This window comes from Sycon ciliatum, chromosome 7 (genome assembly GCF_964019385.1).
Source record: "Sycon ciliatum chromosome 7, ocSycCili1.1, whole genome shotgun sequence".
Lineage (NCBI taxonomy): Eukaryota > Metazoa > Porifera > Calcarea > Leucosolenida > Sycettidae > Sycon > Sycon ciliatum.
The window spans coordinates 3778389-3850477 of NC_088649.1; the positions used below are offsets into that span (position 1 = coordinate 3778389).

Consider the following 72089-nt stretch of genomic DNA (forward strand, 5'->3'; position numbering starts at 1 on the left):
GCGATTCTTGTTCCGACTACTACTACAGTCGTACCTCTCTAATCCGGCACTTTATAATCCAGCACCCTCGATAAACCAGCACAATTTTCAGTAGCCAAATGTCCTCTTCATGCACATTGCAGCAGTAGATCAGATTTGTTAATCCAGCACCCTCCCTAATCCAGCAGATTTCCGTGGCACAAATGGTGCCGGATTATAGAGGGACCACTGTACTAGTACTTTTCCGAACGAAAAATGCGAAAGTTCGCAATCCAGTTTGCGAACGCGAACGCGAATTTCGTCTTGCTAATCCTCCGTATTATGAATAAAGTTTGTGAAGTAAGTTTCTCAGCATAGCTACTACCATAGGCATAGGCATAGATCTACGTGTAGTAGTAGATCTACTGTAGATTTGTGTAGTACTGTACAAAAATTCTAAAAAAACTCAAAGTTTGACCAATTTTATGGCCAGAAGCTAGAAGTCAATCTTTTTCTGAATGGACTGTAGACGTGTAGTAGAGCTATCTCGTTCTCAAGACAAGTACATAACAGACTAGTAGTAGTACATGTACTACTACTAGTACTTAGTAGTAGTACTGTCGTGGACATGGAAATCCGGTGGCACGTCTAGCGGCCCCAGGCGCTGGCCATGCAGCTGTAGCACGTATTATTATCATGATTATGCGCTGCTGCGCAGCTGCTGCTGCCGTGCTCAGTGCCAGTGGTGCTGGCCTGGTCGCATCGGAGCACTGCATGCAACGACTTACGTTCTGTACGCGATGAGGGTGCCGGCCCCGCGGGGCCCGGTCAATCGACTGGATTTCCATGTCCGCTACACTACAGACTCAGTAGTAGTAGATCTACATGACTGTAGCCTTGTAGTAGGTCTACGGTCTAGGCCTAGGGATTGAGTTGAATCTTGTACACAACCTTGTTAAATTTTGATTTCATCGTCCAGTTTCATCCCTTGTATCTAATTCTTTCGTTTTCTAACTTTTCTTCCTTTTTTCCATGTCGTACTGTTGAATAAACTCGTTTTGAGTAGATCTACTACACGTAGATCTGTAGATTTACTCGTCATACCGGCGGTAGTACTACTAGTACTAGTAGTAGCCTGTTTTCTAGCTAAACTGACTCGATCACTGCCCTAATTATTTCATGTGACAATCAGACGTAACTTACATGTAGATCTGCTACTAGTAGTACTAGTAGTAAATTGTGTTTGTTTGGTAGATCTACTCAGCGTGAAATACTGCAGAGCAGCGGCGAACTGCGGCGAACTTTCATGAATGTTCTTATTTTAATTCAACGAGTAATCATGGTAATCGCCGGATCTGACCGCGGAACTGGGCCGGCGAAGAAATGCCACGTACTAGCAAAATGTCATGACGTTATCTCCAGCCCTTTAGCGAACTGTGGGTTCCTTCGTGTGCAGCAACTCCCCCGCTAGGTCTAAGTCTGCCCACGCGGCTCCATTCTAAGACTAGTGTGCTTGGAGACGGCACTGCAGGACTCGCAGTGAGAGATGGAGCAGGGCTTCCACCCGGACTGGCATAGTCTAAACGTGTTTATCACGAGCCGCACATCGGCTGAGATTTTTGGTAAGATTGAACACAATCATTATGACTAAAATTATACCGGATTTTCCCCCATAAATGTACCGTACTTTTATTTTTTCAAAGGTGGTCAGACCTATACTATAGCCTGTACTACTATAACCTGTACTACTACTACAGGAGACTTTACTACTGTCGTGGACATGGAAATCCAGTCGATTGACCGGGGCCGGCGCCCTCAGCGCGTACAGAACGCTGCGTGCAGGGCACATGTTGATCCGATGCGACTAGCGCGCTGCAGCGCATAAAATGCATGACTGTGTGGACGCGTACCGCTTACTCACGGCTGCATGGCCAGCACCCTGGGGCCGCTAGACGTGCGACCGGATTTCCCATGTCCACAACAGTAGTATTGGAGACGTGTACTTTTATTGTTTCTGGAAAGATTGATTGCCTGGGTTGGGTGGCAAGCAACTCATGATAATGATACTGTAAGGCTGTAAATGCATCCCACCATGGTAAAGATCAGTGTACAAAGACACAAAGATGATGAACGGGTAAGAAAAACGAAGTAAGGTAGACCCTGGTACCTGTATCCCAGTAATGCCCATCACATCATTCCGGCATGTACTATTATTAGAGACGTGTCCTTTTATATTTTTGATCCACACTCAACATGTACTACAATTGGAGACGTACTAGTATTGGAGACGTGAACGTTTACATGTCTCTAATAATAGTGCATGCCGGAATGATGTGATGGGCATTACTGAATGGGGAAAATACGGTAATTATTTCAAGCTCATAATAGTATTTAAACAATCGACGAGGAGACAATAGTCGTAAAATGGCAATAAATAAGATAAATTGTGCACTCATAACAACAGCAAAAATGAAGAAAGTCAAGTTCCATAACGTCTTCTTGTGACTGTCATTAGTGGAACGCCGTCACATAAAAATGTAATCACTAAAACACACACTTATATACATGTAGCTAATATGGTTTCAGGTAGAAATACAGCAGCTAACAAGTACAAAAAGCGAAGTTTGCACCTTTGCAATGTGTGAATATAGTGTATGTGAGAAAGGTAGTGGCAGATGAATGCGATACTGTGTGAATGAATGTAATGGTGCGTGTTTGGTGTCCAGTCCAGAATGTCGTAAGGTGTTTGACGATTCCTGGTTTAGTGTTATTCGTTGCGCACGTTTCTTCAAGCAATTGCAGGTGTTGGAAGCTGTGTATATTCGTACTCGTGACCCTGTGCTATGTAAACAGAAAGAAAACGTTGTATCACTCACACTCTTCAAGTAATACACACGCACCATTACATTCATTCACACAGTATCGCATTCATCTGCCACTACCTTTCTCACATACACTATATTCACACATTGCAAAGGTGCAAACTTCGCTTTTTGTACTTGTTAGCTGCTGTATTTCTACCTGAAACCAAATTAGCTACATGTATATAAGTGTGTGTTTTAGTTATTACATTTTCATGTGACGGCGTTCCACTGATGACAGTCACAAGAAAACGTTATGGAACTTGACTTTCTTCATTTTTGCTGTTGTTATGAGTGCACAATTTATCTTATTTATTGCCATTTCATAATAGTATGTTGAACCAATATTAAATGTTTTATGTGAAAAGTAAAAAGGACACGTGGATACATGGATACAAGTTTTGAGTACTTGTCCACCACTAGGATATAGCCGAACCACACAAACAAACAAATCCTAGAATGAATCTTCTAACTGGAACTTTGATGACACGTCATCATGCTGACAATCAAGCCTTTGCTGAACTAGACTATACACTCATATCTTGTTTATCCGGGCGGTCCGGGACAGGGCACTGCCTGTATCTGTGGAAAGTCCGCGACTCCGAATCACATACATTTTCATTGGGAAAGGCCATATATAAGGCATGTGACGTAACTATTTCCACAAAATGTCCAAAATTCGAAAATATGTAGTAGTAACATCCCCCCACCCCCCCCCCCCCCCTCCATCCCGTCTACATTTTTCCTGGAACAGTCATACAAGATCGCACAGAAAGCTAGTTCTCGTGTACTGGGCGGCTAGTGCATGGCCGTTGGAGAGTTTAAAATTTGATTATTTCCCGCAAACGATCTTTAGTGGATAATTTTATTTAAGACCACTTGTTGGCGCCTGGGTACATGTTGTAGCAGACTATGGTGGAGATCTACCCCAAAATTCAGGACATAACCTCACTGCTACTGGCACATGAAGATGGCCCACGCAATGGCCACCATTGAACAGGCCTATTTGATCGATTCGTTCGAGGTACTTCGCAAGTCTCCAGTCGAAAGATGGATGGCTAAATATTACTAGGTAACTTGGGTCTTCTTCGTGCGAACATAGTTGGTCTGCCTGCCCTGTGTTGTTGTGAGCAGCAGTGACCTCTCGTTCTTATACCTTGTTTCAGTGCGTATTTTAATCGATATTTTTTTATTTTGCACAATGTCCGAGAAATCTCTAGACCAAACTGTCATAGCGAGTGAATGAGGTTCATCCAGCGTGTTGTGAACCCTCTGATTCTCTAAAGTGTCAGGAACGAATGACCACACGGCACGAGGACAACTATTGACTCTTTTAAAAAGGTATATTTCACTTGATCGAACATAAAAAAACTAACACTAAGATCACCAGTTATTTATGGCATGCAAAAGACAGCGTATATCAGAAAAGCATACACATAATAATATAACATACATGACAGTGTATACAATAAATCGCACATAGCGCATGTAGCGTATACCATGCAGTAAACATCAGCTAGCGGTACGGGTACGGCAGACCCGAAATACAATATCGAAACAACCACAATGTCATCAGCCAGAAGGCATTTCACATTTGAGAACTTGTGGTTTTATAATACAGGGATAACAGCAGCCATCTTTGAGCAATATCGGAAATTTGGCAAAGTCCGGTGATATTTTGGTCGTTACAGCCGTCGACTGTTAAAGGGGAAGTTAAGGCAAATATCAAAATTTCACCAGTTGTAGTCTTCGGGGTGCTGAGTCGAATGGTCTTGGTCCGAGAAAGCTTAGACGCTCCCTTCCTACTTGAATCCCAATCGAACTCGCGCACTTCCACCGAAACTGGGTGACTGCGCCCTACTAGATGGGGATTTGTATGCAAAATGTCACTAAAAGCGCCATTTCGTTCTTATAAAAGCACGGATGGCCGCGATTGGCCCATATGTTGTAGTCTTTTGGACGCTGAGTCGAATGGTTTTGGTCCGGAAAGGCTGCGATGCAGCGTTCCTCCTTTATTCCCAATCGAACATGGTTGAACAAGCGGTGACGTGCTCCTGGGTGCCCAAATCACCTGGTCACCACGCCAGCAGGCGACAACTTTCACACCAAGGTTCAACTCGAGCTCAACTCGAGTGACAGGACTGCACCCAAAAAAGGTCAAACAGGCTAGTAAGTTGTACCCTGCAGGCACGGTGACCAGCTGACTGGTGTACGCATGAGCACGTGACCGCTTGTTCAACCATGTTCGATTGGGAATAAAGGAGGAACGCTGCACCGCAGCCTTTTCGGACCAAAAACCAGTCGACTCAGCGTCCAAAAGACTACAACATATGGGCCTATCACGGTCATCCGTGCTTTTATAAGAACGAAATGGCGCTTTTAGTGACATTTTGCATACAAATACCCGTGTAGTAGGGCGCAGTCACCCAGTTTCGGTGGAAGTGCGCGAGTTCGATTGGGATTCAAGTACGAAGGGAGCGTCTCAGCTTTCTCTGACCAAGACCATTCGACTCAGCACCCTGAAGACTACAACTGGTGAAATTTTAATTTTTGCCTTAACTTCCCCTTTAAAACCTGTCAAGGGGACCACTCGGATTAGGCAACCACTTCTTCACTTGACAGAAACAATAAAATGGTGTCGAGAATCCATCCAGAATGAAGTTGAAGACATCACTGCCGCTGTACTTATGGTTGATAAATATGGTGGTAAAGACACACCTGGCAATATGGCGGTAAACACACGCCTGCCCACACACGCTCTCTAGGCTCCAAAGTTCTGGCACAGAGCTCTCCTTCTCACCACCACCACCATCAGTTCGCGCCTGGCGCCTGGTCGATGCATGCATCGACCAGAGAGATTATCGACTTCACTTGGATGTCGGAGCCTTCATCTTCTGAGGAGCTTGAGCTGGATGATTCGTATTTCCCATTTCTTACTTGAAGAGTGTCATCATTGGGAATATCCTTTCTCATCCTCAAAATTAGTCCAAGGAATACTGACTACACCCATCCAACTAAAGAGCAGCGGCGAATGAGAGCGCCAATGAAGGTTAGTTTGGATCGTTTCGAAAGTTGGAAAGGGAGCAACCACCCACAGTCGGTTGCCTTGTCCTGTGGCATGGTGGTAGAGCATACAAAGCAACTGCTCGTGGTGCGTGGCCGCCTCGAAGCACTGGTAGCTGGCATATCTACATGGTCGCACGTGATCGTATATAGATCTACACTGCACTGCTCTACAGTCAGTCTGTGTAAATCATGGATATGAACGCCAGTACAGTATCGATGTACTGCGTGTGTGATACTGTACTCCTCCACTGCACAGTGATCGGACTCGCGACCTTTTGTGCACGCATGAAATTTTCGATTTTTCTCAGCAGTGCACGTTGCACAATTTAGGGGGTTCCGTGGAACCCCCAGCCAAGACCCCCGCCCTGGATGCGCCACTGGTCATGTACTACCTACTGGGTAAATAATGTAGAGTAAACCTGGTTTAAGTGACCACCCCACTGTGCAAGCAAAAGTGGTCGTTAAAGCCAGGTGGTCTGTAGAACCAGATCCCATACACTCGTGGTATATCGGATTATGCATACATGTGCAGGATTGTACTTCAATGTACTCATATTGACAGGTGTGGAGCATAGAATACTCTCGTGGAGGCAAAGCACACCTCACTGGAGTGCATGCAGCGCATTCTGCACTGTCACTTGTCACTTCAGTTGACTGCATCCACTTGCTTCAGAGCGCATTTCAATCCTGTTGCAGTGAACTCTGCCAGCCAAGATGGCACATTTGGTTTGTTTTGGTCGCTGGGTGCAGAATATGGCACTTGGTACACAAAAAGCCGGTCGCTGGTCGTGCAAGGCAGGTGGTCGCTGTATCCGGTGCAGTTTCTGTATAGAACTGTCCGTGCATGGAAAAACGGTCGTTAAGATCAGGTGGTCGCTAAAGACAGAGGTCGCTTACACCAGGTTTTCCTGTATTGGGACCCCCCGCATGCTAGCCTGTACGTGACGTGTGTGTGTCTAATAACATCTATGATGAGCTAGGCAAAAAGCATACCATAGGGCCCTGAGCTTCTAAGCTCTCTCGTTATATTTTTTTGGTCATTGGTCCGGCGGACCTGCCGGACCTGTTCCTATGCAACTATCGTTTGCACCATGGCTGGTAGCTCGGCTTGCTTAAAGCTTGTAGCTGTACTGATGAGGCCTTTATGGCCGAAACAGCTTGCTGTTTACAGCATTGGGTATGATCAAGTATGAACAGTGTGGGAAATAATATGATATCATGACTATAAGCAGTTACAATGAAAATACTATGTGGTGGTGTATTGTATGTGTGTTGTGATTGCAGAGTGGAGGACGTACGACAGTGATTTCCTGGAGGGTAAGTTTCGAAGTCTGAAGAAAATGTTGAACGGTTGCTGCTTAGATGACGACTACACCATAGCTTAGGCCGCGGTCGCACTGCAAGAGCTTTTGGCTGACCAGCTGAAACGCTTGTTGCGCTTTAAGCACCATTCAGCTAACTGTCTGGTCACACTGCATTCTCAGTGCTAACTGAAAACAACATGTTCAACTGGTTTCCAATTTTTCAAACTCTCTAATACAAGCTCCTTCCCAGGTTATTTTAGAAAGGAAAATGATCCAGCTGTAACCAACGAGAGCCTTACTTTCCTGCAACAAACTTCTATTCTTTCCTGAGCTGACGACGATCATCAAACTTCTATACTTTGATGTTCCGCATCTTGAAAGGACAAGTGTCAGCTTCACAACATGTCTCGCCGCTGGCTGCAGAGTGCATGCATCGGAGGACTGCTGGAAGCTGTTTTCAATTGGTCCGGTTGTACCTAGTCTTTCATACTTTGTGTATAATATAGCAGGGGCGTATGCCCTCCTCAGCATTTCCAGTAGCTACCAAGTTGGTCCGGTGTTAACCTGACCAACCGGACCGGTTCCGGCGGGCATGCATCAGTAGATGTGGTGGACAGGTCACTCACATTGAAAAAGACATGAAAAAAACCACGGGAGAAAGACAGTCCAACTGGAAAGTGGACGATCCATTGACACTCAATGAAAAGCATGATCAAGACGCTGCGGCTGAATGTGTATGGCGGAATTCAGCCAGACTGTTCTTGGCTAAAAGACGTTGAGCGGAAAAGCTGCAGAATTCAGCCGAAGTCAGGGAAAAGGTTGAAATGTTCTTTGCATCTTCGGCTGAATGCCTGAAAAGTGTGCAGAGTGACAGCGGCCTTAGTGGTAGAGCATTGCTGGCCATGAGCGAGGGTCCCTGGTTTGAGTCCTAGTGATGACAGTCAATTTTTTCTTCACACTTTTCCCATTTGCAACTGTCCCTCAAAACAATGAATAGTAATTAACCCTTTACCGTTTTAGGTATTTGTACAGCAAAAACCGACCGTCACTGTTCATGCCGTAACTTTTTTATTTTTCACTTTTATTATGTACAAAATGGGGTGATTCTGAAAGTAAAAACCCTCAGGAATGCGATGCAACAACTTTCAAGTCCAGAAAACGAACACAGATTTCACTATTTAGCACTAATAATTATTTGGATGTATTGCCGATCGGGCAAACTGTTGCAATATGCAATAAATCAGATCCTTGCACTGGAGTGGCTCTCTCAGGTAAGTGGATACCAGGTTCGTTCTCTGGGTGGAATGCAGGAGTGTTACCAGTCACAGCGGTGTCAGCATTGTCCCAAGTATTGCAAATATCGACTAGTGCAGATTGCACCGCTGGCTATACATACTACCTGTACACCACGACCTCTACCGTGACGACGGCCTATTCCAAGGCCGAATCCTCTCTCTCTGCCACGTCCCCTTCCACCATTAGTGGCACTCATCTCAGCGACACTGTCGTCGTCTGTGACATCCATGGCACTCTTACTGGCGCTGCTTTCACTCGCCATGTCATCGTCGCGGTCGTTGTCAGAATAAATATTTTCAACAGGATTGTCTGGCTCCACAAACTCATCTTCGCTGGATGAGGCAGCGACAGAGTCGTCAGGAAGGGTCTCCAGAAGCGAAAGAGCTTGCTCCGCGTCCATGGCTTGCACAGCAGGGCAGACAGTCGTGAGGCCAGCTCAAGCAAAGTCGAAATAATCTGCAGGCAGTACCAAAAGTCGCAGGGTACGCACTTTTCCCCAAGCGCATTTTTCAAGTCGCGATTTTCGCGATTTTTTATATTGCATCACACAAAAAAATTGTCGGCACCCTCTGCGCGTACATCTTGGCTACCAGTAGGGAAAATCCCAGCTCTCTGCGGTGAACCAGTCCAGCGCTGTGCGCATAGAAGTCATCGACCGCGAGCGGTCGAAATTTGTACGTACAAACGGTAAAGGGTTAATGTAGTGATTGAACTCCCTCTCTCGTGGCACGTGCACTGGATAGTGACTCGGCCAATGATAATTTGTAGTAAATTCTTGATGTGCATGAGGGTCCGCCATACTGTAATGGATTTCGGCACTCTTATCAACACTCGCGTCAACATCCATATCAACACCAGGGTTCTAGCCAAAGGAGTTTGGGAAGTGGGCATTGCCCCCATTGCCTACTCTGATGGCACACTGCCCTACTCATTGTTAGATTCTGTGTATTTTCAGTTCACACAACGAAAAATGGGGCCTCAAATCGATCATTTCGGGTGCTCGCAGCACCCATACGTTGCATTTTGTGTGACAAGGTAATAGTGGAACATGGAAAAATGGGTAAACTGTTCGTTTCCCCTGCCCCGCCCTCACAGTTGTTTTCCTGGCTAGAACCGTGAACACTCATATCTAGGTGCAAGTGCAGATTTTAACCTAAAGCAGTGACTCTACTCCCTCGAACCCAGACCCTGATTCTGTGGAACAAGTTTGAATACTTCCGATACGAGAATCAATATCGCATTATTTTTCAGCGAGACTAGGTCAAATTCTAGAATATCACATCGAGGAGATGTTTTTGCCCTTGGACCGAAAGTCCCGTTTCCAAATGACGAATTTTACCGGTAGGTGGTCTGCACTCAGCGCTTTTTCAGGGAGTAAATCTCTGCTTGTTCTGGTCAGGTCGCAGCTCCAAAAAATACTGGCCATGTGAAATTTCAAGGCGGTGAGATGCTTTCAATTTCGTCTTCCTCTATTAGCAAATTGTTTTGCGCCAGCATACCAAAGTACAGTCATGTATATACAATAATTATCGTAAGCGCACTGTACACGCACTTCGGCTGATGAGGCTTTGTACAGTTGTGCTCTGTGAAATCCGATCCAGCGTGCGTATTTGGTGCCCTCAACTAGCACGGGCCTTGACACACTAGAAGTGGCACAACTGCGGCTGGACGTACATGAACACATTGTACTTCAAAGTACAATACAATAGTGTAATCAGAACTGATCCAGGGCGCCAGTTTTTCACTCTGGGTCGGATTTCACGGAGTGCAAATGTACATGCCCAATGGATGTCGAGTACTGGTAAGCTCACTGTAGAGGTTTTGCAAACCTGCATTCTGCCTTGTTCCCTGCAGCGCTGTGCAAGATGGAAGAAGCTGGCTGGGCAGTGAGCGCGTTACCGCTGGAGAGAGGACACACATTACAAGTTCGAGTCTTGTATAGTAGAAAGGTAGGTGAAATGTTCCATGACACCACTCTTGTTTCGGAAAAGAATCCTGTGCGAATATTTTAAGTAAAGAAGTTGAAGATGAAAACATGACCTATTATCATTGTATTAGCCAAGAGCCTAACCTCTATTCAAACTGTTGAGTCCTCTGAATCCTCTGAATCCCCGTGCTCGACATTCACAGCCTGTCAGCGGGCGAGCTAGGCTGGGGAATACATTTATATTGGGATAAATGACGAGGTGTGAGACAGAGAGACGAACAATTACATGCAGACTGAGAGCAAGAGAGTGAGATAGTGAGATAGTTTGAGGAAGTGCAAGGGAAGGCTAGGCATAGGGTCTGGGTAGCTATGGCGAATTAGGATGGTGATCATGTGTGCAGCAACCCAGGCCAGCGGCAATACGATAACACGGGAGCTATGAGTGCAGGATACAGGGTACAAGCTTTGGCAAATATACCGGGGAAGTCAGATGCGTGGGATAAAATGTAAGGAAAGTGGTGACCTACTAAAAACACTATATTGCACGAACGCATAATTATTATGCTGTAGATCTATTTATTCCCGTAGCTATGCAAAAGACATTACTTCAGTAGCGTCTGGCGCTAGCCAGGGTCCACACAGCTTTAATTCCATTTGTTTTTTTGGTTTTGTTTGTTTGTCACACACGCACGCACACACACACACACACACACACACACACACACACACACACACACACACACACACACACATACATGTCCCGTACCGTACCATCAAACACATCCCGTATGTGTTATGTAACGTAATGCCAGTTTTATTGTATGAAGGAAAAGCGTATGTAGGGCGTCGGCATGTCTCGTACATGTCCCGTACAGTACCATGAAACGCATCCCATATGCGCTATGTAAACGTTTATAAATAGGGAGACGAGGAGGAAATGCAATTAGAATTGACGTTACTTCCTCGAGGCGACGAGGAAGGCCTAAAGCCGCCTGCGTTTCATGCCAATCGAGCGAGGTACAATGCACAAGACGCACCGTGGTTTATCGTCTGACCTGCAAATGCTCGGAGAAGTATGTTGGAGAGACTGGCCGTAGTGTAGCAACGCGAACAAAAGAACACAATGATAACTCACGCAACAAGACGTCTGGAAAAGCCCTCGGCGAGCACTACCGAATTCACCATGGCGGCGAGGTACTGCCGCTTGGTGAGTCGGCATTCACAGAGGTTCGCGTCCTTGCCACTGAGTCGGATCGGGCCAGGAGGAGAATACGCGAAGCCATACAAATTCGCGACACGAGCCCCAGCATAAACAATAACGGAGGGTGGGACCTCCTGTGAAGTCTCTGGTGAAGTACTACCTTGTACATATTTCTGGCCCTGATACTCGCTTTTCCTGGATAGTGGTGGTTTTGCACCCCCATGCACTGTTACTACTACTGTTGTTGCTAGCGCCTGCAATTACATGTCTGTACGCACCTAGTGTACATGTACATTCTGTTTGGTGCCTGTACCTCTGCCATATTTAGAGTTGTCGCGTATTGCGTTATTTCTATACCAGGTTTTTTTGTTATGTTTTGTCCTTTTTTCTCTCTCTCGTAATACCGTAGAATCCCGCGGATAAGCCCATGGGCTTATCTGTTTCACAAGGACATTTCGGTGGGCTTATACGAGAACATGGGCTTATACGCCGACACCGACATTGTGCTATTGAAAAGTATCAAGGAAATGAGAAGTATATTGCTGAAAACTACTGTGCACACAAAAACAACCGATGATTGTGTTGAAATGTACGAAAAACGAAGAGAAAAAACTACATGTACATGTACATGACTATGCACGTGGTATGACCAAGAGTCCATAATTTATGGACTCTTGGTATGAACTAGGCCCATGGGCTTGTAGGATGAAGCTCTGTGATGTTCGAACTAACCCTGGGCTTATGCGCGAGCATGGGCTTATACGCGGGATTCTACAGTAGTGCATTCAGGTGTGATTTGTTATCAGTTCGCAGCTCTCCTCATTTATTAACCCATCCTAACCGGTGTGCCCACTTCATTCCTGATGATGGTTATTTCATGACCGAAACGTTGAAAAAAAATATTTTTCTGGTGAAAAGCAGTGATTTGAGTGTGAGCCAGTGTTGCTCACAACCAATTTTTACTTATGAAGCTGCGTGATTAGGGTCCAGCGGATAATGCTCCAAAAATGTTCGTATAATGCTAACCATAGTGCTCCAAAAACTGCCTTATAATGCTGATTATAATGCTTCAGCAAGGGATATAATGCTCTTGGTTTGGGACAAAAATGGAAGAAAGTCTGCACATTGTCAAACTTCCAGGAAATTATGCATATCGCCAAGAGTACATAACCAAGAGTGTGCAACTGCCTGCACAACCTCTATGCTGTGCTGCGACGGCAGAACTTCACATCACGTGACATGGTTCAAAAGGTTATGCTGGCAAACAGTGCAAAGTGACCACAAGAGAGTTGTACCCCAAGCTGGGCTGCGTACAACCCAGTATCTATCATGCACTAGAGTGCACGGGTTCATCACGTGATGTGAAGTTCTGCCGTCGCAGACCCCATAGCTGGAGTTGCACACTCTTGGGTTATGTACTCTTGATATCGCCGATCTGCATCTGAAGCTGCCACCTTATCTCTCACGAGCTCCACCACTTCTTAGCACTATAAGACATGATCGCTTCTCCATTGATTGCTCTCCATTCCAACTTTGATGCAGGGTTGCGGCAGAATAGTCGGTTGTTGTGAAATGATGTGTTGTTTTCCTGTGTGATGCAATTCCCCAAACTGTCTCGTCTAGTCGCGTGCATGTGTGATATAACCATGCTCGATTTGGTAGTCGAAAGTCCTTTTGTCAGTCTTCTTGTTCGTCTCTGTCAGAGCAGTTTGCTTTTCCGTCTTGTAAATATAACATAATGTAACAAACCAGTCTTGTCTTTTGTGTCCTGCGTCCAGGGGAACAGAATGGGTGTGATTCCGTAACAACGTGTATCAAATCTTTCCCCTAATTATCCATGTAATGAGAGATGAAACCATTATTGCAGGTAGTCATTCATTGTTGGGATGAAGTTAATCTTGGCAAATAGTATTCCTGCCTGCAGACAAGCTGTCACTGTGTCCACTCTGTGAATAATGTCTTCATCTGAAAAAACATACGTGAGGCCAGCTCCTGAGATCCGATCTCAGATGGAGAAACCTCCCATTTGCGGAAATCCTGAAAACACGTGGTCAGAAGTTATTGTGCCACTTTACATCCTTTGCTTGTGCTCTCATCTTCTCCTTGAGATGGTGTGTAGATGTATCGCTTGCCACAATACTCTTCCTTTCTGATAGCATTGGACTGTAGGCCTGGCATTACTACCGTCCACAACTAACTGTACGTGCTTCATTAGGAAAGTAAGACAGGCGCTGCTCAGAAATCGACTTGGCACTGAGTCCATGAGAAATTCTAGTTCTTTTCGAGCCTCCTGAGCTGGACTCGCCAAAGGCAGTTCTTTTGGAACGAGCTATTTCTGTTTATAGCCGCTCCTTCATCCTGGTCCAAATTTAGCAATGCATCAGTGTCTACTTCAGTACCGCTAGAGATGCTATCGCCAGAGCCTCCGGCACAACTAGAAAACTCTTCTTCCTCTGTTTGATATTCACTTCGCATATGTCTCCTCCATAGCTCTCCATTATTCTAAGAGTAAAAGAAACCTCTTAAATAATTTCTCCGGATTTGTGTCACTTGAACTGCCTCGGCCTCGGCTGGGCATGCTTCACAAATGGCTTGTATACGTTTACCTGACCACATCGCTACAATCATAACGTTTTTATGTAGCAATAGTTAGCGTTAGCGCTAACGGTGTTACATGTAGATATACGTGTCTACACAAAGTCAAGCACCGGTGCTCATAGTGCTCAAATGCCTGGAATGGGCGAAGCGTAGTACGCACGAGGTACACAAAAGGAGTAAAATAGGGCTGTGTCGTTGTTACTCAGAGTTTCATGGCAAAAACCAATCATCAGACAACATCTCATGATCATGATTGTAGCCGATTGTTGCCAAAAACCTGGAATTTCCCGATATTATCCACTATGAAACTCGTTATGCCGCTCAAACCTCACACAATGCTCGTTTTGTTCCTTTCTAATGCTCCATAATGCTCTGATGCTCGGATAGTCGTATAATACCGAATATATTGCCGGCATTATCCGCTGGACCCTATTCGTGATGCGTCCTACAAGATTTTAAAAGTTACTTCCTCCGTTAACAAAACACTTCGTGATGGATTTTTCAGGGACTGGTTTGCGCACAAACTGCCGTGAAATGAGTTGCGATCACTTTCTCGGCCTTCCCCGGCATGTCATGAAAGAGGTACTATGCAAGAAAAGCGACCTTTCACAACATGCTGAGCGGAATCGATGGTTACGCTGTGGCAACATAGGTGATGACAGTCATGGCGAGCGAAACTGAAATACCACTTCTCCGAGGGCATAATGCGCTACTTGGCCTCTCTACTTTTTATTTCATTTTTTTACAATGATCACAGCTCACAGGCAAAGACAAAAAAAATATGCATAGTGGGAGCATAGTGATGGTGAGGCTTTTTGCCCTCAGCCGACCTGAGGTCTCGCTACTACTCTAGCACTGAGTTTGAGATAGATAGAGAGCGATGGAACGGAGCAGCGAGCCCACACAATGAGCGTGTGAACAAGGAGCTGCTCCGATCGCACGGCACAATGAAATAATTCTGAACTGGTAAACGTTCTTGTTCAACCTGTGCAAAGCTCAGATTCGAATGCTGATGGCCATGCATTGTTTCAGAAATCTGCAGTCTGACCCGAGTTTCGTGGCTAAGGAAAGTCGACTGGACTTGCTAGCTGCTGCCGTTAACTGCTGGCAGGAGTATCCATCGGAGAAAATGGAATCAGTTTGGCTGTGCCTTTACTCCTCATTTCGCGGAGCTCTGGAGAGCGAAGATGAAACCAGGGAGTCGTAAAATTTAATATTTTTACGACTCCCTGGTGGAAACGAGTAATCGCCACCGCGGCGGATCACGCAGCTTGAAAGCCAACTTGCTTAAACGATGGCGACATCAGGTTCAGTGGAGTGCAATCAAAGAAGCGGAAGCAAGGCTGAAACGAGCTGAACAATGACTCGAGAGAGATGTTGACTCGCGTGCAGCAAATGGCGACAGCGACGCGGGGTCAAAAATGAGTGGAGCGAAAGCGACACCAACTGAACTCTCTGCTCATTTCGCCAACAGTTTCTCTTGTAAAGACGCTGTGCATAGGCTGAACTACCTTCGTCCAGTGATTTGCACTCGATACAAACTGTTCTTGACCTGTTCTAAGCGCTTTCATATCCATCAAAATCCATCACGAAGTTTTGTTAACGGAGGAAGTAGTTTCAAGAGAGAGCATTTGAACCTGAGGAAGTAAGTGGGTAATCATAGTTCGAATTCGTGACAGGATGCGTCGGCAGCAAAATACCGCTGAGCAGGTATCCAGGCGGGTGCAAAGAAAACGAGATGTGAATAGTCATCACCGGTCACAGGAGACTTTGGAAGAGAGATCCTGTCGTCTTTGAAATAATCGTGATCGGCAGAGGCAGCGCCAGTGAGAGGAAACGTAGGACGAGATAAATACGAAATGAACATAGGAGGCTTGATGATGCTGATTCGCGTCATGCTACTGCAACTGCGCACACGGAACCTGTGCGGTCTATGATAGAGGAAAAGAATCATTTAATGGTGTCCTCTTTCACGCGTGAAGAGCGCCAGCGGTAACATGCATCAAGAGCTAGGCAAAACAGCATAGTGTAGGGCCCTGAGCTTTCAAGCTCTCTCGTTTATACAATTATATCAGCGTGAAGAAGAGGTTGGTGCGACTTCGGCGATACTTGGTTGAGCTGGAAACGGAGCGTCTCTGTAAGTTTGTATCCACGGTCATGTTTGTGCCTGGAGAGCACTACATAACGTGAAGTGGTGCTCTTCAGGCACAATCTTCCTCAGCCTACTCAAGCTCAACTGATGAGGGGTGAATTCCCCGGAACACTGTGTATTTAGCAGGGAGTGGTGCTTTCCTGCACGTTTGCCAAGTGGAAGGTTCGATGGACTTCTCGTGTGCTCCTAACGGCAGTCGTGAGTCAGTCAAGTGAGAATTCAAGTGGGCAGGAATAGCGCAAGCTCCCACATAGGGAGCAACACGCAATTCCCGAATTATATCAACGTTGGTCCCATAGCTCAGATGGTTAGAGCATTGCTCATGACAAGCAAGTTCCCGGATTCGAGTCCTTGATCCTTGTGGTGGTGTTCCTACCGGCCTCCAGCCGAGTCTCACGTGATCCGTGATATTTTTTAAATTGTATATCACAAATGAGAATCCTTCGCCTCGGTACAGTGCTCAATATTCATTCGAATAGATTTGTTGTAAGCTAAAAAGTTCCATGTCCATAGGCAATCATCAGACAACTTATTATTAGTTGTCTGATGATTGCCTATGAACATGAAACTGTTACAATGAATGATGAGTGGTGCTCTGTGTCGTGTGTAAATTTTATATCAACATGATTGTATGCATGTGTGTGTGTGTGGGGGGGGGGGGGTGCCTGTGTGCATGTGTGCCTGTGTGCATGTGTGCATGTGTGCCTGTGTGCATGTGTGCCTGTGTGCATGTGTGCCTGTGTGCATGTGTGCCTGTGTGCATGTGTGCATGTGTGCATGTGTGCATGTGTTAGCATGTGTAACAGGAAGCATACTAGCAGCTCCAGTCAACAATACAAATCAAACTCACTCTTTCTAGAATAACCAAGAACTGAGGGGAAACCCTCGTCGTGGCCAGCTTCATCTTTTCAGAATCAAATACACGGAGTCGTATTCGACTCCCTGCTGTGTTCAGAGTACAGTGTCGGGGGTAGAATAAGGATGTGTAGAAATACAGTGTGTTCCTAAAGGTGGATAGTGTGTAGAGTACTAGCTGTTCATGATACAGATCACCATACAGAGCATGCATACAGGCAGAAGGAGTGTAAATAATTACAACGAAATGAGAATGGAAAGCCAACGGGAATGGGAGAAGCAGTCTCTAAGACCATTCCCGTCACAGCATGCCAGAAAAAGCCACTTCAATCAGCCGTGTGGTCTAGGCCAGGCTAAAATTAGTGGTGGTCAATTCACCAGCTTTGCAAGCTGTTGAATGGTGGAATCCCAGCACAAGTTGCTGCGCATCAGTGATGGGCAGGAGTATGAGTATGCGAGTGTGTGTGGTGTGTGGTGTGTGTCGCATTTGTTAAGCGCAGCGTTTATGCTCATTAACAGCTAGCATCATTGCAGCTCACCGCCGCGGGTACGTGCTGCCCCATGTCCTCGAATGCACATGGTGCCGCACAACTGCCCCTGCTGCCCCATGCCCTTGCATGCGCATGGTGCCGCACAACTGTCTCCGCCGCCCCTTTGTCCTCGCAGACGCGTGGGGCCGCACACTTACCTCTGCCGCCCCATGTCCTTGCGGGCGCATGGCGCCGCACAACTGTCTCTGCTGCCCTGTGTCCTCGCGCAGGCATGGTGCTGCACAACTGTCAGTGTTGCCACTCACATTTATCCCAGCGCACACAACGTGCCCATGACGTCAGCAACCATACTGATGTCCGGTTACCATGACGCAAAAATGGCGGCCCATTTTCTTGCTCCCTTGCTGACAATCTCTTCTCAAGAATTGTTCATGGTGGTGACTGGTTGTCAGTTTATTTGTTTCTCGTGACCACCCTCCCACTCCCATATTTATCCTCACATGCTTACTTTTATAAAGTAAACCCCAATAAACGGTGCCCGGCGGCTCTCCATTTCTCCATTGAATGCATCAGTGGCTCTTGGCTCTTGCCAACCCTGCTATTACTTGCCCCCCGGGCAAATGCCATTCAATTTCGCCGGCCGCGCACCATCCACCCAAGCAATGTGTGTTCTTGTTAATGTGTGTGTGTGTGTGTGTGTGTGTGTGTGCGTGTGTGTGTGTGTGTGCGTGTGTGTATGCGTGTGTGTGTGTTTGTGTGTGTGTGTGTGTTTGTTTGTGTGTGTGTGTGTGTGTGTGCGTGCGTGTGTGTGTGCGTGTTTGTGTGTGTGTGTGTTTGTGTGTGTGTTTGTGTGTGTGTTTGTGTGTGTGTGTGTGTGTGTGTGTGCGTGTGTGTGTGTGTGCATGTGTGTCCCATATGGTGCAGTGGTATGTGCAGCGATTTCCAATCGATAGGTTGCGGGTTCGAGTCCCGACGATTATGGTCACACACGTCTTTCTTCTCTTTCTCAGACTCTTCCTGACTTTTCTTTCATTCTCCTGGGTGGTTACCAACAGCCAGTGCATGCCGGAGTATGTGGTGTGATGTGTGTGCGGGAAAAAAAAAATGAATAGACCAAAAATAGGGATTCACTGGCCAGAAAAATCACTTCAAATAGCTGTATGGTGTAGACCAGGCTGAATAGTGACGGTCAATTCTTCAGCCTTGCAAGCTGTTGAATGGTGCAATCCCAGCACAAGTTGCTATGGCTTCTGCCGTAGCATTGCTATCATCGCCTCCGGCGATGGGCGTCAAAGGTCAAAGGTGTGTGCATGTGTGTGTGTGTGTGTGTGTGTGTGTGTGTGTGTGTGTGTGTGCATGTGTGTGTGTGTGTGTGTGTGTGTGTGTGTAAGCCCATTGCTGAGCAGCGAGGGGCTTGCCACTGTGGAGATTGTGGGTGTTGGTTTCGAAGCAAGGGTGGTCTAGCTGGTCACCGCTGTTCCTCACCTCAGCCTCAGCCTTAGCCTCCCGAGCCCCGGCAAGTCTATGTACAGGATGCCTGCTATGCTGCGCACTGTGCTGTGTGTGCCCGCTGCTTTCGGACTGTGCAAGGCCGCGGTCATCACTGGTGCTCGAGGACTGGCCCCCGCCCGACTGCCCAGCAGCGTAATTCGTTCAGTCATGTATGCGCGTGTTCTCGCCGGTTCTGTTTGCTCCACCATCTCCGGCGTCATCAGCTGCATGCTCCATCTTCCTCTCTGATGCCCCTCCGGGGCCCACGTGACCCCTGTGGCAGTGGCTCTACAGGACAGCACAGGTGTGTGTGTGTGGGGAGGGGGGGGGGGGTGCGTGGGGGCGGGTGGGTGAGTGGGTGGGTGCGTGGGTGGGTGCGTGGGTAGGTGCGTGCGTGGGGGGGGGGGGTGCGTAGGTGGGTGGGTGCGTTCGTTCGTGAATGCGTGGGTTGGTGCAGGCGTGGGTGCGTACGTGGATGGGTGCGTGTTTGGGTGGGTGCGTGGGTGGGTGCATGCATGGGTGCATGTGTGGGTGCGTGCGTGGGTGTGTGTGTGTGTGTGTACGTACGTGTGTGCGTGTATGTGTATGTGTATGTGTATGTGCATAAGCACTCATGTATATTTGTATGTATGCTATGTATGTATGTTCCTTCAGGTAATATTCGAGTCTGATTGGACGAATTCTTTCCTTTCAATAGGGTTCGGCCGTTTTAACCCAGATCTGTCTCCGCGTACATTCAGATTCAATTCTGAAAGAGGTGAAATTGGCCAAGTTGCATTTAACCTGACTGACTCTCTTGCAAAGGTGAGCCTCTTAGAACTAATTTCAATAAATAGAATAGCGCCATAAATAGAGTAAGCTGCGCACTCATTACAAACACCATTAGCAAAACTTCTTTTCATGTTGAGGAACAAGCTTTTTTACATGAAAACAAGTTTTGCTAATGGTGTTTGTACTGAGTGCGCAGCTTACTCTATTTATTGCGTTAATTACAGTTCTATCTCCACGTAAGCTTTTTAAATAGAATAGCAATAAAGAATTAAATATAGGTACATGGTAAACACAGTCATCTGCAAACACAGAACAATTTCGAGTTAATGGACCCATTGCGCAATGACGTAAAAACACCCTTCACAGCCAAATATGGAATGCATGAGTAGTGCTTGTTAGTATGCTGGGATCAGGAGTGCACTGTTCAACACCCCAGACGACCCCCCCCCCCCCCCCCTCAGGTGGCTGTGAAGGGTGTTTATGGTACAAATTACGTCATTGCGCAATGGGTCTATTCCGAACGTTTTCTCTTGTCTATCTGAAGGAAATGATCACCACACTGATTGTCAAAAAAGAGCAAACAAGGGAAATGTTATTATGGTTGGCTCACCTTAATTCAATTAGGGTCCAGAAGAAAGACAATTTGATATCGGTTCGAATGGCATATCTTTCACTTGCAAACGATAAGCCAAACTTGCCAACTCGCGAATTGTATGATCATGTTGCCATAGTGACCAGCGCAGTGATGACGCAGGTTCTGCTTAGGTCCGTGAGAGAGAAGGTCGATCACTGCAGAATGCGGTAATTTTCATTATTGTGTTATTGTATTCACGAAGTGAAAGAAGTGCTGTGTTCAATGCTGCTAGTGCATTTTCGGCATTCTCCTGCATTTCCCTTGGCTGACTGTAGCCTAGGAAATGGTTCCTCAAGGAGAAGATGCTTGGTATTCGCCATCTCTCCCGAGAAATTTTCAGCAAACTTTCAAAAAACTACATTATTTGGTTCGCCAATCTCCACCACCTGTCGTCTCACCTGGCTTCAGAAGATGTTACGAGAGATAGGAGAATCGCCAGCAAGCATCACATCCATCTTCAGGAAGTGGAAAGAGCAAATGGCGTGGTCCTTGGTTGGGGTAAATGCTAAACGTCTGATTTGTTCCAACCAAGATGTTAGCGCTTTTTGTCACTGTTTCCGCTTGTCTGCTGCTGTCTCCGCACTCCAGCCTTCTCCTGTCAGTGTCACGTCCCAGCACACACCCGACAGGACTACTAATACTAAGAGTACGTGAAAACCAGAGTGTGCAGCTTGTGGCCTTTTCTGCTATGGGTGTCCGTCACGGCGGAATTCCGTGATTACATCATATTTGGCGCAGATTTGAGGCGGGAAATGACGAAGTGCGTACAACTGAGCTGCAGTTGTGCGGAAAGAGACTTGCTTGAATCCTGCTTGTACGCACATCACTAAAATGATGTCATCACGGAATTCCGCCGTGACAGCAACCCATCCGAGCTGCACACTCTGGTTTTTATGTACTCTTGCTAATACACAGCTCACGGCACTAATACCATTAAACAAAGCCCTTCTTACACTTCGTGAGTACAATAAACCAATTGAAAATGACCAAATTCTGCAGTGATCGACCTTCTCTCTCACAGAGCTAAGCAGAACATGCGTCATCACTGCGCTGGTCGCCATGGCAACATGAGCATACAATTGGCGATTTGGCAAGTTTGACTTATCATATGCAAGTGAGAGATATGCCATTCGAACCGATGTCAAGTTGTCATTCTTCAGGACCCTACATGAAAAATCGTTACACTTCCCCTTTAAGTGTCTGCAGGTTTATGATGATTTTTATCATGGTGTGTCCATGCACAGGATGCTATTAAAGCAGTTGAAAGTTTGGAAGCCGTTTGTAAATGAGAGTGCTCCGGCTCGGCAGAGTGCTCATTATTCATTCAAATATAGCTATTGTACACACAACACAGAGCACTACAGTTCACTTGTAGTTGTCTGATGATTGCCTATGGGCATGACACTTTTAGTTACAACGAATTATGCGTGGTGCTCTGTGCCGTGTGTGGGAAGCTGCTTGTACAAGCCTCTTTGGATTTGTCCATCTAAATAAAGCTTATGTTAGATTCCTGAGGTTGTCATGGTAACCAATATGTATGACCATTTCTCTCTCTTCTGTCTGCCTGTCCCTCCCTTCCTCCCTCCCTCTGAACATGCATCGATAGTTCATCACTCAGTCAAAGATAGAGCTGTTAAATGTCTTTCGGTGTGGGAAGCTTTCTGTGAATATGGTGCCGGTGAGGCGTGCTTTGCTGTGAATGTCGTACTGGGAAGCATCTCTCATTGTTGTGTCGTTTTATGAGCTGGTTCTTGGCAATCTGCCGTAGACCCACGTGTCCATATTCCATGAATGACACACGCTAACAATCAAGAAAACACGGACTTGTGACAGAATGCACACTGAATGATATTAAACTTTGTTGATGCTATGGAAGGACTACAGTCAACTTCGCTTATAACGACACTCGGCGGGGCATCAAAAAGGTGTCCCTATTCGCGAAGTGTCGTTATACCTGAAGTCTCATTATGTATAACAGGAGTATGGGACTTTGCTCTGGGCATGGAAATTCTGTCGTTATTCGCGAATTGTCGTTCAATCCGCAGTCGTTATTCGCGAATTGTCGTTCAATCCACAGTCGTTATTAGCGAATTGTCGTTCAATCCGCAGTCGTTATTAGCGAATTGTCGTTCAATCCGCAGTCGTTATTAGCGAATTGTCGTTCAATCCGCAGTCGTTATTAGCGAATTGTCGTTCAATCCGCAGTCGTTATTCGCGAATTGTCGTTCAATCCGCAGTCGTTATTAGCGAATTGTCGTTCAATCCGCAGTCGTTATTCGCGAATTGTCGTTCAATCCGCAGTCGTTATTCGCGAATTGTCGTTCAATCCGCAGTCGTTATTAGCGAATTGTCGTTCGATCCGCAGTCGTTATTCGCGAATTGTCGTTCAATCCGCAGTCGTTATTAGCGAATTGTCGTTCAATCCGCAGTCGTTATTAGCGAATTGTCGTTCAATCCGCAGTCGTTATTCGCGAATTGTCGTTCAATCCGCAGTCGTTATTAGCGAATTGTCGTTCAATCCGCAGTCGTTATTAGCGAATTGTCGTTCAATCCGCAGTCGTTATTCGCGAATTGTCGTTCAATCCGCAGTCGTTATTCGCGAATTGTCGTTCAATCCGCAGTCGTTATTCGCGAATTGTCGTTCAATCCGCAGTCGTTATTAGCGAATTGTCGTTCAATCCGCAGTCGTTATTCGCGAATTGTCGTTCAATCCGCAGTCGTTATTCGCGAATTGTCGTTCAATCCGCAGTCGTTATTAGCGAATTGTCGTTCAATCCGCAGTCGTTATTAGCGAATTGTCGTTCAATCCGCAGTCGTTATTAGCGAATTGTCGTTCAATCCGCACTCGTTATTCGCGAATTGTCGTTCAATCCGCAGTCGTTATTCGCGAATTGTCGTTCAATCCGCAGTCGTTATTCGCGAATTGTCGTTCAATCCGCAGTCGTTATTCGCGAATTGTCGTTCAATCCACAGTCGTTATTCGCGAATTGTCGTTCAATCCGCAGTCGTTATTCGCGAATTGTCGTTCAATCCGCAGTCGTTATTAGCGAATTGTCGTTCAATCCGCAGTCGTTATTAGCGAATTGTCGTTCAATCCGCAGTCGTTATTAGCGAATTGTCGTTCAATCCACAGTCGTTATTAGCGAATTGTCGTTCAATCCGCAGTCGTTATTAGCGAATTGTTGTTCAATCCGCAGTCGTTATTAGCGAATTGTCGTTCAATCCGCAGTCGTTATTCGCGAATTGTCGTTCAATCCACAGTCGTTATTCGCGAATTGTCGTTCAATCAAGAGTCCATAACCCAAGAGTATGCAACTGTGATTATGGGTGCATGCGTGGCGCACTGCCTTCATTAGGTAACTTGCCTTCATCACGCTCTGAAAGCATGCATTCAAACTCTCAATTTCTCGCACGAGCCCATCCGTTTTTGCTCGATTCGTTCCAGTACCTACACAATCTCTGAATTCTGGCGCGTGAACTCCAGTTCCGTACGAAAGTTCATTTCAAACTAGAGGGAAAGTGCGGTGTTTGATTTTCCGCAGTGCGCGGACTGCAGCTGAATGATGTAATGAAGGCAGCGCGCCGCGCGGTTGGGCCATAGAAAAGAGATCACAGTTGCATACTCTTGGGTTATGCACTCTTGGTTCAATCCGCAGTCGTTATTCGCGAATTGTCGTTCAATCCGCAGTCGTTATTAGCGAATTGTCGTTCAATCCGCAGTCGTTATTAGCGAATTGTCGTTCAATCCGCAGTCGTTATTAGCGAATTGTCGTTCAATCCACAGTCGTTATTAGCGAATTGTCGTTCAATCCGCAGTCGTTATTAGCGAATTGTCGTTCAATCCGCAGTCGTTATTCGCGAATTGTCGTTCAATCCGCAGTCGTTATTAGCGAATTGTCGTTCAATCCGCAGTCGTTATTAGCGAATTGTCGTTCAATCCGCAGTCGTTATTAGCCAAGTTGACTGTAACTGGGCCATGTGAGTGTGGTGCGATGCACTTTTAAAAGTGATCAGGGTTGCCATGGCAGCCATGACAGTCACAGAGACCTAGTAACAATGTGTTTGTTTTGTTCTGCTCTCTGTGTGCTACAAGATGTCAGACCCCAGGGATCGATCCTTTTTTGTACATTGGTGGGCAACAGGTGAAGTGGTGTGCAGCGAGATGAAACGGAATGGTGGAATGCGTAACCATAAGCTATCGGATGTCCCTGGAGCGCACGATATCATCTATGCAGTCATGCAATTGGACCTGCCTGACCCAGATGGAGTATCCGGGGTTACAATAATTATTGTGTCCTACAAAGGTATGGAAGTAACAGAAGACATTGATGAAGGTTGGTCAGCATGAAGCCAGTGCTGAGACCGGTGGTGCCTTCTGTTCCACCAGTCTTTTAATCTATACACAGTATAAATGTGATCAAGTGTGATTGTGTTAACAGAATGAATACTTGAAGTTGGAACTTGTGCGTACTAGACTCGGATGGAGAGCAAGAGATTATAATTGCTGCATTTGCCAGAGAACATTGCGCACTTTAATGCGCTATTTCAGGCCCGAATTCGCAGGTGCGCACTATGCTCCGAATGTGAGAATGCATGCACTTCGAAAAGTAGTGTAATGTATCAAACTGGTGCGAAGTTTTCTACTTCTGAGTCTCTGACCCTGAGTAAGCCATATCCATGCATTGGAGGTGTCTTCTGTCAGCTACACTGCACTGTAAATGCAAGATGGGTAAGAGACCTCATAGGTAGCATATACATTCATCTACAAGTGTAAGTATTTTATGTTTTCTTTGTGTACAGTTTCTGAACCCATGGTCAAGCCAGCCCGACTCCAACTGGAGATTGGAATACCGTTTCTACGCATGATTCTCATCGGTGAAGCCGGTGCAGGCAAGACCAGCCTGGCGCGTTCTCTTTGCCGCAAGAAAATCTTGCGCGGAAAGGACGACAACAGCACAGTCGGAGTGGATGAAAGCACGTTCATCATCGATGGCGATCAGCTGGAGCAGGAGGCCAGCAAAGACGGCGAGGAAATGCTCAGAAGGAGGATCGCGTCTGTGATCAAGGGTACCGCAACTGATCCAGAGGCCTTTCTGCACACTGCCGCTGCTTCTTCTTCTTCTGCCTCACCTGTTTCGGAATCCTCTCATTCTGCTAACTCTGCTGCAAGCAATACCAGATCAGACATTTCTTCTTCACTAGCAAGTGATGCCTCTGGATTGACGGACCCATTCTCTGACTCGGCAGCAAGCGAGAACGAGTTACCACAAAGTGTGATTAGTGATATCTCAAGCCGCGTGACATCCTCTTGGTTCATTGAGAATGCCAGCGCAGATATTGCCGAGGGATCGTTCCAAATCATCCGCATCTGGGACACGGCAGGCCAGGACTCCTATCGGCTGCTTCAGCACATCGGCTTTGGTGCTGACCGCACTGTGTATGCAATTGTCTTCAACGCAAGCCAGTCTGTGGAAGCAGAGACTCCTCAGAGCACTGTAAGTATTGATAGATGTTGAGAGACCGTTGGACAGTGGGCTGGTTTTGGTCTAGGCAGTCTAGTCCAGCACCTTGTGTGTGAATTGTGAAGTGACTGTGACCAGCCAACAGTACAATGGGCTTCGGTGTTAGCTAGACCTTTTAAAAGCCAAGAATGCTGTACTTTAGAAGATCGCAATAATTTTGACCTTCCCCATACTATAGCATACAGTGTTCTACTGGAAGAGATGCGACGTCAGAGTAGAATATCTTGAATTGAAGACAAGATACTCAGATTTTGCCAGTTCACTAGCTCTAAGGTACAGGCTCCAAATCAAGTTAATTTGGTGCCATCCCCCTCCCCCTCCCCCCCCCCCCCCCCTCCTCCCTCTCAACTGTTACGATTGCTATCATGTCATCCTTTGAAAGACAAGTTCGTATACATATCACTGTTTATAATATCACAGGGACTAATTTAACCGGTATCGCATCGCAGTTTGCGACGCAAAACACAGTGTCTGCGATTCGAAGTTCGTAGTGAGTCGCGGTAAACTGCGACACAACATGCATGTTAGTATGGCCCTGGACATAGACTTGTAGTGCACGCGTAGCGCATGCACATGTGTAGCTTTACAGTGTGTGTGGCTGGTTTGGCGCCACGAGATGGCGCGCCATGCACTGTGACTAGATTAGACTGTGTGTGTGTGGTTGTCCAGCCTGCACTGCAGGTAGATTTTACACCATACGCACGCGCGGGCCGCGGGACCATGGCCATATGTCACACTATCTCCGCACGCGCACCGCAGCACGTGCACTTGGAAACTAATTAACTACTTACTTGAAGTGCAGCCCAGGAAGCACGAGGCGAATGTCGACAAGTACTTCACCTGCTTTTGAGATTTAGACCACGTTGCTTCACTAGCAGTAGGCGTCTCGACCGTTCAGGACTTATCTTTGTAAATTTCTGCTAGCCTTATTGATGAAGCCTCTTCACTGCCGGCATGTCTGTGAAGCAAGGTACTGTGGACAAGTGGATTGCTGAATTATTTGATCCCAAAAAAGAATGGATTCGCGCAGAGTCGAGTGGTGGAGCTGTGACCAAGATATTTTGCAAGATGTGCAGGGAGAAGGCGTCCTCGCTTCGTGGTTTGAGGAATTACAGCACGGCGTTTGTTGACGGTATAAGTGGAAGTGCACTGAAGACTGCATTGTCGAGGGAAAAAAACTGCTATGCAAAATTGTTGCGTTGCTATGCAAACGTCGAGGTGTGTAGCAATTATTGCTATGCAATGTTTTGAAGTAAATTAGTCCCTGATATCAGTTGTATGAGTTGTCTGAGGATTGCCAGGACCTGGCATAAAACTATTGGTTACAACACCAGACGCATGGTGCTCTGTGTCTCGTGTGTTCCTGTGCTATGCAGGTTCGACACGAGGGCAAACATCGGCCTTGCACTGCAGCTGTGCCGAGACAGCCAAGCCTTACGTATATCCACGACTACCTGGCCACAATACACAACATGCCGAGTAGCAGCAACGTGCGGGTGTTCCTCGTTGGCACGCATATCGACCAGCGTCGCTGGTTCAGTGGAGCCATCCGGGATGCGGAACGTGATGTCATCATGAAAAGTCTTAAAGGGAAACCGTACTGCCACTTGCTGAAGTCTGACGACATCGTGTTTGTCAACAACACACGTTCTGGTAGCTTCCTCTTGCCAGAACACGCTGGAATCCGAAGCCTGCGCACTAAGCTTGTCGAGGAGAGTGTCAACCAAGAGGCTATCCCACTTGCACGTGGTCTGGAAACGCTCGCACTTCTCGAGCTCTCTAGAGATCCCCGTCTCTCCAGTCCCTGGATCTCGCTCGATGATCTGCTTCGTCTGGCCCGCTGCCTTGACATTGCGCACCGAGTGGACGAACTCAAACCTATGCTGGGCTTTCACCACAACCTTGGCACCGTTCTCTTCTTTCCCCAGTCCGTAGCACTGCGGGATAAAGTGATCATCAACGTACCATCCGTGATGAAGCTGGCTGGCTCGCTCATTCAACCTGGAATGAAGCGAGAAGATTTCGTGAAGGATCCACCATCACGCGAAGACATTGATCTCTACCAACAAGGCTACATCACGGTTGAACTGGCCCTGCGTTTATGGCAAGAGCACAGTCCCGAGTTCCACCGGCTGATGTTGAATGAGGAGCACCGCCACACCTTCTTGCAGCTAATGGAGACACTGTGCATCCTGTGTGACCTGGGTGAAATCACCACGGCCAAGAACGGAAAGAAGAAAGTCTTTCTCATGCCAGCTGCTACCGAAAATGAGTCTATCCGTGAGCTGGAAGGCGGCTCCACATCCGAGGCCATTCTTCTGGCTTGCGACGAGAACGACCACTTTCCACATGACATGTTCCTCACAATCGGCACGAAATGCATCACTCGCCACAACCAGCTCCTCGTCGAGAGCGGCACGAAAACCAACGCCTGGAGGAAGACTGCCCTGTCCAAGTTTTCCATGCGACTGCCGTGGAATGTCAGCGACGGAGAGTGGCTGCTAGTGGCCTACTGGAAGTGCGGCATCTCTCTCAGAATGGAGTCGGTCAACGTGCAGCGTGTCTTCGGCAGTGGTGAGGGTGAGGCAGCGTTACGTCAGGTGAAGCAATGGTTGTCTGACATGCAGGCAGTTACCAGTCAGAGACTTCTGATTGAGGTGAGTCACAGTGCCGTGCCATAATAATTATTATTTCAAACTACTCTTACTAGATAACTCCATGTTCTCCCTTGTGGAGCATGCTTTTCTTGTGCCGTCCACTAAATACGGTGAATGGCTGGTGAATGGCTGGCGAATGGCTGGTGAATGGCTGATGAATGGCTGGTGAATGGCTGGTGAATGGCTGGTGAATGACTGGTGAATGGCTGGTGAATGGCTGGTGAATGGCTGGTGAATGGCTGGTGAATGACTGGTGAATGGCTGGTGAACGGCTGGTGAATGGCTGGTGAATGGCTGGTGAATGGCTGGTGAATGGCTGGTGAATGGCTGGTGAATGGCTGGTGAACGGCTGGTGAATGGCTGGTGAATGGCTGGTGAATGGCTGGTGAACGGCTGGTGAACGGCTGGTGAACGGCTGGTGAACGGCTGGTGAATGGCTGGACGGTCTTCCTTACCACTTGCTCTTCTCTAGTATTGAACAATTTCATTCGATGATCATTTCTTGTCCCGCCATACATGTACAGTTGTTGTCCACCTGTTGTCATGGTAGACACCGACATTGCCCATCATCACACGTGTTGTGTTTATGATCCTTGTCTGTTGTTGTGCTTGTTATCCATGTCTGTTGTTGTGTTTATGATCCATGTCTGTTGTGTTTATGATCCATGTATGTTGTGTTTATGATCCTTGTCTGTTGTTGTGCTTGCTGTGCTGTGAAGGAGACGGTGGCATGCGGTTGTGGCAAGATGAGCGATAGTGTGCTGTGCACTACGCACGGTAGAGGGAAGTGCATCGAACGCGCTACCTGCTTTCACACAGTCGACGTGTTTGAGCCCGGAACGACTCCGATGTGTCCCGTCTTGAACAAGGAGGCAAGGATCCCCAATGGAGGACTGTCTTTCTGGAAGAGATGGACTCAGGTGAGAATGTATGGAAATGTACCAACAAGAGCATCTATACCACCCCCACCCCTATACGAGCATATTTTACCCCCACCCTTCGAGTATACATGTATTACCCCCCCCCCCTTCCCTCCAAGCGTATATACCCCTTCCAAGACCATATACCCCTTCCAAGACCATCATTATCAACCCCCCCCCCCCCCCCCCTCCAGAGTCTACGTGTATACTGCCAAGTATAGAGTACAGTCATGTATATACCCCCCCCCCCCCCCCCACACACACGCACCAGCAGTTCAGCGATTCTCTGTGAATGCCGCTGTCTGATGATCGCTGAATTGCATGAAACTTGAAGTTTCAGCTACACAGCTCTTTGCCACCGTCGTGTGAGTGTGTGTGTGTATGTGTATGTGTACGTGTGTGCGTGTGTGTCTGTGTGTGTGTGTGCATCTGTGCGTGTGTGTTTGTTTGTCTATGTGTGTGTGTGTGTGTGTGTGCGCGCGCGCGTGCGTGCGTGTATGTATGTGTGTGGGTGTGCATGCTTGCGTGCGTGTATGTGAGGGTGTGAGTGGGTGTGAGTGTGTGGTTGTGTGTGTCGGGGGGGGGGGGGGGGGAGGAGGGTTTCGTGCATATGCACTTGCACTCACTATCTTGCATGTGTGTGTGTGCTGATCCACTGTTGACAGGACCCTTCAAACCTTGTCCTGCGCCGAGAACCGACTCCATCAGGCTCAGGTAAGGGAAATTCCCTAAACGCGGGTAAAACGGTTTTGAACCGGTTACAAATCCGTTTGCTATGAACCGCTTGCAGATAAATCTGTTCTCTTTTGTCATTGAGCTGATCTCATTGTCTGATTTCATTGTGTATCTGTGCAGCGTGTGTGGGCACTGGTGGTGCAGCCATCAGTTTACTTTACATGTCACCGGAGGAATACGTCTCGGCAAAGTACTGCAACCTGAACAACGTGTATGTAATATCTTAAGTGTCCTAGGAACATGTAACTATCAAGAATGTACAACAGCCTGTACAATCTCTATCCAATGCTGGGCCTAGGGGACTGTGGGGCTTCACATCACATGGCATGTTTCGATAAGTTACGCTGGCAAACAATGCAAAGTGATGTCCAGAGAGTTGAACCCAAAGAAGGGGGTGGATTCGACCCTGTAGCTGTCATGCACAGGGTGCAAACAATGTGTACGGGTTTGTCATTATGATGTGAAGTTATGGTGCGTGTACACGAACATTCATGTACGGATGTGTGTGTGTGTGTGTGTGTGTGTGTGTGTGTGTGTGTGTGTGTGTGTGTGTATGCATGTGCTCATATTGTTGTTTTCTCTCAGTGATAAGCTGGTGACACTTACCGATTTGACTGATCTCGGAAACAAGATGGCGGAGTACTTGACTCTTGCGGAACGAAGTAAGTGTTCGCACTTCTGTTGTTTAGTTTTCATCTTGTCATAGGTTTTCACATTCAGGTATATATCTTGAGGTGAGAGGGACGAGACCGGTGGAGGACGCGAAAGAAGAACTTCTTTTCTTCTTTTTTAGAAGGGGTTACATTTGAACCCGTAATCCTGTGTTTCTATTTTCTTTATCCTATCTCTATTCTCTTATTCTGGTTCTGGATCACGGAGAAACTGTTTTCTTGTTCTGGTTCTGGATTACAGAGAAACTGGCCAAGCAGCTGGTAATGGCAGCCGGTGAGTTTGTCAACAACTTCGAGAGCATCATGATCTCTTACATCAAGGAGAACCAACGCGGCCTAGCGGATACCGACAATGTGGCCGGTCAGCTCTTCTACATCGTCCACAAGAAGGAGATCAGCTGCAAGGAGCTTCTGTGCATCTTGGCAGCGTTCACTCGGGAGGAAGTCGTCGAGAGAGTAGCACAGATTATTGAGTGAGTGTAACGCATGCGGACACCAGTGTTGCATTTGACCAATGGAAGGGTTAAGGTAGGGGGTAGGTGGTAGGGCACAGAATGCATGATGACCCCAGAGGAAGCAGCACCAGATGGAATGGGAGGGGCAGGGGCAGGCTTGTGGAGGGGGAGGGGGCAGGTGAGGGGAGCCTTGGGAGAAGGGGGCAGGGTGCTGAGTGCATGATGACGCAGAGGAGCCAGTACCAGCTGGAATATTGGGTACATGTGCTTGTACAGGTACATGATATGAATATGTCCATGCAGCAATGTACATGTACTTGTGAACATGATTGTGAACGCAGCGATACTGCCCGAAGTTCGCTAATGCTGAAGACAGAACTTGGCAGGATCTGCCGCTCGGTATATTTATCTGTATGAGATAGCACGGAGAAACTGGTCTAAGATGACCGCTCAAGAGACCTTCAAAATGTGGTCTCTGTTGCCAGCTGGTCGCCTCATCAAGGGTCGTTTGACTGGAAATAGCATCCCTGGGCCGATCCTGGTTGCAGCAGTCTTCTACTGTAGCGTACATGGAAATCCAGTCAATTGAACGGGGCCGGCGCCCTCAGCGCGTACAGAACGCTGCGTGCCATGCACATGTTGATCCTATGCGACCAGCGCGCTGCAGCGCATAAATGCATGTGTTTACCGCTTATCGACGGCTGCATGGCCAGCGGCGTGGGGCCGCTAGACGTGCGACCGGATTTCCATGTCCACCACAGTAGGATGGTGGTTGCCTTATCCGAGTGGCTGCCTTGACAGGTTTTAATGTACCTGCTCACCATGGGTATTCTTCTGTCTGTTTATGTTTGTTTTTGCACTCCCTCTTAGGCGTGCACGGTTCATTGACGGTTAAGCTCACGATCCGGTCGTCTCGAGCCGGCAAGGTGTCCGACTAAACCTGATGCTCCGCGTAGGTTTGCCGTTTGCTGTCCGTGCCGGCCAACGCCTATCTCTGTCCAGTGCCTTGCGCAGCGGAGTGCTTGCTCAAAGTAGTGTGCAGGCTGCACTTTGGACATGGACAATAGTCACACGAATCATGACTTGCATCAGGTTTGTCATTCATTTCTTTGTTCTGCATGTTCAGATTTGGTTCGTAATGGATGCCAAGTGGATTGAATGATCGTTTTCTAGGAATTTTTTATCTTTCCCGCCACTTATTGAATTATTGGTAAAATGTTCTCTTGAAATTCTTTGCCTAAACTACACATAATTATTATGCAGCGTAGCACTTTTTCCACACCCGTTTTGCGTATTTGTTTGATTTATCATGTCCCCAAGTTTTCCTTTAGATTTAGCAATGCTTTAGAAGTAGCAATGTATCACAAATACATACATTGACACACACACACACACACACACACACACACACACACACACACACACACACACACACACACATACATACATACGCACGCACGCACGCACATGCACGCACACACGCACACACACACATACACACACACACACATGCCGATGTGCACACATGCCGATGTGCACACATGCATACATGACTGTACATGCAAATACGTCCGGCAGAACGCACAGACACCTCGTCTGTGCATGCATATCAAGGAGAGATTTTGATTTGATCAAACCGCTGTCCATGCACTGCTTCGCTAGTGTCGCTGCGTCTCCCACAACCTATGTGAATATTCTTGAACTGGAGTCCGACCTTGTTCGACTCTTGATATTTTTCCTTTATTTGGAGTGTGCCCCCCCCCCCCCCCCTACTTCCTCACCCGGAAGTTGCGATTCAGCTTCTGCTTCCGGCGCTCGTAGTTTGCCGTTTTTCAAGTTTTTCGCCTGCTCCGGCATTTTGCAGTTTTTTTTGATTATGTGCAATCACTATAGCATTCATTGTATTCAAGCCGGACCCCGGCACTGCACAACCACAGCAGTCGGCCGGTCTGACTCGATTTTCAAAAGACTAAGTACACGCTCCTCTCAGTTAGGGCTGTCATGTGACATGCCCCAGGAAGTAAAGATTTGACTAGAATCGATTCATTGTGTTCTTGTTGTGTTGTGGCCTTCACTGCTATGGAGGGTATGCGGTTACATCATCAGTCGAGATGCTGTGGCAAGGTCGCGGCACACACACGGCGGTGTTGTGCTAGAGACTCACGAGGCTGTATGAATACAATGTAGCCGTGACTGACTCGCGCTCTGCACATAGTGCCCATAGGCAATTCCGCTGACTCACCACCATGACATCATTGGCAAAACCATGTCATTGTAACTCGTATACTCTCAGCACTCAAAGCACATACTTGTAGTTACGTAAGTAGTTATCATTCGTTCATTGTCTCACAAGGAGAAAAAGAAGACAAGGCAGTGCGAGTATGCGCACTGCTATCCATGCATTCCTACGGTGTACTATTTATGTGTATACAAATTACGTGTCATAAAGTAGCCATGCTACACTATCCTCCTCCTACCGAAAATTCACGCCCTCGTGAATAGAGAAAGAAAACAGAAACATAAAAAAATAAAAACTCAGGACATAGCAAAATCAGTAAACCGAGCAGGCAGTCCAGGATTGCGAGCGAGATGGGCTCTGACGACAGCGGACAACAAGTAGGGTCATGGTCGAGGGCTTGCAGAGTAAGCACCGTGAGGCATCAGACGCGAACCGAATGTTCCTTCTGATCCAACTGCATTAGCCGAGAACAAGCGCATGGTACGACTAGTGCCAGAAACCTTCGGGAGGGCGAACAAATATTCCACTCACGGCATTGTACCTGGGCAAACTGACCACTGAGAGGTCGACATTCACAGCCTTGGCAGCAGCCAACTCAGTTGCGGAGGGACCAGCAAGTACAGGTGTGGTGACATCCACAGAAGCCGTTGTGGCAGAGGAACTAGCTTGCTCTGGCTGATTTGTGGGAGTCTCGAGATGGGAGGGTTGCACCTCCGGCAACAAGGAACACGACAGACCATCTGCATTCAAGTGCTGCCGACCCGGTCGGTGAACAGTAGTGAAGGTGTACTCAGCGAGTTGCTCCACCCATCGAGCTTTTCGACCGCGTGGTTCCTTCACGGACATCAGTGCGGTGAGGGCAGTGTTATCTGTGCGGGCAATGAAATTCCGACCAAGCAAATAGTGCCGGAACTGATTCGCGAAATGGAAAAGGGCAAGCGTTTCCCGGTCTGACGCATCATTATTCCTCTCTGCCTTCGCCAATACCCGGCTGCCGAACGCAATGGGGCGTTCCTCGCCATCTTGCATTTGACTGAGGACAGCTCCAATGGCCACCTTGCTTGCGTTAGTGTCCAAAATAAAGCCGCCAGACGAAACAGAAAAGTCGGGATACGCCAACACGGAGGCTGTGGTCAGTGACCGCTGCATAGACGTCAACGCCGCATCACTACTCTTAGTCCATGTAAAGCTGGCACCCTTGCCTGCTAATACATTCAGTGGAGCGGAGCGTTGAGCAAAACCACGGATGAAGCTGCGGTAAAACCCGGCGTACTCCAGAAACACCTGTACACCTCGTACAGACTGGGGTACGGCCCACTTCACAATAGCCTCAACCCTGGTGGGATCCGGAGCCAAACCTTCAGCCGAAACTTCATGGCCAAGGAAGAGCACCTTCCGTTGGAAAAATAAACATTTTTCCAAGTTTACCTTTAGTCCAGCAGCCCGAACCCGGCCAAATACAGACTGCAGGATCTGGAGCTGTCCAGTGAAGGTAGAGCTGGCATTCAATACACTGTTGAAAAACACTTGACAGATTGGTTGGTTAGGCACACTACATAAACCATGAAGCACCGCTTCCATTACACGGTGGAACGTCGCTGGACCATTTCTACAGCCAGACATAACCAAGAAATCACACAAACCCAACGGTGTCGTAACGGCAGTCTTTGCCGTATCGTCCTCGTGCTTAGGAACCTGCCAATATCCTGACGCTAAATCCAGGCAAGTAAACCATGAACAGCCAGAGAGTGAGTCCAATATGTCATCAACACGTGGGATAGGATACGCATCTGGCTCCGCCATGCTGTTCAACTTGCGGTAGTCGATACATAACCGGAGAGATCCGTCCTTCATGGGAACGAGAACTATGGGCGACGCCCAGGGTCTAATGGACTCGGTGAGTATACCACGGGACAACAGATCATCCAGCAAAGCTTGCAAAGCGCGCGTAGGCTGCTTATCTGGCTGTATATCACCAGTACTACTACTATGTGGCAAAACATCACAAGGACCAAAATCACCCTCCTGCAAGAGAAACAAGTCATGATTCTAACGGAGAAGCTCGGTAAGTCTGTTCTTTTCAGGTACTGCCAGATGATTCCGAGACTCAACATACGCACGGATTATCTCGGCACGTTCAGGGGATAGCACAAACGGTTGCATATCCGTAACAGATGAATCAGCAGGATCATCATCCTCTCCACTGATCAAGTTATCGGGTACAGGAGATAATTCTGCAATATCAACATCTGTAGCAATTTGTACTGGGTAGTCAGAGTGATTCTCCAACACAACTACCGCACCGGACCTGCCAGGTCCAACCGTAACCACACTGGGGGTCACAGACACATCTGGAAACTTGAACAAGAATGAGTCCAGTGGAACAGCAACACAATCCACAGTCACAGATGCCTCTTGCACCGACTTGCATGGGACCAGCACGACATGGCCGGCAGGCAGAGTTAATTTACTACAAACAGTGACACGGGAATAGTACGTGCCCGGGTCTTCCTCAGAATTACTATCATTACTCCAAGAGTCAGATAGCGGTTCAGCGTCCGCCGCAACAACCGGACGGGGCTCTGATGGACCAACACTAGTAGCTTTCACGCCTAGCAGGACTGACAGATCATTAAAAGTTAGTGTGCCTTGAGCAATGTTCAATAATGCTCCATGGTCAAACAAGAAATCAGATCCCAATATCATATCACGGCGGATATCAGGAGACACTACAAATGTATGCAAGAATGAACGCTCTCCAATGCAGCATACAATATCCACAGCACCCAGAACCAGGAGTCCCTCACCATTAGCCGCACACAAACGGGAAGCAGCTTGCAAGGGCACATCACCATACGTGGACAAAAATGTTTGCTCATGCAACATAGAAACACAGGAACCAGAGTCAATTAACGCCGTTACACACTTGCCTTGAACATGGAGATCTAGCGTAGGGACTACAGACGATACAGCCTCGATACGTACTGCATCTGCTGGCTCCTCGTGAACGACTGGGAGTTGTCCCACACCACCAGTCGTACTCAGTTTCCCGAGCGCCAAGGGTTGTGTGGGCAATCTAGAGCAAAATGGCCAGGTTGTCCACAACCACAACAAATCGGTGGTTCCACCTGACCACCACGACCATACGAATGTCCACGACCACTGCTACTACTATGAGGGTGATCAAATTCGAAACTTGCTCCTGCAGGAACCTGTGTTCGTGGAGCAACAATTTCCAAACAGCTGAGTCTCTTTTCGAGATCTGTCAACCTGCGATCAAGTTTCTCGAGCGCCTGAGCTAGTTGATCACGCACTCCGGTGTCATTAGACTGGTGCAACTCTGATGCACTGGCATGTTCGTCAGACAGTATTTTGAACGGACGAGGTCGAGGGTACCTGGTCTTCTTTCTGCCTTTGGATTTGCCCATCTCGATATCTCACTATCAAAAATGGCCCAAGCTACAAACATTAAAAAAATTGTAGTTCAAAAAAACTTTTGAAAAATGTTACAAAAAAATTGACCTACACAAAACATTCTGGTTACGTCACACGGACGTTCACGTGCACATACACAGGACATGACGTCAACAGTGTACTTGCTTAGTATGCCACGCAGTCTCACGTGCGCAAAATATTTTTGTGAAAATGTAGCCATTGCTACACGCAAAATATTTTTGTGAAAATGTAGCCCTTTCTACCATGTTCTACATACACCAAACAAAACTGTTACTTATGCACAGCGAACGATCAGTCAAGAAGTAAGTAAAGAATGGAAAACGAGACGAAGGATAGAATGATCAATACTAATAAATTAGAACTTAGTCTGTGGGCTGGTCTCCCGAGTAGCTGGAACTGGTCTCAGACTCTCTGGAACTTGTCGACTCTGCAACTTGTCTCTCCTGCGGAGGCGTCTTCCCAGCCGAGGACAAAACCGACGACTATTTTTCCGCTGCCACCATTGTAACTCGTATCGTGACTCTCAGCACTCAAAGCACATACTTGTAGTTACGTAAGTAGTTATCATTCGTTCATTGTCTCACAAGGAGAAAAAGAAGACAAGGCAGTGCGAGTATGCGCACTGCTATCCATGCATTCCTACGGTGTACTATTTATGTGTATACAAATTACGTGTCATAAAGTAGCCATGCTACAACATCATTCGCATAACCTCAAAAGCAGTTAGCCTGTGCGGTGTGCAACAACAGTCAACTTTGCGTATAACCACACTCGGCGGGGCATCAGAAAAGTGTCCTTATTAATTTTGTGAAGTGTTGTTATACCCGAAGTCTTTTGAAAATCGAGTCAGACCGACCGACTGCTGTGGTTGTGCAGTGCCGGGGTCCGGCTTGAATACAATGAATGCTATAATAATTGCACATAATAAAAAATACTGCAAAATGCCGGAGCAGGCGAAAAACTTGAAAAAACGGCAAAATACGAGCGCAGGAAGCAGAAGTCGTATTGCAACTTCTGGGTGAGGAAGTAGGGGGGGGGGCACACTCCAAATAAAGGAAAAATGTCAAGAGTGGAACAAGCCCGGACTCCAGTTCAAGAATACTCACATTGCTTGTGGGAGACGCAGCGACACTGGCGAAGCAGTGCATGGACAGCGGTTTGATGAAAACCTGTCCTTGATATGCATGCACAGACGAGGCGTCTGTGCGTCTTGCCGGAAGTATTTGCATGTACGTGTATGCATGTGTGTGTCAGCGCAAGTGTGCACATCCGCGCACGTGTGTGCGTGTGTGTGTGTTTGTCAATGTATGTAGTTGTGATACGTTGCTACTTCTAAAGCACTGCTAAATCTAAAGGAAAACTTGGGGAAATGATAAATCAAACAAATAATTATGCAAAACTGGTGTGGGAAACCCACTAAAGTTGTATGAAGGAAATAAAAAGTGCTACGCTGCATAACAATTATGTGTAGTTTATGCAAAGAATTTTCAAGAGAATAATTTTTAATTTCAAAAAGCGGCGGGAGACGGTGCAAAAAAAGATGAAAAATACCTAGAAAAACGATCATTCAATTCACTTGGCATCCATTATCAACCAAATCAGAACATGCAGAACAAAGAAATGAATGACAAACCTGATGCAGGGCATGATTCCGTGTGACTATTGTCGATGTCCAAAGTGCAGCCTGCACACTACTTTGAGCAAGCACAGATAGGCATTGGCCACCACGGCCACACACGGCAAACCTTCGCGGAACATCAGGTTTTGCCGGACGCCTTGCCGGCTCGGGACGACCGGATCGTGAGCTCAACCGTCAATGAACAGTGCACGCCTAAGAGGGAGTGCAAAAACAAACATAAACAGACAGAAAAACACCCATGGTGAGTAGGTACATTAAAACCTGTCAAGGCGGCCACTCGGATAAGGCAACCACCATCCCAGAAGACCGCTGCAACCAGGATCGACCCAGGGATGCTATTTCCAGTCAAATGACCCTTGATGAGGCGACCAGCTGGCAACAGAGACCACATTTTGAAGGCCTCTTGAGCGGTCATCTTAGACCGATTTCACTGTGCTATCTCATACCGATCAAGATACCAAGCGGCAGATCCTGCCAAGTTCTGCCTTTATCATTATCGAACTTCCGGCAGTATCGCTGCATTCCCAATCATGTTCACAAGTACATGTACATTGCTGCATGGACATATTCATATCATGTACCTGTACAAGCACATGTACACTGCTGTATGGGCATATTCATATCATGTACCTGTACAAGCACATGTACACTGCTGTATGGGTATATTCATATCATGTACCTGTACAAGCACATGTACACTGCTGTATGGGCATATTCACATGTGCTAGTAAACATTGTACTACACAGTATTGCATGTATTGTAGCACCCTGCACTGTCTGTGTGTTTCCATATGCAGTTTGCAGTTCCCTTCGACTGTACTGTACACATTCACACTGTATGCATTCACCCCCCCCCCCCCCCAACACTGTTTGCAGACATCATGATTAGTGTTGTGCACGGGTAGTCGGGTACCCGTGAGGACCTCGGGTAGACGGGTACAGAATAATGCCCAAAAACCCGATGTCGCAGATGACATGAAGTGGAGTAAAAAAGAAAAAAATATCGTGTCCGTTAACGAAGGGAACTCACGACGGCCGCCAACACCGGGTAAACTCTAACGGCAGATGCAGCTCCTAACGGTGGGGGTGAGTGGATAAGTCGCACAACCATTGGTACAAGTGCCGAGAAACCCCATTAGGCATTAATAGAGAGGTTATGGAGTACGATTTTTCGTGCCAAAATCTGTAGAGGCGCTACGGATTTTTTATACGTCGTATTCCAGCAGTGAAATGTTCCGGAGTACGGAACTTATGTGTTTGCCGTCATTGCCTAGGTTACGGTCGCAAACACGTCACATTCCCACGCTATGCTTTTATATTTTGAAAATTTGTACCGAAATCAAAACTTCCCGCGGAAAATCGATGTTTCTCGTACCAAATTTGTACGCAAAAATCTTTCTGCACCCTATGACGCAAAATCTCCATACGAAACATGGTTCGTATGAAAGCCAGTCCACACGGCCGGGTACGGATTCTCCGTGCCGAAAAATCATATGGAGCACGCCTCTAAAATCCGTAGAGCCCATACGGATTTTGGCAAGGAAAATCTTACCCCGGAACCTCTCTAATAGCCGCATCCATGTACCCCTTGTGCCTGGCCACAAGTTCCCAGTTGACTCTGGGTAGCAGCATGGCTGGAAAATCTGCTCCCAGGCAAAACTTGAACCAGGTACCCCTCGTATCTCAATCATGGTCTTTGATCAACCCACTGTGCCTGCCATCAAGTACCGTGCACGTGTACAAATTCATGTGCTACTCCGCATGTGTACCCAGTATGTAAGGGAAGGGGTGCATTGTGGTGTTACCATGGAAACATTACCCGATCGGGTACCCGTGCTACCCGTGGAAAGCTATCCGAACCCGATACCCGGAGAAAATGCCACCCGACTCAGCCCTATTTATTGTGGAGCTTTCCGAAGCTCTGATGGGCCATTCACACTACACCCAAAACGTGGCGTACGTGACGTTTTCGTCTGAATAGCCATGACAACATGGAACGTGGCGGGGAAAAACCGGAAACTAGAACACCTGATACGAAAACCGTAGACGACATATCCAGACTAGGACCCCTGAACCGAGATTCGTTCTGCTGTTCCCGGCAGTTTGTATAAAAAAAAAAGCTGTACGCACAGCTGAAGGAAAAGCGTGTATGTGCCTGTGTGAATGTACATGTGCTTGCATGAAAACGACGTTTGACAGTACGTGGAATTCCAAAACGTGACACGTATTGTAATGTAGTATGAACAGCCTAAACGGGATTACCGATTGTTTCATAAAATGAAACATTTCGCTCATATTTTGCTTCTGTTCGCTTGTGCATGGGTGTGTGTGTGACCATGCACGTGCATGTATGTAAGCGTAAATATGCTGTACTTGTGTTCATGTGTGAGGGCAATGTCAGTCGATAACCAGTCGATAGTCAGTCGATAGGATTGAATCTAATTGATAAGTAAATTGGGTCAGTCGTTTCACCCCTAGTTTCGGTATTTTCCACCAAAGACTTTCGGCAGGGAAAGCCATCTCCAGGACAATATTGATTTCAAGTTTCGGAAAACTGGAGCATCTGGGCACTCTCCACATGCATTGAAAAATTAATTCCAAAACGAGACTTCTCAACCCCAACTACCCACCACCGAACGAAAACTTTTCGTTTTGAAAAACAAAACGGCTGGTAACCTTGGATGTCGGCCCCTGAGTTATGAGTTAGTTGTTTTTTGCAGTGAGCCATGCATCCAAGGGGGTTTGTCAACTGATAACAGCTCTATTTAGTCGCTATTCACAATCCGCGTATTCGCTGCATTAAAAATTCTTTTATTGTGATAAAAAAGGGTTTACTCCCCACACTGCAGCTCGCTATTCCGCCGACTTGACTTGACACTTGACTGGCTCACGACTGCCATCCATTATTGTGATGTTGAAAATCATTGACCTTTTTGGGCCAGTTACCGACAGGTTCGCCAGGTCCTGACGATGGGTGACTGGCCTGAAACGTCAATAATTTTTAACATCACCATAAAAGCATGTTTAATGCAGCGCATGTGCAGACTAGCAACTGAATAGAGCAGTTGTCAGTTGACAAACCCCCAAGGTTTCTTTCATAGTGCAGTTGCGTGATGTCCACAACATTCTCAGTGATCACTGCATGTAACTTATTACAGAAACACTACACTGGTACTGCACGCAGGATGCTAATCTGTGTACTTGAAGCCAAAGTAGGTATAGTGCATTAGATCTAGCTTCACCACATGTGCCCTCTGGCCTTGTGCATTCACACTACGCACACCCGTCACACCATCAGCCCTTTTATCAGGTACAGTACAGCTTGACCACATCCGGTCGTCGGCATGGTACTATTCATTATGCACCAGTGCGTTCAGTGCTGCTCAATCAAGTTCGATTGCGTGAGTCGAGTTTGCGTCCAGCACCAGTTCACATTCCAGTGTTTGCAGGCCTGGGGCTGCGCAGCACCAGGCACATACTTGCGTCACACGATCGGATTTCAAACAGCAGCAGTGCAGTAATGCCAGATAGAAACCTAACAGTCGCAATAACACCATGCTACAGAAATTATCACATTTTTAGCGGACATGGTTGCCTGTGCTACCCATGCTACAGTCACCTCCAGCCGTTTATTCATATTGCTGGCTACTCTGCGGTCATTCTGCATTCAGCACCCTGCCCCCTCTCACCATTCTAGCCGGTACTGGCTCTTCTGGGGTCATCATGCATTCAGCACCCTGTACCCCCCCCCCCCCCCCATTCCAGCCGCTATTGGCTCCTCCGTGGTATCATGCATTTAGCACCCTGCCCCCCCCCCCCCATTCCAGCTGCCGGTACTGGCTTCACCGTGACATCATGCATTCAGCTCCCTGCCCACCTTCCCCTCCCCCATGCCCCTCCACCCTGCCCCTCCCACCATTCCAGCTGGTACCGGCTCCTCTGTGTCATCATGCACTCAGCACCCTGCTCCCTTCCCCAGGGCTCCCCTCACCTGCCCCCTCCCCCTTCCCAAGCCTGCCCCTGCCCCCCTGCCCCCCCCCCCTGCCCCTCCCATTCCATCTGGTGCTGCTTCCTCTGGGGTCATCATGCAGTCTGTGCCCTACCACCTACCCCCCTACCCTAACCCTTCCACTGGTCAAATGCTTCGCCGGTGTCCTATGTGTCACACTCACTCAATAATCTGTGCTACTCTCGCGACGACTTCCTCCTGAGTGAACGCTGCCAAAAATGCACAGAAGCTCCTTGCAGCTGATCTCCTTCTTGTGGACGATGTAGAAGAGCTGACCGGCCACATTGTCGGTATCCGCTAGGCCGTGTCGGTTCTCCTTGATGTAAGTGGTCATGATGCTCTCAAAGTTGTGGACAAACTCACCGGCTGCCATTACCAGCTGCTTGGCCAGTTTCCCTGTAATCCAGAACCAGAACAAGAAAACATTTTCTCTGTAATCCAGAACCAGAATATGAGAATAGAGATAGGATAAAGAACATAGATCCACAGGATCCACAGGATTCCGGGTAAGACCTTCCAACAAAGAAGACAAACAATTTTTTTGTGGTGTCCTCCACCAGTCTTGTCACTCTCACCTCACGATAATATACCTTAATGTGAAAGCCTATGACAAGATGAAAACTAAACAATACAAGTGCGAACACTTACTTCGTTCCGCAACAGTCAAGTACTCCGCCATCTTGTTTCCGAGATCAGTCAAATCGGTAAGTGTCACCAGCTTATCACTGAGAAAAAACAACAATGTGAGCACATGCACGCATACATGCATACACGCACACCTCAGACCTCAGACTTGCCCATCGCGGACATACACACACACACACACACACACACATACACACATATGCATGCATGCACACACACACATACACATACACACAACCCCACAAACGAACACATGCACACGTACACATCACAGAGACATCGGAGTAGTTTCCAACAGTATATTAAAGAGAGAGAGAGAGAGAGAGAGAGAGAGAGAGAGAGAGAGAGAGAGAGAGAGAGAGAGAGAGAGAGAGAGAGAGAGCGAGAGAGAGAGAGAGAGAGAGAGAGAGAGAGAGAGAGAGAGAGAGAGAGAGAGAGAGAGAGAGAGAGAGAGAGAGAAGGGTCGACGTCCAAGAGCTCCACGATCCAACAAATACCACGACAACATTCATTATTGTGTCCCAAGTACCACGTACAATAGGTTCGATGGACTTCTCGCGTGCGTTAAATGGCAGTCGTGCGTCAGTCCCGTCAGCAAAACACTTTCAAATGCATAACATAGAGTTAGGGGAGGGGGGGGAGGGGGAATAAAATGTCAGCTGACATTACTTTTCTCTTTCCACTTCCTACTTCTTCGGGGAAGTTCATAAAAGACGATGACACATCTGTTGTTCTCATCACGCGCTTGCAGACACACAAAAAAAAACATCTTCCCAGTTTGAGGACACTTACAGATAATCACTGAATGTCCATAACAAGCAGGTGAACATAGCCAGGCAAAAGCAGCACTTCTTACACCAATACACTACACCATCCAGAGAGCACATAACCAGCAAGGGTGTGCAACTCCAATCTGTCGGGTCTGCGACGGCAAATCGTCACTTCACGTCACAAACCCATATACAGGAATTCAATCTGCGGACAGAACTGTTTCGTCCTTTGTGGACTCATCCGCGCAGCACAGAGGAAATGAGGCCGAACCTGATAGCAATGAAAAATTAATTTTTCCAAAGCCAGATTTAAACCAGGCCCGACCATACCTGCCAGAGTGCTCAAACTGACAAGGTAGTGAACGTCATTTAATATATTTTCATGATAACTCCTAATGGTGTGCACGGGTAGTCGGGTACCCGTGCTACCCGTGAGGACCTCGGGTAGTCGGGTACCGAATAGTACCTGAAAACCCGAGGTCGCAGATGACATCATGTACAGTGCACGTGTACAAATAAATCATGCATGTCTACCCAATGCGCAATCGAAGGGGCCGGTGTGCATTGTGGTCTTACCATGGAAACATTACCCGATCGGGTACCCGTGCTACCCGTGGAAAACTACCCGGACTCGATACCCGAAGAAAATGCTACCCGACTCAGCCCTAATAACTACAGCATGGACCATATCCCTACGTCGGGTGCAGCTTTCTGGCGATCACTTTGCACTGTTCACCAGTGTAACCTAGGGAACCATGCCACGTGATGCAAAGTTCTGCAATCCCAGCATTGGATAAAGGTTGTACGGGCATTGGCACATTCTTGATGGCTATGGGTTCTTTTAGATATTTTTTAAATACTTACGCGTTGGTCAGGTTGCAGTACTTGGCCGAGACGTATTCCTCCGGTGACATGCAAAGTAAACTGATGGCTGCACCGCCAGTGCCCACACACGCTGCACAGATACACAATGAAATCAGACAATGAAATCAGCTCAGTGACAAAAGAGAAGAGATTTATTTGCAAGCGGTTCATTGTACACGGATATACATGTATAACCGGTTCAAAACCGTTCTACCCGCGTTTAGGGAATTTCCCTTACCTGAGCCTGATGGAGTTGGTTCTCGGCGCAGGGCAAGGTTTGAAGGGTCCTGTCAACAGTGGATCAGCACACAGATACGTGCAGGATAGTGAGTGGAAGTGCACACGAAGCAATCCCCCTCTCACCCCCCCCCCCTCCCCACACACACACACTCACACACGTGCAAGCACGCGCATGCACGCAAACAAACACACATACGCACGCACACAAGCACACACACACACACGTACACACACTAGGGGTGAAACGAATATACCGAACATTCGAATATTCGTTCGTTAGGCCACAGCGAACGAACATTCGTAGTTCTCACGAACATTCGAACTTTGAGAATGTGCGTACGGTACGATAAACCCGTAAAAACATCGCGATCAGTCACGATCGTTTCACACACGTACACCGCCTGCAGAATATGTGTAGCTGCGTGCTTGTGACCAGCGCTGCACCAGGTGGTAAACGACCCGCGCGCGTGGTTCACGAACTGAACCGGCACTTGGCCGGAGTCGAGGCGACGACATATAGACGAACATCGGAACAAAGCATGAGTACTCGTAGATCTACATGTACTTACATATTTTGGCTGCTCGCTCTTCCTTTGACCACTTCGTAGTTTTGTTTCGAGTTCGCACTGTTCCCATGTCAGAAACTGTTTTCGGTCGTGCTCCCCATTCTGTTGTTTGGGATCATTTTACCAAATCCGAGGATGAGAAGTCAGCTACCTGCAGGATTTCCCCGTAGCGCAAAACGGCGAGCAACCTCTATGCGCACCTGAAAACACAACTACGATAACTTTCAGCATTCTTCTGTCGTCTCTGGGAGTGCAGTTATTGCTGCGGCATCAACACTGAACAGGAAGCAAGTTGATGACAAACGTTGCGGTGACGCAACGTTCTGGTCCTCAGCAGTAGCAGTATGGCGTTGCTCAGTTGGAGGCCATTGTGCCTCAACTTTTGAAAGCATCATAAAAGTCGTACTGTAAAGTTGGAAACTTTCGCAAGTGATTAAATTTCGCTACTTTCGCGGCCATTGCGCATTCTGGAGAAGAAAAATCGCCACAAACTGCTCAGTACGTGCATTGCAGACAGCACAACTACAAGATTCAAAAAAGAGGTAAAAATCGAGAAAGAAATTCTCATCACAAACCAGCCGCATTCATGAAAACGCAAAATTCGTGCGCCACAGAGGTTTATTGCTACACTGTATTCAAAAATTCCACTATTTTCTTGCCTATGCCGGTTCGTGCGCGAGCACGCGCGTGCGACGAGAACGTTAGAGAATGCTCGTTCGTTCGTTCGTTAACATCAAGAACGTTCGAATACTCAAATGTTATGTTCGTTTCAGCCCTAACACACACATACACACACACACACACACACACACACACACACACACACACACACACACACACACATACACACACACACACGTGACGGAGGCAAATAGCTGTGTAGCTGTAATTTCACGTTTCATGCAATTCAGTGATCAGCAGACAGCGGCATTCACAGAGGATCGCTGAACTGCTGGTGTGTATGTGTGTGTGTGTGTGTGTGTGTGTGTGTGTGTGTGTGTGTGTGTGTGTGTGTGTGTGTAAGGACTTGATGATACTGAGCATCCTTGGGGGAACACCAAACTTCTGGAGCAAACACCACAGCGCTGGACGGGGGATCGAGTCGTATGCCTTTCGCAAATCGACAAAGAGAGCATACAACGGCGAGTCATGTTCGTAAGATTTCTCAATCAATTGCCTGGCAACAAAGATCATGTCTGCACACCCTCTGCCCTTGCGAAAACCAGACTGTGACTCGGGAAGCATCTTCTCCGAGATTGTCTGCAGCCGGTTCTGAAGAATCCGCGCAAACAACTTCCCAACAACATCCAAAAGGCTGATACCCCTCCAGTTATCACAAACTTTCAAGTTGCCTTTCTTAGGTATTGGAACATGAGTCCTTGCATGAGTCGATGGAGGTGAAGGTCCGCATCGAGGGCGGTGTCACTGCTGCCATTAACGTCAACAACGGTCTGCGTCAGGGTTGTACTTTGGCACCCGTCTTGTTTAACTTGTATTTCTCTGCAGTCGTTGGGTATTGGCGCTCCATGTGCCCGGACGCTGGTGTTGAGCTGCACTACCGAGTTGGCCGAAAGTTGGTTGGAGACCGCACTGCCAAGTCCCGCCTGCAACGTGATGTCGTCACAGAGTCCCAGTTTGCGGACGATGCTGCAGTGTATGCCACCACTAAGCCGATTTTTGATCGGTGCACGGAATTGTTTATTTCGTGTGCGGCTCGGTGGGGCCTCACGGTCAGTCTATCGAAGACCAAAAGCATGACTGTCAATTCGCCCATGAATGAGCCGGTGTCTCTTGGTGAGAGCACCATCGAGGCCGTTGACAGTTTTACGTACCTTGGCAGCGTCATCCATCGGGACGGGCAGTCTTCGCATGATGTACAGTCCCGTCTCGCCAAGGCTTCGCGTGTGTTCGGCAGTCTCCGTGTCCCAGTGTTTGAGAATCGGTCGTTATCTCTCCGCTGTCGGCGCCGCGTGTACATCGCCCTTGTGCTGACGACCCTCCTGTACGGAGCAGAGACGTGGACGCCGAAGGCACCGGACCTGCGCTCTCTCAACACCTTTCATCACCAGTGTGTTCGCATCATCGTTGGCGTATCCAGGCGGGACCAGTGGGACAACCGCGTCACCTCGGTTACCATGGCCCGAACCCTCGGCATTGACTGTGACGTCGCGGACATCATCCGGGAACATCGACTGCGTTGGCTTGGCCATGTTGGCCGGATGAACGACGACCGCATGCCGAAGCGAGTTTTGTTTGGGGAGCTCCCTGCAACACGCCCTCGCCATGGTCCACGCAAGCGGTGGCGTGACGTCATCGTGGATGATCTCCGCTCCATCAGCCCCCCTGTGCCTTCTGACTGCTGGTTTGATGCTGCCCAGGATCGCTCTGCCTGGAGGCAGATTGCTCATCGTCGTCCTCCCGCCCGTGCTCCTCCTGATCCTGACTCTGGCTTTCGCTGCGCATGTGGAAAGGTCTGCCGTCGTTCCGGGGACCTCAAGCGCCACGCTCCGTACTGCAAAGCTAGCGGATAGTCCCTTTGCTATCATTGCCATCGGCAATGGGCACGTTCAAGGTTCAACGTTCAAGGTGTGTGTATGTGTGTGTGTATGTGTGTGTGTGTGTGTGTGTGTGTGTGTGTATGGTGGCGGTGGGGGGGGGGGGGGGGGGGGGTGGCATAAACATGACTATACTCTATACTTGGGAATATAATTGGCAGTATACACGTACAGTCTTGGGGGAGGGGGGGGGGGGGGAGGGGGGTGATAATGGTCTTGGAAGGGGTATAGACGCTTGGAGGGGGGGGGGGGATATACTCGTGGGGGGGGGGGGGGGGTATAATATGCTCGTACAGGAGTGGGGGTGGTATAGATACTCTTGGTACATTTCCATGCACTCTCACCTGAGTCCATCTCTTCCAGAAGGACAGTCCTCCATTGGGGATCCTCGCCTCCTTGTTCAAGACGGGACACATCGGAGTCGTTCCAGGCTCAAACACGTCGACTGCGTGAAAGCAGGTAGCGTGGTCGATGCACTTCCCTCTCCCGTGCGTAATGCACAGCACACTATCGCTCATCTTGCCACAACCGCATGCCACAGTCTCCTTCACAGCACAACAACCACAACAACAGACATGGATCATAAACACAACAACAGACATGGATCATTACCACAACAACAGACAAGTATCATAAACACAACAACAGACAAGGATCATAAACACAACACGTGTGATGATGGGCAATGTCGGTGGCTACCATGACAACAGGTGGACAACAACTGTACATGTATGGCGGGACAAGAAATGATCATCGAATGAAATTGTTCAATACTAGAGAAGAGCAAGTGGTAAGGAAGACTGTCCAGCCATTCACCAGCCATTCACTAGCCATTCACCAGCCATTCACCAGCCATTCACCAGCCATTCACCAGCCATTGTGGCCAGCTGTCTTTGATGGTAAGGTATGGGACAGGTACGGGATAGCGCCAGGCATGCTGATGGTAAAAACAAACAAACACGGAATTAAAGCTGTGTGGACCCTGGCTAGCGCCAGACGTTACTGAAGTACCGTAAAAGTTCGTAAATAAGTACGTATTTACTTTCGAATTTAGTGACCACACCCGTACTAACTTTCGGGCGGGTACTGACTTTCGGGCATGAACTAACTTTCGGACCTGACTTGTGTGTAGTGGAGAAGTCATTTTCATGTCGATGTACATGGTACGTGCTGCATGTGCGCATCGTACCGGTACTTATTTCGGGCAGTATGTTTATCGGGCTTGACTTGACTTCAACAGACAGAGCCAAAAGAATGAAAGGGGGTATTTCTTTCGGGCAGGTACTTATTTACGGACTTTTACGGTAACGTCTTTTGCATAGCTACGGGAGTAATGTGCAGTCATATACATGAAAGGACCAACATAAGTGCATGTACTTTCGTGTGCGGAAAGTCGTGGCACCCCCCTTGATCACTATCCTGCTTACGCCCCTGAAGTGTGAAATCTTACCCGAAGTAGTAGCCTCTTGTCCACCATCACGGATACCCACGTCTGGACTATGCCAGTGCCGGTGGAAGCCCTGCTTCATCTCTCACTGCGAGTCCTACAATGTTTTCGTCAAGCACAATAGTCTTGAAATTGGGCTGCGTGGGCAGACCCAGAACTCTGGTAGGGAAACATGTCTACGTAGCGGAGGTCTCTGCGCACGAAGAAACACACAGTTCGCTAAACGGCTGGAGATAAGTGGCACTTCTTCGCCGGCCCAGTTCCGAGGTCAGAACCGTTGATTACTCCTTGAAGAACATTCATGAAGTGGGGCAGTTCGCCGCTGCTCGACACGCTGAGTGGATCTACTATGGGCCATGGGAGTAAGCAACACAATACTATTTTGACAGTACAATTACTTCAGTAGCTAAACTCATCTTCTTCTTTTGCGATCAGTGTACAGAACTGTCTTTTTCGTCTTTTCTCATTGATTGTTTTAGTACGGAGGATTAGCAAGACGAAATTCGCGTTTGCGTTCGCTCTCCAAGGAAAGTCGAACTCACTATTGACGGAATTCCCGTTATGAGAAGGATTAGCAAACAGAATTCGCACATGCATGACGTTGACACGACGTTCATTGTGTACCATGGTGCACAGACAGTACAGCGTGGTAAATTTATGACTGCCCTGACACAAAATCCGCGATTCGTGTTCCAACTACTTTTGAACGAAAATGCGAAAGTTCGCAATCCAGTTCGCGAACTGAAAAAGTTTGCGAACGCGAACGCGAATTTCGTCTTGCTAATCCTCCGGCCATGGCATCCATGGTACGGATCGTATCATGCGTAGCACGACATGCTGCATCTGTCCTTTCTTTCTTTTTTAGGACTATTATCATGATTAGGGGTCGTCCACAAATATCGATGTTTTTTTAGAGAAGATATTCGTTCGTTTGGGGGGGGGGGGGTTGGGGACCTGTTCGTCTCGTCTTTGCAGAAAAAATATCGAACTCTATCTATGGACGGGCGCTGTTCGAACATGTAGTTTATGACCTACACAAAGTGAAAGTCAACCTCGTGAGCATAGCCATGGCAAGGTTGTGCGACCGTGGCAACATAAACCTAGGTGTACGGCGAAATTAGAGTGGCAGCTGGTCACGTTTCATGAGGAAATTGAACAAAACATCGATATTTACGGACGGCCCCTTATTAGATCTGTACAATCATCATAATATTATGTGGGTGATACCTCTGCTGCGCTGGCAGTGGTAGAGGCCCGGGTAGCGGCTTAGCGTGCACGAGCGGTAACAGACAATGACTGGAATATTGACTTGAAGTTGAACTTGCTGCTGTTTACCTAAGTAGGTATATACATTATTATGCTGTTTTGTTTTTTGCGTGTTTTTTCTTTCTTTTTTTTTCTTTCTAGAACTTTGAGTTGAAGTTTTTGGAACACTTGGGAAAATATATTCATTGTGTTTATTTTGCCCGTAAAAGAGGCTGACTACAATCATCATAATGTACTGTATACAATCATGTAGTATTTGCTTAATTAATTTCGCTACTTATGACGTACCAATTCGTACGTCGATCGTTTTTTTTCTATTTTCCATTTTCCCATTTTCACGTGAAATCGAATTTTTGTGAACTACTTCAGTAGGTTATTTGAAAAGCATAGTTTGGCCAGTCTTTCATCAGTGAAGTACATGATAGGATTACTGTATACTAGAATTGTATGACCGGTACGGAGGATGTAGAGTGTGCTGACAGTGCTCAACACTGCGGAGCCAGAGAGCGGAATACAGAACAGAACAACAAGGTAGGGGTGTGCGGATAATGCTCGAAAAGGTGGCAGATTCTGCCCGAAAAGCAATGAAATTGGCAGAACCATACAAACCTTATGGCGGGCAATTCCTCGAATTCTTCTCCATTTCTTTATCCACATACCAAAAATGCATGAAACTTACCAGAAAAAGTATCGAATTCTGCCAATTTTTTCTGCCGGCATTATCCGCATATGCCTACAACAAGGACAATCAAGGCCTGTTTGCTGCTACTTCAACTTCAAGTAATTTTAGTTTCATGCTCTCACGATCATCAGGCAACATACACGTTGTTCTGTTCTCAGTTCTGTAGAACTGTATCATGTAAATATTTTAGGTATAGTAAATTTTCGGTATCGGCGACCTGCCAGGTTTTAGGTGGCGAAATTTAGTCACACCGAAAATAACGTGATACAGTAATACACCATAGTACACATGCACGCTAGCGCTTTTTTGAAGCAAAACAATCTGTAGGGAATCGTACATACGACTCCCTGCTCTAGATCAGCCGCAGCATCCTGCATACTGTACTAGTGTAGACGTCGGTAGGACAGTGAGGTACATGTAGTGATCGAGTCAGTTTACTACTACATGTACATCAGTACATCTACTACTAGTACTGTAAAACTGAAAAGTCTAACGTTTTAACGACCAATTTTTTCGTTATTTGAAAAAACATTGTCGCTAGAGGTCTGTGTAAAGATGCGCATACAGATGGGTGGCCAGCAATTATTTAAGCAAAGCCATCGTTAAACTTTCTGCTCGTAATCATGCTAAAATTACAAAAACGTTAAACTTTTTGATCGTTATACTTTCCGGTTTTACAGTACCTGGAAGACAGTGTCTGCAGTGTACATCTGCCAGTGCCATGGTGTAGGTCTACTATCGGAGTAGATAAACATCTACTACTACACGTACTACTACATTATTGTAGTCTTGGTAGACCTGGTACTAGACCAGGGTCGGCAGGGAGCCCTACACAGAGTATACATACACAGAGTATACATACACAGAGTATACATACACAGAGTATACATACACAGAGTATACATACACAGAGTATACATACACAGAGTATACATACACAGAGTATACATACACAGAGTATACATACACAGAGTATACATACACAGAGTATACATACACAGAGTATACATACACAGAGTATACATACACAGAGTATACATACACAGAGTATACATACACAGAGTATACATATGTAGCGTCTCTGACGTTCTCGCATCATGATATCATCATTTGTTTGCATGTACACGTCATATTTTGCTCATCATCACAAACACTGATTCACCATACTCTGGCACACATTGTAATACCTACTACACGTACTTCGCTACCATAATAATTACGTAATGTTTGGCTAGCATAGTTCCAATACACATTACGACATCTTTTGATGTTACGCACTCCTCGCCTACAACGCTATTGTAGAAAAGTAGTCTTTACTCATCTCTTGTAAGTTCTGTTTGCATCCAAACACTTCTTCCAAACAGCACACGTCAGATATCTAACAAAACAACAAACTTCATTGCACAGTCTTCTATCACAATCTCTTTCCTATATAAACCTCCTTTCTCTTCACTTTCTTCATGACATTTAGTGTTCGCCAGTCTTGTAAAGATCTTGGAAACTAACACTCGTTGCACTGTATCTAGACTACTAAATTGGTGACCCCCGACGTGAGTAAAGTGCAATATGTCCAGCGACGATGGTTCTTCCGCTTCCGCCTCTGGAGCTTCAGCTGCCGCTAGCTCCTCCGCCCCGGCCCAAAACCAACCACTCGCCCGCAACGACCAACACGACGCACCGGACCGTCCGGTGTCTGCCATCACCTTCCGACTGCCGCAGTACTGGCCCGGCGATCCGCAGCTTTGGTTTGCACAGGCAGAAGCGCATTTTGCCAACCATCGCATCACCAACCCGCGGGCCAAGTATAATGTCGTCGTGAGTTCGCTGGCTCCTGAATACGCCGCTGAGATTCGGGACTTGCTCCTAGCGCCGCCAGCCGAGGAGCCGTACCAAGTCCTGAAAGAGGCGCTTACCGCACGCACCCAAAAGTCCGATCAGGCACGGTTGCGTGAGCTACTCTCGACGGCGGACATCGGGGACAGCCGACCAAGTCGCGTCCTCCGACGCATGCAACAGCTTTTGGGCAGTAAGTCTCTAGACCCAACTATCCTGCGCGAGCTATTTGTACAGCGTTTGCCCGTGACGGTCCGCCTGATTCTGGCTGCAACACCTGCAAGCCTCAGCCTGGACGACCTTGCAGCGCTTGCTGACAAGGTGGTTGAAAGCACGTGCTCAACCCCACTCACCGGTACAAGTGTTCACGCTCTGAGTGAAGCCCCTAGCCCTGCTCGGTCTAGTACGGCCTTATCATGTAGATCTACAGCGTCCACAGATGCGGAACAGGCCTGCACCGCTGACAGGGCTGAGATGGCCCAGCTCCGAGCTGAACTCGCCAAGCTGACGTCCGCTGTGAATGTGATGACCCGTGACACCGGTGCCCCTTCCCAGCGTGGCCGCCAACGAGAGCGTAGTCCCGGGCCACCGTCACGCCACCCAAGTGCCTCCAGGTCTCCCGGCCGTGACAATCACGACGACCTTTGCTGGTATCACCGTGCGTTCGGTGCGAAGGCGAACAAATGCCGAGACCCCTGCCGATTCCTGTCGGGAAACGGGAAGGCCAGCCACTAGTCGCGACCGCTCGTGTGGTTGGCCCCTCGAATACCGCTACCGGTCGCCTACTATTCGTCAAGGATCGCTCCCAGTCCGTCGAGTTCCTTGTCGACACCGGCGCCGCCGTCAGTGTTCTTCCTCCGTCATTCGTAACTCTGTCTCGTCGTGTTCATCGCAATAGTCCTCGTCTCCGTGCAGCGAATCAGAGCAGCATCGCCACGTACGGTCAGCAGCTGCTAGATTTAGACTTAGGTCTCCGACGCACTTTCAAATGGGTCTTCGTCGTTGCTGACGTCAGCTATCCGATCCTGGGTGCGGATTTCCTTGGCCACTTCCAGCTCACTGTCGACCTGGCCGCCAGATGTCTCCGGGATTCCACTACTCAACTTGCCGTTGTCGGATCCGCCTCGGATGTCAGCACCTCCGCTACCAACCTGCTGGACACTGATAGCCCTAGTGAGTATTCTGCCCTGCTGAGTGAGTTTCCTGACCTTGTCCGACCGACCACTGGTGACTCGCCTGTCAAGCACAATGTGACACACCGCATAGTCACAGATGGCCACCCCGTCCACGCTAAGCCTCGCCGTCTGGCACCCGACCGCCTTGCTGTCGCTAAGTGTGAGTTCCAACACATGTTAGATTTAGGCATTATTCGTCCCTCCTCTAGTGCATGGTCATCCCCTCTGCATATGGTGCCAAAGAAATCCGGTGACTGGCGACCCTGTGGTGATTACCGAGCCTTGAATGACTGCACGATCCCCGACCGCTATCCCATCCCGCATATTCAAGACTTTACGTCCCACCTGCATGACAAGATCATATTCTCTAAGATTGACCTCGTCCGTGCATACCACCACATTCCTGTGCACCCTGACGACATCCCGAAAACTGCCATCACCACCCCCTTTGGACTGTTTGAGTTTGTCCGCATGCCCTTTGGCCTTCGCAACGCAGCCCAGACATTCCAACGCTTCATTGACCAGGTAGTTTCAGACCTTCCCTTCTGCTTTGCATATCTGGATGACTTGCTCATTGCTAGCGCCTCACCCGCTGAACATATGGCCCACCTTCGCTGCATATTCTCCCGCCTTGCTTCACATGGCATCTTGATCAACGTCCGGAAGTCGCAGTTCGGCCAGGATGAGCTTGACTTCCTGGGACATCACGTGACTGCCTCAGGTATCCGACCTCTCGACGCTCGCATGACCGCCATTCGTGAATTCCCACAGCCAGCTAGTGTTCGTAAGCTCCGTGAGTTCATCGGCTTCGTCACGTTCTATCACCGATTTCAGCCACATCTTGCTGCTAAGCTCGCACCTCTGCACGCTATGCTTGAGAAACGCCACCGCACCAAAGGCGCGCTCGTCTGGTCCGACTCGGCCCTCGCTGCTTTCAATGATGTCAAAGCTGCGTTCACTGATGCCATCACACTTCACCATCCTCGCCCGGATGCCGCCTACAGCTTGATGGTCGACGCTTCAGACATTGCTGTTGGTGCCGTCCTCCAACAAGAGCTAGATGGTGAGTGTTATCCTGTTGCCTTCTTTTCACGCAAGTTAAAGCCTGCTGAGACACGCTACAGCACCTTCTGTCGAGAGCTCCTCGCTATTTACCTAGCCATTAAGCATTTCCGACACTTCCTGGAAGGGCGTGTCTTCCATGTGTGCACCGATCACAAGCCTCTGACACATGCCATCCACAGCCGTTCACAGACCCACAGCCCGCGTCAACAGCGCCATTTGTCGTACATTGCTGAGTTCACGACAGATATTCGTCATGTCAAGGGTTCTCAGAATGCTGCCGCTGATGCACTGTCACGATGCCACCTACCTGATGAACCCGTTTCTGCCATCACTGCCATTGACACAGCTTCCTTTGCCGCCGCTCAACAAGATGATCCAGACTTGCCCAGTCCTGGTAAGGATCCATCCACTTCGCTATGCTGGCAATCTATAGCTCTGCCCATGACTGATCACTCGCTCATCTGTGACACCTCTACTGCGTCTGCCCGCCCGTATGTACCTGCCAAGCTGCGCCGTGCTGTTTTCAATTCGCTTCACGGCCTCTCCCACCCTGGTACCCGCGCTACCAGGCACCTGATTACAGCTCGCTACGTCTGGCCCGCGATGAACAAGGATATTAGTGAGTGGTGTCGTACCTGCCACGCTTGTCAGCAGTCTAAAGTTCAACGCCACACCACATCTCCCGTAAGTGCATTCAAGCAACCTGATGCCCGTTTCTCCCATGTCCATGTCGACATCGTAGGCCCGCTTCCATCTTCTAGTGAGTCTCGCTACCTCTTGACGATGGTAGATCGCTTTACTCGCTGGCCCGAAGCAGTACCTATTCCCGACATTACAGCCGAAACCGTCGCTCGCCAGTTTGTTGCCACCTGGGTCGCCCGATTTGGTGTTCCCACTGTGCTCACAACCGACCGAGGTGCCCAATTTGAGTCATCCCTGTGGTCATCGCTCATGTCACTACTTGGCACGTCTCGCATTCGTACAACGGCTTACCACCCTCCTGCCAACGGCATGGTAGAGCGCTTTCACAGACAACTGAAAGCTGCACTCCGAGCTTCCGACAATCCACAGCGCTGGACGGAACATCTGCCACTAGTCCTGCTCGGCATTCGCTCCTCCCTGAAGGCTGACCTCAACTGCTCAGTTGCAGAAATGGTCTACGGTTGCCACCTCCGCCTGCCAAGTGATTTCCTCACTGACGAGCCTGAGCCATTTCCGGATCCGACGTCCTATGTCAGCCGCCTCAAACAAGCCATGTCCGAGCTCCGCCCTACACAACCCCGCAAGCCACCCACCCAGCATCCGTTCATTCCAGCTGACCTCTCGACATGCTCTCATGTCTTCATTCGCACAGATGCAACACGAACGCCCCTCCAACGTCCTTACACTGGTCCACACCGAGTCCTGGAACGTCATGATAAGTACTTCCGCCTCGACCTCAACGGCCGCTCCGACACAGTATCCATCGATCGACTCAAACCAGCATTCCATGACAACCAGTCTGTCGACCATTGCCATCCGACCAAGCCGACGCCATCGCTCGCATTCGACGTGCCTCCGCCACGCCAAACACGAGCTGGTCGTCAAGTCAGATTTCCCGCCTATTTCTGACACTCTCTCGCTTATCCCATTTGCTTGCTCTCCCTTTATCGCGCTAGTTATCGCTCATTACTCATTCACTAGGAGGGGAGCTCTGTAGCGTCTCTGACGTTCTCGCATCATGATATCATCATTTGTTTGCATGTACACGTCATATTTTGCTCATCATCACAAACACTGATTCACCATACTCTGGCACACATTGTAATACCTACTACACGTACTTCGCTACCATAATAATTACGTAATGTTTGGCTAGCATAGTTCCAATACACATTACGACATCTTTTGATGTTACGCACTCCTCGCCTACAACGCTATTGTAGAAAAGTAGTCTTTACTCATCTCTTGTAAGTTCTGTTTGCATCCAAACACTTCTTCCAAACAGCACACGTCAGATATCTAACAAAACAACAAACTTCATTGCACAGTCTTCTATCACAATCTCTTTCCTATATAAACCTCCTTTCTCTTCACTTTCTTCATGACATTTAGTGTTCGCCAGTCTTGTAAAGATCTTGGAAACTAACACTCGTTGCACTGTATCTAGACTACTAAACATACACAGAGTATACATACACAGAGTATACATACACAGAGTATACATACACAGAGTATACATACACAGAGTATACATACACAGAGTATACATACACAGAGTATACATACACAGAGTATACATACACAGAGTATACATACACAGAGTATACATACACAGAGTATACATACACAGAGTATACATACACAGAGTATACATACACAGAGTATACATACACAGAGTATACATACACAGAGTATACATACACAGAGTATACATACACAGAGTATACATACACAGAGTATACATACACAGAGTATACATACACAGAGTATACATACACAGAGTATACATACACAGAGTATACATACACAGAGTATACATACACAGAGTATACATACACAGAGTATACATACACAGAGTATACATACACAGAGTATACATACACAGAGTATACATACAGACTCAGACAGTAGTTTACTACAAATAAATACAATACTACTGTAGTCTTGGTAGACCTGGTACTAGACCAGGGACTGAGGGAGCCCTACACAGAGTATACATACAGACTCAGACAGTATTATTATTATTATTATTATGCACTTACGCGTCAATGTCAGCGGTGGTAAACCGCCCACAAATTCGCACGTGCTGAATGGACTTGGGAATTGGGAAATGAAAAAATAAAAATAAAAAGAGCAACGACAACAGAAATAGAAATACAATACAAGACGTACCTGCTAAGGGGCACATGACAGCATTGCTCAGATTGAACAGAGGACGCAGACACAGGATAAAGGGCATTGTCGACTCCGTTTTGAGAATAATCCAGTAAAATGGTGGCAGGTGGATGCAGATCCACGCACTACGTTAAGAGAGGAATTTTGTTGGTATTTAAAAAAGATGTTAATTATTATTACTGCAGCAGTTATGAAAAGCAGTACTGTGTTATTTCGGAGCAATATTATTTGGTTTTAGTCGTAGACGCCACTATTGGACTTGCAGACGTCCTTGCAAAGGTCCTTCCACTCCCCTCTGCCCTGTGCAATCTCCCGGAGGGAGAGGAGATCAGACAACGTCTTGAGTCCCCTCCGCCCCACTCTCTGCAGGTCACGGGATAGCACGATAGGCAGAGTCGTTCTTGGCCGTCCCCTCCACACTGTTTCCTTCACCTGGTAATAGTTAATCATAGCCGCGACAGCAGGACATCCGTCAGGCATGCGCAGTATATGGCCAAAGAGTCTCCATCTGGCTAGGCGAACAAAGTTAGATATCGGTTGTGCTTTGCACCTCTTGTAGAGAGCAGCATTGCTTATTGTTTGTGGCCACCTAATACCGATGAGACTACGCAACTGCCTGCGGTGAAACGAATCCAGTTGGGCCTCGGCCACTGAAGTGGGTGCCTAGGTGCCGCTGTTGTACAGTAAGACTGGCATCACGAATGCGTTGTACAGCCTCAGTCTCAATTCCTCACGCACTAATGTTCTCCGCTTCCAAAGACTGTACATTGCTCTGTAGGACGCTGTGGCGAGCTGTTTTCGCCTGGTGATGTCTTCGTCGTCACCAATCAGAGAACCTAACTTTTTCGTCATTCTCCATTCTTCCGAGACTCGATCCTGCTGCCGGGTGAGTTTTGTGTGTTCGGTCTTCTCTGCGTTGACATGGAGATTCCATTGCCCGAGAACTGTTGCGGCAAGAGGTTCAAGCTGAGCTAGCCAAGCAGATGAGGTACTGACAAAATCGGTGTCGTCCGCGTAGATGATGTCGATTGGTAGAGTGCTATCTGCAGGAGAGCGAGGTGGGGCTGTGGCGAGGACATCGCGCAGTGCTGCGTCTAGATAGACTATAAATATTATTATTATTATTATTATAGGCTTTTCCGCGTTGGCATCGCCAAGCAAGCTTGGCTAGCCTTCGCATAAGCTGCTCCATAATGATGAGACGAAACAATGAATGTATGTATACACGATCTAGGACAGAACCAAGGTTGAGGATATGTTTGAAGAAAGCTGCAAGTTGTGTTGAGGAACACAAAGTTGCAAACTCTACGAAAGTAAACTGCAAGAAATGTTTTGGGGTTGATCTCATGATTATTGTAGTCACAGGTTGTGTTAGTAGCATTCAAGGTTGTGTTTTCACAGGTATATTGTTTACATTCCTATTCTTTTACAGGATAATATTTTCACAAAATATGTTAGTCAATGAGTTATGTTATGGTACACCGTACGGCCATGCAGCTGCCACAGGTGGAAGCAGTATTAGGCTTTGATGTACGCTTTTATCACATTGCTGCATAGGTCTTTCCAGTCTTGTCGTGACTGGGAGATGGCATGGAGGTTCTCAAGTTCCTCGCGTTTCTTGAGCGACCCCCCGATACGCTGCAGGTCCTGGTGCAGACTCAGTGGCAGAGTGGTACGTGGCCGGCCCCGCCAGGTGGCAGCGGAACTTGGGTTTTCGAAGTATGCTGCCATCATAACGCGTGCTGGTACATCGTCGTTTAGTCTCAGGACATGGCCAAAGAGCCGCCACCTCGCTCTCACAATGGTTTCCCCAAGGGGCTGGGAGTTGGTGCGTTTATACAGCTCGCTATTTTTGATGACTTGAAATAGCACAGGGGAAAGTGAGTCTCCCTGTGGAGTGCCAATTGTTGTGTGGAAAGGGGTAGACTCAAAACCTCCAAGTCGAACACTCAGCGTCGTGTTAGCGATGAGCAACCTTACCAAACGTAGATCATCCGGAAGTAGGAAGGTCTCCAAAACGGCCAGAAGTCGGTGTCGCTGAATGGTGTCAAATGCTTTTGACATGTCTATACCGAGAATTTCAATGACATACTTATATTTCTGGACTGTTGCTGCAAGCCATTTGTGACACCAAACTGCATCTGCCGTTGATCGTCCTGCCCGGAATCCACTCTGGTTGTCACTGAGAAAGGTATTAACTCTATGTGAGATGCGTTTCAGGGTGAGAAGTGACACCGCCTTCCTTAGGGCAGTTAGAAGCACTATGGGACGAAGATTTCCAGGTGGTCCCTTCTTTTTGTTAGGTTTTTGAAGAGCAATCAGTGTGCCTAGGCCGAGGTCTAATGGCTGATGGGTTTCGAAGACCCTGTTCAACAGGCGGATCATAGCCTCCAGGAGTTTCTCACCACCATATTTCAGGAGTTCAGCCGCAATGCCATCCGGGCCACATGCTTTACCATTGTTTAGTTTCTTGAAGCTATCTCGGAGCTCGGAAGTTGTGATAGGCCGATCGAGTGGTCTAGGCTCACCGATGAAGGGCTCTATGGCTGAAGCATGTTCATTTGTAAACTGGCGTTGGAAATGTTCTTTAACGATAGCTACTGCTTCCTGGGCTCAGACAGACTCAGACAGTAGTCTACTACAATACTACTGTAGTCATGGTAGACCTGGTACTAGACCAGGGACTGAGGGAGCCCTACACAGAGTATACATACACAGAGTATACATACACAGAGTATACATACACAGAGTATACATACACAGAGTATACATACACAGAGTATACATACACAGAGTATACATACACAGAGTATACATACACAGAGTATACATACACAGAGTATACATACACAGAGTATACATACACAGAGTATACATACACAGAGTATACATACACAGAGTATACATACACAGAGTATACATACACAGAGTATACATACACAGAGTATACATACAGACTCAGACAGTAGTTTACTACAATACTACTGTAGTCTTGGTGTTTGTTTGTTTTTTAATGATCACCATCACTGATACCACGAAATTTGAAAGAAAAAGAAAAAAAAGGCCAGTGTAGTAGACTACTATACTGTCTGGCTCTGAGTCTGTATACACTACGCGTACATGTACTAGATCGAGTGATAGACCGTGCGCGTGCAGGCCGTAGTCGCAGGCGTAGAGCGGCCGCAGCCAGTAGTACTACCGCCTGCAGTAGAGGTCTACATGTACATGTATGTCACAGACAGTATGTGTAGGGCTCCCTGCCCTCAGTGGTGTAGACCATGGACATGGTACTTGGTAGGGACATGGCAGACATTCCTCGGCTCAAGACAAGTAATGTCGTTCTTTGGGTTAACCCGTTGGAGGCGCCCCCCCCTTGTCCGCAGAATCTGTCATGATCATCGATTCGCCGCATGATTCGTGGTCAGATCAATCCAATCCGGCTCTTCCTACTACTGTCAGTACTGACGTACCTGTCCAACACCATCACTGTCTGGAGATCTACACTACAGCCTTACAGGATTAGCAGTTGAGCACTTTCCCCTCAGCTGCATACAATGGACCGACCAAAACGGATGGACATCGACTATTCGCTCAGCATTATAATGTTTTATCGTCTGATGAGTGTTTTTTGAAACACGAAACTCGGAGTTACGAGAAGGATTTTTGGTCTCTGTTGTTCTGCCCCGTGCCTTACAGGATTATGTAGCTCAGTACTTCTTTACACAGTTAGGAGTGCTAGCTCAGCTGGCACTTGGCGGCAACACTCTGTAGACCGTAGTGTCACAAAAACTCATACAGGAGATCTACACAAGTCTTGTAGATCTTGTATAATAAATGTATATGTACAATGACGTAGCACTACTTGTAGATCTACTCCTGAGTCGGACCTGAGTCCTGAGTCCTGAGTCCTGTACTGAGTCTGTCATGCTGTTGGCTGTAGATCATGGACATGGACATCAGGGTTTACCGTGGTTTACAAACTATTTTACTGCAAGCCGGGTTGCCAGGTGCGTGTTTACCACCGTAATTATTGTGAATAAAGTTTGTGAAGTTAGTTTCTCACCATAATCATAGGCATAGATCTACGTGTAGTACATGTACAAGTACAGTAGTAGTAGATCTACTGTAGACTTGTGTAGTGCTACTACATGTTGTAGTACTGAGTCTGTAGTAGATCTATCTATACTATTCTCGTTCTCAAGTACAATCTCATGTCATGTAGATCTACTACTGACTACTGTCGTGGACATGGAAATCCGGTCGCACGTCTAGCGGCCCCAGAGGCCAGACACAGGCGCTGGCCATGCAGCAGTAGCACGACGTATCCTGGTCGCATCAGATCAACATGATCTGCATGCATGCAACGACTTATTACGTTCTGTACGCGATGAGGGCGCGGGCCCCGCGGGGCCCGGTCAATCGACTGGATTTCCATGTCCGCTACAGACTACAGTGAGTAGTCATGGTAGTAGGTCTAGACTACGTATACGGTCTACCGTCTAGGGATTGAGTTGAATCTTTTACACAACCTTATTTTGATTTCATCGTCCAGTTTCATCCCTTGTTTGGTTTTCTAACTTTTCTTCCTTTTTTCCATGTCGTACTGTGTGAATAAACTCGTTTTGAGTAGATCTACTACACGTAGATCTGTAGATTTACTCGTCATACCGGCGGTAGTACTACTACTAGTAGTAGTCTGTTTTCTAGCTAAACTGACTCGATCACTGCCCTAATTATTTTCATGTGACAATCAGACATTACCGTGAGTAGATCTGCTACAGTGCTAGTACTCAGTACTACTAGTAGTAATGTGTGTTTGTTTGGTAGATCTACTCAGCGTGAAATACTACAGAGCAGCGGCGAACTGCTACACTTTCATGAATGCTCTTCAAAGAGTAATCGCCGGATCTGACCGCGGAGCTAGGCCTGCGAAGAAATGCCACGTACTAGTACATGTTTCTCCAGCCGTTTAGCGAACTGTGGGTTCCTTCGTGTGCAGCAACTCCCTCGCTAGGTCTAGGTCTGCCCACGCGGCTCCATTTTAAGACTAGTGTGCTTGGAGACGGCACTGCAGGACTCGCAGTGAGAGATGGAGCAGGGCCTCCACCCGGACTGGCATAGTCCAAACGTGTATATCAAGGACGGCACATCGGCTACGATTTATGGTAAGATTGAACACAATCATTATGACTATCATTATACCGTGTAATTATACCGTATTTTCCCCAATAAATGTACCGTACTTTTATTTTTTCAAAGGTGGTCAGACCTGTACTACTATAGGAGAGACCAGGGAGTCGTAAAAGCCCGGGAGAGGACACGGGATGCGCACACGCGGGCGATGTTTGACTCGGCCCACTGCTGTTACTGCGTGGGCGTTTGGTAAGATGGCGTCGTGCATGGTTACGCTCTTGACAACAGCAAAAATGTGTACGCGTCCCCACTCTGGCCAAAAATAAACAAAAAGTTTCGTCTCGTTTGTTGTTTTTGTAGTTCTTACTTTCTAGTTGAAGAAGATATTTGGGGGAGAATATCAAACTCAACACGTTTGGCACGTTGAAAGTCCCACTCCATCATAACGTGCAATGATGGAACCCCAAGCCCGCTCTCTGAGTGCAGTGAGAGCCTTTTCCAGTTAAAAAAATAAAAGAACAGATCGACAGAGAAAGGCGGAAATAGAGCACTTACATCAGCCAGAAAGCGACGAACGAGTTGGCTGGAAGTCAAGCCGTTTTACTTCGTTTGCGTGTCGGAGCAACTGGAGTAACAGCGATGCTGGATGGTAGAGTGGTCAGGAAGTGCTGCTTGATGCTGGTGTGCAGGCGATCCAGTGGAGACACGACGCTGGCGTGACGTTTGTTGAGGGTGTTGAATTCGGCGTGAATGCCTTCTCCGCCCTGCTCCCCGTAGAGGCCCAGGCCTGTACCGAAGTGCCTAATCTGTGGAACGACATGCTCTTCCAGCAGATGCAACTTGGGCGTTATACGGGCAAGGCCACGACTGACAAGCTCACGTCTCACGGAGGACAGGAATGTGACGATGCTGGATTCAAGGAGCTCAATCTCCATGTCTGACAACTTGCTGCTGGCGCTATAAATATTTCTACAGGAAGCAAATTCTGTAAAGAGTGCAGCATACCGTTCTGCCACAACGGTAGCTGAACCCTGGGGGCCTACAGCATCAGGATGGTGCTGCTCAAGGTGGCGACAAGGTGCTGCAGTGATCTGCTTTGCAGCAGACGGCTTCAGAGCATGATGCACATGATTACCAATAAAGGCTCCGCTGTGGTAGTGCTGACGACAGATGTTGAGTCCCTGCAGGACTGGCTCGTATGCCCTACTACATGGACCGTCTTTGACTGGCTTTGTAAGCTTCGCTTCCAACTCTACTTTCTTCCTTTCCAATTCCTCACTGGTTTTGTGCAAGCCCTGCATTTTCAACTGCAGCCCACCCACCACTGCACGTAGTTGCATGTGTTGTGGGGTTTCCACGTCTTCGGGCAAGTGCATGGCTGCCCAGCAAAGCTGATTGTGGACAGTGGCCTTTTCTTGCTGCATGTTGTTGATTTCTGCATTGCATGCAATCAATTCCTTGTGCGTGTCCACCAAGTCGGTGAATGACGTCTGACTATGTGCATGCTCTGTGTTTTCTTTGGCTATGTATGTAGCCAACTCGATATCTACTTGGTTTGTGTCTGTGAGCATGCACTCGAAGAGGAGAGGAAAGATGCCCAGGTCTAGGTGCAGTGCGGGTATGCATGCGTCTTCCAAGGGAATGGGCATGAGGACGGGCCGAATGGTGTTGTTGTATTTCCGTGCGTGTGAGATGTTGCCACCACTTTCCACGAATGCTGCATGGTCGGTGGCCAGCCTGGCAAGATCCCTGCTCTCTGCCCGTGTTGCCCTTTCCGTAGGTGCCACCTGGAAATCTTTCTTTGTCTCGAGGCAATGGAGACAGGGTCTGACACCACTACTGCCAGAAAGGCCAAAGACATGAGTCTGGAACTCGTAGTCGCCGAAAAGAACCACTTTGATGCTGTGGTCATTCCACGTGGCGTGGCGCAGAGACTCGATCTGCGCATAATACGGCTTCAAGGCTGTTGCGAGATTGGCGGGGGAATCCTTTGCCTCGAAGAACACAACCGGCACTGTGTTCTTCAGGGAATTCGGATTCGGACAATTGGCAATCTGGAAGCATAGCTTAAAGCTGCCACCTCCATGATCCCCGCCGATCTTAACCACGACGAGGTCGCTGGCAATACCACCGTCATGCCAGACAAGATTGCCGACCTTGTGGTGCTCATCAAGGTAGTGCATGACCAGGGCATGCAGGTCGGGCACGGACACCAACGGCGAGAGCTCAGCCTGCCCATGCTTATTGATCATGGGAACGCTCTCGGCTACAATCGCAAAGGGCAGCTCCTTTTCTATTTGCTTTCTTATTTTTCTCTCTGATTCCAGACAAACACCAAAATCTTTAAGCCATACTCTTAGCTTGCGGAGGGTGTGCCAGGTCAGGTGAAGGTCAGCCTTCAAGGCAACACCACTCCCTGCAACAGGTGTCTTGCAGGTCAGGCCAGCATCTGCGAGTAGCTTGTCTCTCTTTTCCTTTTGCATCGAACGCAGGCTGGCTGCAGCAAACGACTCAGCACTTTCTGCGGATCCGCAGACAAGTCCAGTGGCTTTTTCAACCGCACTAAACCGCCGTTTAAGAGTGCGCCGACTTGCATCGTCGGATGGCACGGTCCCATGCACAGTTCTTATGTACGTCTGAGGGCGGCCTCTCTGGTTGGTTTTCACCTCGAGGACTCCATCAGTTTCCTTGCATGAGACCAAATGGCACAACAGTCGGTCACCAAGGTCTCCTGCCAACATTGCAGGGGACGCGTCCAAAACATCCTGGACACTGGACGAAAGCCTGACTAGTCTAGGGAGCTGTGTGTGTGTGTGGGTGGATGGTGAGTGTGGACAAGCTTCAGTGTGCTTCCGCAGTTGGTACAAGGGCACGACTGTCGGGCAACCTTCTGTTGACGACACGAAATGATCACAGTGTAATTCTAGTGCGGCTTATGTACTGCCAACAAATGCAGACGGCTTAATGACGGTTGAGGCAAGAAGTGGCTCACGGCACATAGGACAAAGCGTGGAGCCCGATAACCAATGCCAAATACATGCACAACAAAACAAATTTCTACAACACGGTGTTTCGATGGCATTGTCCAGTACAAGGCGACAAATGCTGCATTCAACGTGACTAACACCATGCGTGAAGCGTTCCGGATGAAGCATGTGGCTGGTTGTGTAGCTTGGTGTGCCATTCATCTGGAATTCGGAGAAAGAGTCTGTATCAATACCACATGCTTTCTCTGTACTAAGACAAGCTTCTTTCTCACTTACTGTGCACGGTCGTATACAAGACTGAAGCGTGGGGGTTGCAGGGATTGATTTTTTTGATATTTTTTTCTTTGCTGGCCTACCTACAGCACGAGCTTCAGTGCACACAACGCAGTTGCTGTCCTCATGTTCCTCCCACACTTTCACATTACCACAGCCTCCAGACACTACAAAGGTACCAGTACTGGTATTCATGTAGCGCTGAATGACTTTATAACACAGCTCACAGATTTGCTTTGGATGAATATTTTCTTCGTCACTCAGGATGTCTACACCAAAACAAGATTTGATCTCACCGGCATAGTTCCTGGCTACATAGCTGGTAGACTTTCCGTGTCTGGAGAACTTCACTCCACCTATCCTACACACTTTCTCCAGCACCAAAGCATGGCCCGCGAGGGTGGCCATTACGAACTTGAGAGGCTCCGCTCTCGCGAACAGTGTACCGCTCAGCACAAATTGTTCCAACAACAGGCTCTAATAATCACAGAAAACCCTCCAAAATTGCAAACAGGCGAGCCAAAATTCATCTTCACAACAAGAGAGGGGCTGAGAAAAGGACACACTCGAAGAAGAAAGCAATGGAGGACGACGAAGAAGAAGGCTACCGAAAAACAACTTTCATTCAAGCTACGAACACCAATTTTTCACAGATCGTTCTTCATCCTGCTTACTCGCGTAAACAAATGTAAAGATGGGTGTAAAGCCTCCAGGACAGGGCAGGGGCTAGATAGTGGGCAAGATCACAACACATCTCAAAAACGATCAATCATGTCTGAACGCGATGTGAGGGCCTTTGCCCGGGGACCTCGCACCCGGAACCAAATGTCCAGGATTACGTTCAGTGTAACAGCAGTGCGGCCAGGAAGTGATGCACGCTAGGCCGGCGCGACCGGATCTGCTCGATCCACGGCGCTGTGCTCGGAGTACTAAAATACCAATATTTTTCAACTCCTGGTTGAGCCTACATGTATATCCGAAACTGGTGGCGAAGGAAGCATAAACAAGTGATTGAAGTGTGTCTGTCTGTCCGACTCAGAACAGGGGGTGGGGAGTTGAGTGTGTGTGTGTGTGGGGGGGGGGGGGGTACGTGCACATGTGCTTGTACTTTTGTGTGTGTTTGTACAGTGTGTGTGTGTGTGTGTGTGTGTGTGTGTGTGTGTGTGTGTGTGTGTGTGCGTGCGCGTCACAAGTTTCGTGCACAATTCCGTTATAAAGTACAAAAATAATGATAGGTTTACCTTTTGTACTTCCTCCGCGTCATTAAAATTGTCGCTTCCCAGAGCAATTCTTCGAATTTATTTTTTCCACTCGAAGGGCAAATAAATCAGCTGGAAATTAAGGCAGAGCATTGCCGACGGACCAAGCTTTAGTTTGTGGCCTCCCGCTTCGCTGCACTTGCAGCAAAGGTCGACGTCTTCATCAGAGTATGAGGCAGACCCTTCAGCACTAAACACGGTGAACAAGACACGCGTTCAAATTCAGGTAAAGAAACTTCGTTTTCAAGCAATCCATGCCTCCAGTTGGCAGGTGATGAACGCAAGCCAGCATTTTTCAAGTACACTGTAACGACCTTCCAGCGGGATAGGGTAAGCAGTTCCGCACCTTCTTTCCTTGGCAAGCGCTTCACTGATTTTGTTGGTGTTTTCAGACCTGCTACCTTTGCAGCAACATGCGCCACAAGTATCGCATTTTGGGAATTTGAGAACACTTTGTTCTTGCCACCGTCAGCTTCAGCATTTCATATTTAGGAGAGATACTAGGATTCTTATATCCGAGCTTGCAGTCTTGATAAATGCCCAAGGAGCGATGTGGGACGGCACGAACTCCAGAAAACCGATATTGCGCTCTGGCGCGGGATAGTGCGGGGCGCGATGAATTTTCCTGGTGCGGGAGAGAGCTCCGACAGAGTCCGAGACCACCACGGCTTCAATAACAAGTAGACATTGCACAGGGAGGGTCGCACCAATGTTCAAACACAGAAAACAGCGATTCCGACAGTCTGACTAAGACCAGCCAAGTCACAAACATTGCGATGTGCGAAGCGACAATTTTAATGACGCGGAGGAAGTACACTCGCCGAGACTTTGGTTAGATTCACAAAGAACTTTTCTGGCCGATCTCGAGGCTGAGCCTTCCGTTTCCTAAAGTCACCGCGTACTCAGTATACGAGTAGAAAAGCCTAGTGTCGAAATTATCAAGATTTATAAATAACGAACTGCAACCATGTACAATGCCGATAGATAGGGAACACAGAGTGATTGTTTTTAAAAGAATCCGGGCAATATCATGAATCATGGAACGAGTGCGTAATAATGCTCTATGTTGCGTTTTGACGATGATGAAGGAAGGGAGCCGTTGCGGTTCACTCACAACACACGCACAGAAGTCCACTCGACTGCAATCTTAGTGCAATTTCTGACACAAATTCAACTCCACAAGTACGAGGAAGCTCAGCGGATCTCCACAAGAACTTTCACCCATCACCTGCAATGGAATATGGGCTGTATTATACGACCAGCGGCTAACACGGGAAGTGGCTTCATTTTCCACGAATCTCGCTTCATCCACAACCATTTGACTGCAATTTCAGTGCAATTTCTGCCACAAATTCAAATCCACGAGTACGAGGAAGCTCAGCGGATCTCAACAAGAACTTTCACCCTTCACCTGCAGTGGAATATGGGCTGTGTATGATACGACCAGCAGCTTACACGGGAAGTGGCGTCATTTTCCACAAATCTCGTTTCGTTCACCCCAACACAAATAAAATTGAAGTACAATTAGGGATTTGTCTTGCATTTCCATCGCCTTAGAAGAAATTAACTTCGATAAATGAGAGAGAATGAGTGAGGCAGCTGGAAGAATTGAGGATGAAAATAGAGATCAGAAGACTCGACGAAGCAATCGTCTCCGTGCTCTAAGAGAAATCGGAGAATGTCTCAATTTGTATTTCAAGAAGACATAACAATTTTCGAAAATAATAATTTCCTGGCCTCGCAACACGCGTTCCCTAGGCCCTGGCAGTGTTCCCTGGCAGCGCGAGTCAAAGATGTTTTCTGGGAATGTGTGCCGTGTCCTCTCCCGGGCTTTTACGATTCCCTGGGAGAGACTGTACTACTGTCGTGGACATGGAAATCCGGTCGATTGACCGGGGCCGGCGCCCTCAGCGCGTACAGAACGCTGCGTGCAGGGCACATGTTGATCTGATGCGACTAGCGCGCTGCAGCGTATAAAATGCATGTGTGGACTCGTACCGCCGCTTACTCACGGCTGCATGGCCAGCACCCTGGGGCCGCTAGACGTGCGACCGGATTTCCCATGTCCACAACAGTAGTATTGTAGACGTGTACTTTTATTGTTTCTGGAAAGATTGATTGCCTGGGTTGGGTGGCAAGCAACTCATGATAATGATACTGTAAGGCTGTAAATGCATCCCACCATCGTAAAGATCAGTGTACAAAGACACAAAGATGATGAACGAGTAAGAAAAATGAAGTAAGGTAGACCCTGGTACCTGTATCCCAGTAATGCCCATCACATCATTCCGGCATGTACTATTATTAGAGACGTGTCCTTTTATATTTTTGATCCACGCTCAACATGTACTACAATTGGAGACGTACTACAGTCCATTTCAAAACTATAGACGCGTAGGGTTTTTGAAATACTTCAAATTTGGCTGGAGCTTTTTGGGAATAGTTTTTGGAATATTGCTCAGGTCCGCTCCACAATTACTCTCATAATAGTTTCTAAACGATTGGATAACAGACGCCCAATTTGGAAAAATTTATGCACAAAGAGATTACAGACTTTATGTGGTATAGATGCTGGCATAACGGTTTTTGCCCAGGTACGCGTCTATAGTTTTGAAATGGACTGTAGTATTGGAGATGTGCACGTTTAAAAACGTACACGTCTCCAATACTAGTACGTCTCCAATTGTAGTACATGTTGAGTGTGGATCAAAATAAAAGGACACGTCTCTAATAATAGTGCATGCCGGAATGATGTGATGGGCATTAATGAATGGGGAAAATACGGTAATTATTTCAAGCTCATAATAGTATGTTGAACCAATATGAAATGTTTTATGTAAAAAGTAGAAAGGACACGTGGATACCTGGATACAAGTTTTGAGTACCTGTCCACCACTGCAGCAGGATATAGCCGAACCGCACAAACAAACAAATCCTAGAATGATTCTTCTAACTGGAACTTTGATGACACGTCATCATGCTGACAATCAAGCCTTTGCTAAACTAGACTATACACTCATATCTTGTTTATCCGGGCGGTCCGGGACAGGGCACTGCCTGTATCTGTGGAAAGTCTGCGACTCCAAATCACATACAGTTTCATGGGGAAAGGCCATAATATAAGGCATGTGACATAAATATTTCCACAAAATGTCAAAAATTCAAAGATATGTAGTAGTAACACCCCCCCCCCCCCTGGGGTTTTCTTCGCGTGAATATAGTTGATCTGCCTGCGCTGTGTTGTTGTGAGCAGCAGTGACCTCTCGTTCTTGTACCTTGTTTGTACCTTGCGTATTTTAGTCAATTTATTCTATTTTATTGTGAAATAGGCGAAGGACAAAAGTGTTATGAGTTATGACTAACTGTCCACCAACGTAACCAGATCTTATACAGTCAGCGAGTGCGACAAAATGGCACAAAACTGACAAGGAGTACTGAGACATTCAGCGACCTGACACCTAGCTCTAACACTTCTCCAAGGCGCAAACCAACAACCTTCCAATTTGGAGGGCTCAGGTTTGGAAAGGTTCAAGAGGGGAAGGAA

The 72089-nt window shown here is 47.7% G+C and overlaps 2 protein-coding genes across 3 annotated transcripts; one reads left to right on the forward strand and one right to left on the reverse strand.

Annotated features, from left to right (window-relative positions):
- Nucleotides 1–1186: 1186 nt before the first annotated feature.
- Nucleotides 1187–33607, forward strand: LOC135820765 (uncharacterized). Its single transcript, XM_065333796.1, has 13 exons — nt 1187–1580; nt 7170–7202; nt 10340–10434; nt 19855–20004; nt 24699–24909; nt 25406–26100; nt 27504–28784; nt 29504–29704; nt 30370–30418; nt 30560–30650; nt 31025–31101; nt 31352–31583; nt 32436–33607. The coding sequence occupies exons 1-13, from the start codon at nt 1505–1507 to the stop codon at nt 32458–32460; spliced, it is 3216 nt and encodes a 1071-aa protein (XP_065189868.1). The 5' UTR covers nt 1187–1504; the 3' UTR covers nt 32461–33607.
- A 4499-nt stretch (nt 33608–38106) lies between these two features.
- LOC135820767 (uncharacterized) lies at nt 38107–50517 on the reverse strand. Of its 2 annotated transcripts, XM_065333800.1 has the most exons (8): nt 49999–50517; nt 49365–49485; nt 48893–49093; nt 45426–45474; nt 45188–45278; nt 43557–43633; nt 43072–43304; nt 38107–39091 (listed from the first exon to the last, which is right to left on the reverse strand). In XM_065333800.1, the coding sequence occupies exons 2-7, from the start codon at nt 49380–49382 to the stop codon at nt 43072–43074; spliced, it is 669 nt and encodes a 222-aa protein (XP_065189872.1). In that variant the 5' UTR covers nt 49383–49485; nt 49999–50517; the 3' UTR covers nt 38107–39091. The 2 variants fall into 2 exon arrangements, with proteins under 2 accessions (XP_065189872.1, XP_065189871.1); XM_065333799.1 differs by lacking the exon at nt 49365–49485 and having other exon boundaries at nt 49999–50508.
- Between the last annotated feature and the right edge of the window lie 21572 nt (nt 50518–72089).

Coding starts and splice junctions, on each gene's coding strand:
- LOC135820765 (XM_065333796.1), top strand. CDS start 1,505: ATGGAGCAGGGCTTCCACCCGGACTGGCATAGTCTAAACGTGTTTATC. Junction 1,581..7,169: donor CACATCGGCTGAGATTTTTG/GTAAGATTGAAC, acceptor TTGTGATTGCAG/AGTGGAGGACGTACGACAGT. Junction 31,102..31,351: donor CTTGACTCTTGCGGAACGAA/GTAAGTGTTCGC, acceptor TCTGGATTACAG/AGAAACTGGCCAAGCAGCTG.
- LOC135820767 (XM_065333799.1), bottom strand. CDS start 50,025: ATGGTGGACAAGAGGCTACTACTTCGG. Junction 49,094..49,998: donor ACAAGAGGCTACTACTTCGG/GTAAGATTTCAC, acceptor TGTGCTGTGAAG/GAGACTGTGGCATGCGGTTG. Junction 43,634..45,187: donor TACTGCAACCTGACCAACGC/GTAAGTATTTAA, acceptor GTTTTTTCTCAG/TGATAAGCTGGTGACACTTA.